Raw genomic sequence first — 72089 nt, forward strand, 5'->3', positions numbered from 1 at the left:
TGGCTCTTCTCTACAATGCCTCTAATGTTTGAATGTTTCCCTGGTATCACAATGACCAGAACTGAACGCAGTACTCAAGGTGTGGTGTCAGTGTGTATTATTTAAATATCAAGTTTTCTTGTGATATTGTGATGGTTTCACTTTTATCAGGAATTTCCTCTAAGTTAGGTACAGTAGCATTTTGTAAATTTTAAGAGCAGCAGGTATCCCAGTCTGCAGAAAGTTTTCTAACAATTTCTGTCATTAATATCAGACCATTGAAGCTACCCAAACATCTGCATAGCGAGACCCGTGTGTATTAGCATTTGATTCTTCAAGATTAGCTCAGATTTGTGAACCAGGTGCAAGGTTACAACAAAAATAAAACATCCTGCTGGGATTTCTTATGCAGTACTTGAAGACGATCGTGGCTTGAAGACTTGCATTTGTATACCACTTGATCATAACTCCCAGAAAGGGATAACAGCATTTCACATACAGGTACAGCGAAATGCAATCGTTATTATTACCCAGGCAAATATAATAAATCCCACAAACACTGATGAGATGAATGACAAATGTATCTGTTTTTTCTCGCGTTGGTTGAGGGAAGAAATCAGAACTTCCAGTAAAATGGGGTCTTTAGCACCTGCCTGAACGAGGACAGGCGGAAAGGACCCTAGTTCATATCTCATATAAAGGACAGAGCACCCTCAGCAGTGAAGTATTCCCTGAATCACCAGCCAACGTCACAAGGCCAAATTCCCAAAAGGTTTTGATTTCCCATTCTTTGCAACAGGTGCAAGGTAACAAGCAAACAGACTCCCTTGGAGAAGGCAATGGAGATCAGGACAACAGATGAGTGCACTGCACCCTGACGATCTCTTTTGAAGTAGCAGAGCTGAGATTTGGGAGCAGGCTGCGGCACAAGTGGACCTGAAGAAGCCCTTTTGGCTGGGAAGAACTGCTTGGGAATAAAAGTAGAAACAACTTTTCTTGAAAAATAAATGTGATTTACTAATGTGCCATTTCCACAGCAGAACAGCTCAGACATTTACAAACCGGTCTTCAGACTGTGCATTAAGATTGCAAATTTTTAGGACACGTAACAAAGGGAATATGAAAAAATATGTTTATATTGACGTTATGGTATACAATTTACTTTAAACTACATTTTTTTAAAAGCTCCCCTGTCAATGCAACCACAAATGCATTATCTGCAAGCCAGGAGAAAGCAACTTAATTCTCAAATAAATCCCATGGGATACCAATGCGGGTGCTGCCACCAACAGTCCACAGCAAGATCTGAATACAAATCAGTTTGAAATAATTGGCACTGATCTTCCAGCACAGTACAGCTTTCACCATAATTCCTCTTTCCCCATCCTCTGCACAAAAAATGCAAATCGAGTGAAATCCATTTGTTAAAAAGAAAATCCCACCAGAGCGAATCTGCCGGATCATCTCACGTTGAGTCGAACATTAATGTTCATCGCCGCCAGTTCAGCTACGAAGTATCGGAAAACGTAGGGCACAGAGATAATCTCGATGGTGTCAGATTGTTGACAGACAGTACACTGGTGCTTCCTGTGACGCGTGGCAGACCACGACGGCGGGGGCTTTTCCAGTGTTGGCGACAGAAGGCTGCCACACTTGATGCACACGTGAGCCATGGAGCGGTCGGAGCAATTGAAGAGGCGGTCTTGAAGCAAGAAGGACGTTCCGTGAGCCAGCAGGGCATCGCGTTCCATCTCCCCAAATCGAATGCCGCCTTGGACATTTCTTCCTCCCAGGGGCTGGTTCGTCACCTTATCCCTCGCCCCTGTAGTTCTAACTTGGAACTTGTCAGACACCATGTGACGCAGGCGCTGGTAGTATACCACCCCGATGAAAATGTCCGCCTCCAGCTCCAGCCCGCTGATGCCACTGTAGAGCCTTTCCGTCCCGTAGTAGTTGTAACCAGCAGCCTGCAGCATCTTCCCAAAGTATTCCAGGGCAGAGTTTTCCTCCGAGAACGTGAACGGCGTGGCATCGTGGCACAGGCCGTGCATGGCGGCAGACTTGCCCGCCATGCTTTCGATCAGCATCCCTATGGTCATACGGGAAGGGAATCCGTGGGGATTGAACAGAATGTCTGGCATCATTCCGCTCTCTGTGAACGGCATGTCCTCTGCTGGCCATAGTCGGCTCAAGATGCCCTTTTGTCCATGTCGACTAGCAAACTTATCTCCAATAGTGGGGTTACGAGGGACCCTCATAGTGATGCACGCACGCTTAAACTGTGCTGTTCCATTATCGTTGCTGCAGACTTTGATGTTATCCACAACACAGCTTTCTTTGCTCCTGTGGGAAAATAAACAGCAAAAAAAAAGTTACATTAATACTTAATCTATTCACCAACCTTTAAAGCTCAGTGTCCGGCTAACAAGTACCCACCCACGAAGAGGTTAATTTTATGAAAGAAACAAAATATAATCAAGTCAGACATGGTCACATTCAGTCAGAATTTTGAGAGTTCAAAATGCAACATTTTTTTTTTTTTAAAAGTCTAGTTAAATTTCCTGACTGCATCTATTTATTAGAAAATGGGAAGGATTTGCATTAATATAGCGCTTTATCACGTCATCGAAACATCTCAAAAGCACTTCACGCAAAAAAATTACTTTTTGACGTGCAGCCACTGTCATTATGTAGCCAGACACAGCAGGTTTTTCTGCACCAGGAGCGTCCCACAACTGGCAACAAAATGAATTACCAGTTGGTGCATTTGTTTTTTTCTATAAGGTATACATTGAGAGAAAAAGGTGATCCATGTCAGTCAGCAAAAATACAAAAGAGCACATCTAGCCATCTTAGACAATGCAAAAAGTTACAGGAAACAAATTCAAGCTCAAGTTTCGCTTAGCTCGGTTGCCAAAAGCAATGTAAATGAACTCAGACCAAATTTCCCACAACACCCTACATTACCCGTGTAACAACGTACATGAGTAGTTGCAGCAAATTATGATCCAATTTTTACTTACTTGTAGTACATCACAAAACTATCCCCGGTGTTGAGATTCACGTAACTATAAAACGGATCACCATACTCCAGTACGGCTCCAATAGACGGCAGTCCATCATCGTCGAGTTTCTGTGCTGTTCGCTTATCGCCAGGTTTGACACCGAACACAAAGGTACCATCACCTTGCTTAATCTTTTGATCAAGGTCTATCATTTCAGTCTTATAAACACTTCCATGGGCAAATCCTCGCTCCCAAGATGCCTTGTTGACAATCTATATATAAAAAAATACACATGCTGAGAGCTGGCAATGCATACAACTAGTTCAACACATAAAAACATTTCCCAAAGCTAAATTCAATTTTCCCAAAACTTTTTATAATTTTACCAACAATACTTAATAGCAATAACCAGAGTTACTACAGGGCCTATTTTTTAAATTATGCAATGTTTTTGAATTATGGAATGTTTGAGAAATGAAACAATTTCCAGTTCATATATCCAGTCCATCAGGCACTCCCGAGTCAGATATAGCAGTCAGATGCTGACTAAAGCTCTCTCTATACTGCCCCAACAATGTCTCTCAAAACAAACCTCAGAAACTGAACCAGTGTGTCAGTTTCCATTTCCTAATCCAGCAATCCCCTGGAGTGACACTGCTAATTTAGTGACAGTTTTTATATTGGATGCTTCCGGCCATCTGAGGAGACTTTCAGCTCATCAGACGGAGATGTAAAAACCCTGGTCCAGAGCCCACTGTCTAACTCACTGGTTAATGTTGCATTATAAGAGAAGAACAGTCCGGTGAAAATTAAATTTATGGACAGCTGATGGACCCTCAGCACACTTGTGGTCCGCGTCGTGTATTCTGTGCATCAGTAACTTGCCTGTGTTTTAATTTTACATGCAGTGCTTGGTGACTCCTGCGCTGCCCAGTAGAACAGCTGCTCTTACCTAACTGGGTAATTTAACTTCCTGAATCAAACTACGTGGAGGAGCTATACAGAATATACTGTATGAAAAGCATAAATTACTAAAATAAACATAATAAAATTCAGGTGATATAACAAGAGAAAGGCGGAGGTTTCTTCATGGGTTTGATTTGATGGTTTCTAAAACTAGAGAAAGATCTAGTGAAACTGGAAGGGATTCCTACAGTATCGGAACAGGCAAGTGTTTAAATTTAAAAACATGAAGGTAAGTTTCCCCATGCAAGATTCCCCATGCAAGAAGACAGAATTACGTTACATTACATAGTATTTACAGCACAGAAACTGGTTCATACTGGTGCCTATGCTCCGCACGAGCCTCCTCCCACCTTACTTCATCTAACCCCATCAACATATGTATATGATCTCCAATACACTCTGTTCCTGATTTGAGTTACAGTGCAGGTTTCAATAACATCTCCTGCAATAAGAACAAGATGGGAGTTGGGACACACGAGTTGCTATCATATGCCTCTTGTGATAACATGTGAGATTGGCCCCAGTGAGCACTGAGTCTATAAGCAAGTGTTGACTGCCCCTCTCAATAACAGAAGTGACCAACCCAGGTGGAGCTTTCAATCACCAACAAGAAAATTGAAGAGATGTTTTCTTTTTAATGACAAGTAAGGAACATCACTTGTCTCAATCATTAAAAACACTAGTTGCTGTTCTGGTTATGAGTGTAGGGGTGCAGACTCAGCAGAATTAAGAAGCAAATACAGACCATAGCATCTTCCATGTCATATCCAGTGTATGAGATGACAGCTACAATAGCATTTGTCCCTATGGGATAGTTATCCATATTAAAGTAGTCGTACATGTGCGGCCGCACAAGAGGGCTCTGTGGAGTTTGAAGACGATAGAGTTTGTTATCAGATCTGTCTGGATAAGTGTGTAATGGAAAACCCATTGTTTGCTTCCCTAAAAGGAATAAGTGGAAGTAAATCATTTGTTGGGCTGCAATATATAATCAAAACAGGAAAAGGCCATGTCACAAATTCACTTAAAAAGAATAAGCCAAGCATTTGTTATACATGTATATTAGCTGCATTATTCGTTTTCTGAACAGAAATAAGCAATACTTTGCAGACTAAAAAAGTGTCATAAACTGTGACACAAAATATCACCAGAGGAAAATAAGAAATAAGTTCATAATTACATTACAGTGTCTAGCATTGGCCAAAAAGGCATGATTTAAAAAATCTTAATGCAATAGCAAAATATTGTGGATGTTAGAAATCTGAAGTAACAAAAAATACTGGAAATACTCAGCAGGTCAGGCAGCATATGTGGAGAGAGAAACAGCGTTAATGTTTTAGGTCGATGACCTGCCAATTATCCTTGATTAATGACACAATGGTAGGCAATGTGTGTCAGAATGACCTTTTGTTAGAACTGGAATCCCTTTCTCTCTGACCTTGTTAAAATCTGTTACATCTCTAACTTTTTCCAGTTCTGACGAAGGGTCATCGACCTGAAACATTAACCACGTTTCTCTCTCCACAGATGCTGTCTGATCGGCTGAGCATTTCCAGCATTTTCTGTTTAAATTTTTTTTAATTGTTTCTCAACTGATTTAATTCTACCCACTGCCACCATGCCAATTTTCTTCCCTCCTCATCTCCTAAAGATCTTGACTTCTGGTGTACAGTACCAGACAAGCTTGAAGGCTCTGTGCCTCAATGCGAGGAGTATTCGGAATAAGGCGGGCGAATTAACTGCGCAGATAGCAGTTAACGGATATAATGTAATTGGTATCACGGAGACATGGCCCCAGGGTGACCAAGGCTGGGAACTCAACATCCAGGGATATTCAATATTTAGGAAAGATAGACAGAAAGGAAAAGGAGGTGGGGTGGCGTTGCTGGTTAAAGAGGAAATTAATGCATTAGTAAGGAAGGACATTGGCTTGGATGATGTGGAATCGGTATGGGTGGAGCTACGGAATACCAAAGGGGAGAAAACGATAGTGAGAGTTGTGTACAGACCACCAAACAGTAGCAGTGAGGTTGGGGACAGCATCAAACAAGAAACAAGGGATGTGTGCAATAAAGGTACAGCAGTTATCATGGGCGATTTTAATTTACATTTAGATTGGGTTAACAAACTGGTAGCAATGCAGTGGAGGAGGATTTCCTGGAGTGTATTAGGGATGGTTTTCTTGACCAATATGTCGAGGAACCAACCAGAGAGTTGGCCATCCTAGACTTGGTGATGTGTAATGAGAAGGGACTAATTAGCAATCTTGTTGTGCGAGGCCCCTTGGGGAAAAGTGACCATAATATGGTAGAATTTTTTATTAAGGTGGAGAGTGACGCAGTTAATTCAGAAACTAAGGTCCTGAACTTAAGGAAAGCTAACTTCAACGGCACGAGGCGTGAATTGGCTAAAATAGGCAAAGGATACTTAAAGGGTTGACGGTGGATAGGCAATGGCAAACATTTATAGATCACATGGATCAACTTCAACAAGTGTACATCCTTGTCTGGAGTAAAAACAAAACAGGGAAGGTGGCTCAACCGTGGCTAAATTAAGGATAGTGTGAGATCCAAGGAAGAGGCATATAAATTGGCCAGAAAAAGCAGCAAACCTGAGGACTGGGAAGAATTTAGAATTTAGTAGAGAAGGGGAAAGGGTTTAATTAGGAGGGGGGAAATAGAGTACGAGAGGAAGCTTGCCGGGAACATAAAAACTGACTGCAAAAGCTTCTATTGATATGTGAAGAGAAAAAGATTAGTGAAGACAAACGTAGGTCCCTTGCTGTTGGACTCAGGTGAAATTATAATGGGGAACAAAGAAATGGCAGACCAATTGAACAAATACTTTGGTTCTGTCTTCACAAAGGAAGACACAAATAACCTTCCGGAGGTACTAGGGGACCGAGGGTCTAGTGAGAAGGAGGAACGAAGGATATCCTCATTAGGCAGGAAATTGTGTTGGGGAAATTGATGGGATTGAGGGCTGATAAATCCCCGGGGCCTGATTGTCTGCATCCCAGAGTACTTAGGGAAGTGGCCCTAGAAGTAGTGGATGCATTGGTGATCATTTTCCAACAGTCTATCGAATCTGGATCATTTCCTATGGACTGGAGGGTAGCTAATGTAACACCACTTTTTAAGAAAGGAGGGAGAGAGAAAACGGGTAATTATAGACCGGTTAGCCTGACATCAGTAGTGGGGAAAATGTTGGAATCAATTATTAAGGATGAAATAGCAGCACAATTGCAGAGCAGTGACAGGATCGGTCCAAGTCAGCATGGATTTATGAAAGGGAAATCATGCTTGACAAATCTTCTGGCATTTTTTTGAGGATGTAACCAGCAGAGTGGACAAGGGAGAACCAGTGGATGTGGTGTATTTGGACTTTCAAAAGTCCCACATAAGAGATTGGTGTGCAAAATCAAAGCACATGGTATTGGGGGTAATGTACTGACGTGGATAGAGAATTGGTTGGCAGACAGGAAGCAGAGAGTCGGGATAAACAGGTCCTTTTCGGAATGGGAGGCAATGACTAGTGCAGTGCCGCAGGGATCAGTGCTGGGACCCCAGCTCTTTACAATATATAATGATTTGGATGAAGGAATTGAGTGTAATATCACCAAGTTTGCAGATGACACTAAACGGGGTGGCGGTGTGAGCGGCGAGGAGAATGCTAAGAGGCTGCAGGGTGACTTGGACAGGTTAGGTGAGTGGGCAAATGCATGGCAGATGCAGTATAATGTGGATAAATGTGAGGTTATCCAATTTGGTGGCAAAAACACGAAGGCAGAATATTATCTGAATGGCGGCAGATTAGGAAAAGGGGAGGTGCAACGAGACCTGGGTGTCATGGTTCATCAGTCATTGAAAGTTGGCATGCAGGTACAGCAGGCAGTGAAGGCGGTAAATGGCATGTTGGCCTTCATAGCTAGGGGATTTGAGTATAGGAGCAGGGATTGTACAGGGCCTTGGTGAGGCCTCACCTGGAATATTGTGTTCAGGCTTGGTCTCCTGATCTGAGGAAGGACGTTCTTGCTATCGAGGGAGTGCAGCGAAGGTTCACCAGACTGATTCCAGGGATGGCTGGACTGACATATGAGGAGAGACTGGATCAACTGGGCCTTTATACACTGGAGTTTAGAAGGATGAGAGGGGATCTCATAGAACGTAGAAGATTCTGATGGGACAGGACAGGCTAGATGCGGGAAGAATGTTCTCGATGTTGGGGGAGTCCAGAACCAGGGACACAGTCTTAGGATAAGGGGTAGGCCATTTAGGACAGAGATGAGGAGAAACTTCTTCACTCAGAGAGTTGTTAACCTGTGGAATTCCCTGCCGCAGAGAGTTGTTAAGCCAGTTCATTGGATATATTCATGAGGGAGTTAGATATGGCCCTTACGGCTAAAGGGATCAAGGGGTATGGAGAGAAAGCAGGAAAGGGGTACTGAGGTGAATGACCAGCCATGATCTTACTGAATGGCGGTGCAGGTTCGAAGGGCCGTATGGCCTACTCCCACACCTATTTTCTATGTTTCTATACTGGTCACCTTCAGGTACCTTGTTAAATGGTCATTCTTCATGGGCGAGCTTAGATAGTGCATGCTGACAAAATATTCAACTGCGATAGAAGGACTTTAAAGCTAAGAGAAATCTTGTCATCACTCTCATCCATACATGCAGACTCCTGGCACAGATCAATGGATAGCGATCAGGACTGGGAAAGCTGGCCAATTACCCATCCTCAACCTAAGTGCTCTGAGTCAAACTGCATCACTCCTAACTGCTGCCCCGGCTACCTCAGCACAGACCATGTTCAAATCTTACAGGTCTGAGTGACTTGCTACTTTTGCCAACTAAGGGTTGGGACTCAGTTTGTGTAAAGTAGGCTTTGTACACCAGTTTTTAAGATAGCTTTTAACAAAAATTTAAATTACTCTGATCTGATTACACCTCAATTACTGTTACAGGTTGAACCTCCCTTATCCAGAACTTTCTTATCCGGAACCACCCCTTGTCCAGAACCATTGCTCAGTACTTGTACCATCCAATTTAACGTGACCACCCCTCGTCCGGAAAAATCCCTTATCCAGAACCACTCCAACATGAACAAATTTAAGTCCTTCCTCACTGCCAACTCCCGCAATCGCTGGCCTGACCCCGGTATCCACCGCAACCCTCCATGGTCTCTCTGCCGCACTTCCAGCCCCAAGCCAGCCAGCCCCGATATCCCCTTGCTCAGTACTTGTACCATCCAATTTAACGTGACCACCCCTCGTCCGGAAAAATCCCTTATCCAGAACAGGCCAGGCCCTGAGGGTTCCGGATGAGGAAGGTTCAACCTGTAATGACTTCTTTTTAAAAATATTTTTGTGGATTTCTACTTATGTCAAGGCTGCTTTGAAACCAGTCTCGAGGTAACAGCATACATGGCATCCTGATTTTCTCTTCCTGCAGGAAGGCACCTGACATCTCTTTTCTACTGTCCTTGTAACAACAAAGCTGAGATAGGGAACTCACTGCCAGTCCTCCCAGTGTGCTGATCACACACTCACTTGAACAGCTTACATGCCTTTGCCATTATTACGCTTTTGAGTCATTGCAATCTCATCCTCCAGTTAAAATGAATGGAAACTGCGATGCCATAATCTCATTCAATTTTCTTTCCTCATCTTCTCCTGAAACCATTAAATCAATGGAGCATGGTACCATAGGTACAGACCATCCTCTGGCACCATGCCCAACCAACCAGCCAATTCCTCCACTGCTATTTTCTTTCCTTGCTAATTCATTCTTTTCAGTTGCAGCCATTGATGCCATTCATCAGTCTCCAAACTACTGCTGATTTCTGGCATACTTTTGGCTTCAGTGTTAAGAAGCTGGTTCGAACAGTTTGGAATAAATTGCTGCATTTTTACTCACCCATCTGACACTGATACATATTCCTAGGACTTTGGTTATGATCAGAGTAGGGGATGAAATTAGCCACTACACTCAGCATACTGTGGGGAAAGAGCTCCTGATGGCTGGTTACTCCAGGCACGATATCCGTCTCTGTGATAGCAATATTCATGTATAGCTGCAGCGACAACAGAATGTATTATAAACACCAGCATAGTTTTTTTTCCAGCAATATAGTCAAATTGTTTTCATTAATATTAAAAAGAGAACATTATTGTGACATTAGAACCGTTAAGTATTTATCTTTATCTTTAGCCTGTTATTAGTTTCCTCAGACACTAATTCATGGGTCTCCTTTGCAGAGGGTTGCATCATCTTCACTTAAACAGAGCAGTGGATGGGCTGGACACAAGATAAGCGAATGCTCAGGGTGCATCTACATGCCTACCCACTGGTATTACACAAGTAAAGGGATGTCTGGCAAGTATCCAAACTCCTCCTCTCTGGTATGATTTCAGTGCAGTCAAAAATTTTAATATTTGTATCACAACATGTCTCACTTGTTAATAAGAAAATGGACTTATTTAAGGATCAGTTAGCTGCTGGGATGGGAAGTTAGTAGGATTTAGTATGCTGGAGATCAATTAGGTCGAAGGCCCATCTTCCTCCAAATCTATTTTACCACCTTATGAGCAATGGGTTAGAGCTCCTGATGGATGTATGGCCAGTATTGGGAGATTATTACCTGTTCGAGTGTCCCAATAAGCTCCTCTTTTCCCAAGGCCAGGTTTCTCACAGGCCGCACCATCCGACACATAGTGGTGAAGAGATACAATCCTGGGTAAATGCTGGGCTTACCCATCATCGGAATAAGAACGATTTCAATCCATGGAGGCACTTTTTTCAGCTGTAGTATCTATCAGCAAAACAAACCACAGGCAACATTATTAAGATTTCCTCCTCACCGTCCATTCATCACCGTCCATTCATTTTATTCCTCTGGTATTTGGCATTGTTAATTAAAAATATGCCGACTCGGTCAAGTGAGTTTTTCCTGCGAACAGCAAAAAACGTACAGATTAGGCATGGTCTAGGTCTGTGTTGAATTAGCTGAACTCAGCAGAGGTAACGACTTTGCAATTGGTGTCAGCATTGTAAGCTGAGAGGAGAGGTGAAGTAAACATAGAAAATTGGTGTAGGAGTAGGCCATTCGGCCCTTCGAGCCTGCACCACCATTCAATAAGATCATGGCTGATCATTCACCTCAGTAATCCTTTCCTGCTTTCTCTCCATACCCCTTGATCCCATTAGCCGCAAGGGCCATATCTAACTCCCTCTTAAATATATCCAATGAACTGGCATCAACAATTCTCTGTAGTAGGGAATTCCATAGGTTAATATGCACATAGATTGGGCTAACCAAACTGGAAGCAATACGGTGGAGGAGGATTTTCTGGAGTGCATAAGGGATGGTTTTTTAGACCAATATGTTGAGGAACCAACTAGGGGGGAGGCCATGTTAGGCTGGGTGTTATGTAATGAGAGAGGATTAATTAGCAATCTCGTTGTGCGAGGCCCCTTGGGGAAGAGTGACCATAATATGGTGGAATTCTGCATTGGGATGGAGAATGAAACAGTTAATTCAGTGACCATGGTCCAGAACTTAAAGAAGGCTAACTTTGAAGGTATGAGGCGTGAATTGGCTGGGATGGATTGGCGAATGATACTTAAGGGGTTGACTGTGGATGGGCAATGGCAGACATTTAGAGGCCGCATGGATGAACTACAACAATTGTACATTCCTGTCTGGCATAAAAATAAAAAAGGGAAGGTGGCTCAACCGTGGCTATCAAGGGAAATCAGGGATAGTATTAAAGCCAAGGAAGTGGCATACAAATTGGCCAGAAATAGCAGCGAACCTGGGGACTGGGAGAAATTTAGAACTCAGCAGAGGAGGACAAAGGGTTTGATTAGGGCAGGGAAAATGGAGTATGAGAAGAAGCTTGCAGGGAACATTAAGACGGATTGCAAAAGTTTCGATAGATATGTAAAGAGAAAAAGGTTAGTAAAGACAAACGTAGGTCCGCTGCAGTCAGAATCAGGGGAAGTCATAACGGGGAACAAAGAAATGGCGGACCAACTGAACAAGTACTTTGGTTCGGTATTCACGAAGGAGGACACGAACAACCTTCCGGTTATAAAAGGGGTCGGGGGGTCTAGTAAGGAGGAGGAACTGAGGGAAATCCTTATTAGCCGGGAAATTGTGTTGGGGAAATTGATGGGATTGAAGGCCGATAAATCCCCAGGGCCTGATGGACTGCATCCCAGAGTACTTAAGGAGGTGGCCTTGGAAATAGTGGATGCGTTGACAGTCATTTTCCAACATTCCATTGACTCTGGATCAGTTCCTATGGAGTGGAGGGTAGCCAATGTAACCCCACTTTTTAAAAAAGGAGGGAGAGAGAAAACAGGGAATTATAGACCGGTCAGCCTGACATCGGTAGTGGGTAAAATGATGGAATCAATTATTAAGGATGTCATAGCAGTGCATTTGGAAAGAGGTGACATGATAGGTCCAAGTCAGCATGGATTTGTGAAAGGGAAATCATGCTTGACAAATCTTCTGGAATTTTTTGAGGATGTTTCCAGTAGAGTGGATAAGGGAGAACCAGTTGATGTGGTATATTTGGACTTTCAGAAGGCGTTCGACAAGGTCCCACACAAGAGATTGATGTGCAAAGTTAGAGCACATGGGATTGGGGGTAGTGTGCTGACGTGGATTGAGAACTGGTTGTCAGACAGGAAGCAAAGAGTAGGAGTAAATGGGTACTTTTCAGAATGGCAGGCAGTGACTAGTGGGGTACCGCAAGGTTCTGTGCTGGGGCCCCAGCTGTTTACACTGTACATTAATGATTTAGATGAGGGGATTAAATGTAGTATCTCCAAATTTGCGGATGACGCTAAGTTGGGTGGCAGTGTGAGCTGCGAGGAGGATGCTGTGAGGCTGCAGAGCGACTTGGATAGGTTAGGTGAGTGGGCAAATGCATGGCAGATGAAGTATAATGTGGATAAATGTGAGGTTATCCACTTTGGTGGTAAAAACAGAGAGACAGACTATTATCTGAATGGTGACAGATTAGGAAAAGGGAAGGTGCAAAGAGACCTGGGTGTCATGGTACATCAGTCATTGAAGGTTGGCATGCAGGTGCAGCAGGCAGTTAAGAAAGCAAATGGCATGTTGGCCTTCATAGCAAGGGGATTTGAGTACAGGGGCAGGGAGGTGTTGCTACAGTTGTACAGGGCATTGGTGAGGCCACACCTGGAGTATTGTGTACAGTTTTGGTCTCCTAACCTGAGGAAGGACATTCTTGCTATTGAGGGAGTGCAGCGAAGGTTCACCAGACTGATTCCCGGGATGGCGGGACTGACCTATCAAGAAAGACTGGATCAACTGGGCTTGTATTCACTGGAGTTCAGAAGAATGAGAGGGGACCTCATTGAAACATTTAAAATTCTGACGGGGTTAGACAGGTTAGATGCAGGGAGAATGTTCCCAATGTTGGGGAAGTCCAGAACCAGAGGTCACAGTCTAAGGATAAGGGGAAGCCATTTAGGACCGAGATGCGGAGGAACTTCTTCACCCAGAGAGTGGTGAACCTGTGGAATTCTCTACCACAGAAAGTTGTTGAGGCCAATTCACTAAATATATTCAAAAAGGAGTTAGATGAGGTCCTTACTACTAGGGGGATCAAGGGGTATGGCGAGAAAGCAGGAATGGGGTACTGAAGTTGAATGTTCAGCCATGAACTCATTGAATGGCGGTGCAGGCTAGAAGGGCCGAATGGCCTACTCCTGCACCTATTTTCTATGTTTTATGTTTCTATGTTAACAAAAGAAGAAATTTCTCCTCATCTCTGTCCTAAATGGCTTACCCCTTATCCTTAGACTGTGTCCCCTGCTTCTGGACTTCCCAACATCGGGAACATTCTTCCTGCATCTAACATGTCCAGTCCCGTCAGAATTTTATATGTTTCTATGAGATCCCCTCTCATCCTTCTAAACTCCAGTGAATAAAGGCCCAGACGATCCAGTCTCTCCTCATATGTCAGTCCAGCCATCCCGGGAATCAGTCTGGTGAACCTTCGCTGCACTCACTCAATAGCAACATTATCCTTCCTCAGATTAGGAGACCAAAACTGAACACAATATTCCAGGTGAGGCCTCACCAAGACCTCCCTGCCCCTATACTCAAAACCCCTAGCTATGAAGGCCAACATAACATTTGCCTTCTTCACCGCCTGCTGTACCTGCATGCCAACTTTCAATGACTGATGTACCATGACACCCAGGTCTCATTGCACCTCCCCTTTTCCTAATCTGCCACCATTCAGATAATATTCTGCCTTTGTGTTTTTGCCCCAAAAGTGAACAACCTTACACTTATCCACATTGTACTGCATCTACCATGCATTTGCCCACCTAACCAAGTCACCCTGCAGCCTCTTAGCGTCCTCCTCACAGCTCACACCGCCACCCAGTTTAGTGTCATCTGCAAACTTGGAGATATTACACTCAATTCCTTCATCCAAATCATTAATGTATATTGTAAATAGCTGGGGTCCCAGCACTGAGCCCTGCGGCACTCCACTAGTCAATGCCTCCCATTCCGAAAAGGACCCGTTTATCCCGACTCTCTGCTTCCTGTCTGCCAACCAATTCTCTATCCACGTCAGTACATTACCCTCAATACCATGTGCTTTGATTTTGCATACCAATCTCTTATGTGGGTCTTTGTCAAAAGCCTTTTGAAAGCCCAAATACACCACATCCACTGGTTCTTCCTTGTCCACTCTACTAGTTACATTCTTAAAAATTTCAGAAGATTTGTCAAGCATAATTTCCCTTTCATAAATCCATGTTGACTTGGACCGATCCGGTCACTGCGTTCAAAATGCGCTGTTATTTCATCTTTAATAATTGATTCCAACATTTTCCCCACTACTGATATCAGGCTAACCAGTCTATAATTACCAGTTTTCTCTCCCTCCTTTCTTAAAAAGTGGTGTTACATTAGCTACCCTCCAGTCCATAGGAACTGATCCAGAGTTGATAGACTGTTGGAAAATGATCACCTATGCATCCACTATTTCTTGGGTCACTTCCTTAAGTACTCTGGGATGCAGACTATCAGGCCCCAGGGATTTATCAGCCTTCAATCCCATCAATTTCCCGCCGAATAAGGATTTCCTTCAGTTCCTCCTGCTCACTCGACCCTCAGTCCCCTAGTACTTCCGGAAGGCTATTTGTGTCTTCCTTTGTGAAGACAGAACCAAAGTACTTGTTCAACTGGTCTGCCATTTCTTTGTTCCCCATTAGAAATTCACCTGAATCTGACTGCAAGAGACCTATGTTTGTCTTCACTAATCTTTTTCTCTTCACATATCTATAGAAGCTTTTGCAGTCGGTTTTTATGTTCCCGGCAAGCTTCCTCTCGTACTCTATTTCCACCCTCCTAATTAAAACCTTTATCCTCCTCTGCTGAATTCTAAATTTCTCCCAGTCCTCAGGTTTGCTGCTTTTTCTGGCCAATTTATATGCCTCCTCCTTGGATTTAACACTATCCTTAATTTCCCTTGTTAGCCATGGTTGAGCCACCTTCCCAGTTTTATTTTTACTCCAGACAGGGATGTACATTTGTTGAAGTTCATCCATGTGATCTTGAAATGTTTGCCATTGCCTATCCACCGTCAACTCTCTAAGTCTATTCTAGCCAATTCACATCTCATACCATCGAAGTTGCCTTTCCTTAAGTTCAGGACCCTAGTCTCTGAATTAACTGTGTCACTCTCTATCTTAATAAAGAATTCTACCATATTATGGTCACTCTTCCCCAAGGGACCTCACACAACAAGATTGCTTTCTCATTACACATCACCCAGTCTAGGATGGCCAGCCCTCTATTTGGTTCCTCGACATATTGGTCCAGAAAACCATCCCTAATACATTCCAGGAAATCCTCCTCCACCGTATTGCTACCAGTTTGGTTAGCCCAATCTATATGTAGATTAAAGTCGCCCATGATAACTGCTGTATCTTTATTGCACGCATCCCTAATTTCTTGTTTAATGCTGTCCCCAACCTCACTGCTACTGTTCGGTGGTCTGTACACAACTCCCACTAGCATTTTCTGCCCATTGCTATTCCGCAGCTCCACCCATACAGTAAAGAACAGTACCTGTCCCTGATCATTAACCAGGAGAATGGCTATGTTGGCCACTGCCAACTGTGGGTGAACAGCTTGCTGTCATTCACTATCCAAATTCACACATTCAGCAAGATACTGGGGGGTGCCCTACATGCATGGAATTGTACCTCTCAAGAGTTAGTGATAGCAGGAGAGGGAGGAAATGTGTGTGTGGGGAGGAGAGGGGGGGGGGGGGGGGGAAGAGAGGGTGTGGGGGGGGGGGGGGAGGGAATCGGATGTGATATATTTCATTACTAAGAATGAGTTGTTGTTACTTCATTAAAGGCTTCAAGATTTTTCTTTTAGGATCACACCCCAGAATTCCCCACACCACTCCATTCCCACTTTTGATGGAAAGTGGAAAAACCCTGAGTGATACAAAGCCCCACTTTGTACCTCACTTACAGAAGGTGGTTCTCCACAAGGGTGAAAAGAAAAGATAAGAGGGAGAGAGTTGCTCCCTCCCCTGGATTCTTTTTCTGTCTACAACAACAAATTATATTGATATAGCGGCTTAACGTAGTGAAACATCCCAAGGCGCTTTACAGGAGTATTATGAGACAAATAAAGTTGACACAAGGAGAAATTCGGGCAGGTGACTGGTCAAAGAGGTAGGTTTTAAGAAGAGTCTTGAAAGAGGAAAGAGAGGTAGAGAGGCAGAGAGGTTTAGGCAGGGAATTCCAGAGCTTAGGGCCTAGGCAACAGAAGGCACAGCCACCAATGGTTGAGCGATTATAATCAGGGATGCTCAAGAGGGCTAAATCAATTGTTTACAACCCTTCAATCATCGACACACTCCCGAAAACACAGACACATTGTCGGGAACCCAACCTCCAATATACACCATCAGCTAATGAAAGGGAAACAGTGCTATAATTGCCAGGAACACTTATTATTACAATATAAAACAACAACAGTAATGCACTAGTAATTCAACAGAAAAAATACACAGTGCAGGATTCTTGAGACTCTGTGCTGGTGGCAGTGAAACATAGAAACATAGAAAATAGGGGCAGGAGTAGGCCATTCGGCCCTTCTAGCCTGCACCGTCATTCAATGAGTTCATGGTTGAACAGTGTGCCCAGCTCAAGGAGATCCCTCTGACCTGTGGTTCCCTGGTACACTCATAAACCCCTAAACGCCACAGCCCCCTTATTTGAAAATGTACAACTGGAGAACGAGATTGGCAGCTGTGGGGAAATGGAGACAACAAATGCGAGTCTTGAATGGGGTGGGGGCTTGAAAGAAAAGGTTAATTCATTTCAAATGGAACCTTTCCCTCTGGTAATCCCAAAGTATGGGCATTAAACATGAAAATAACAAAGTAAAACAGATACATACTTTAAAGTTACGCAGTGTATCAGCAACACTTGGTCCCATTTCTTTTTCTACCCAGCCAACTACAGCACCATCCAGGAGAACTGGGTAGCACTCAGAATACGGCTTGCTGGGTGTACCGTCCACCGGTGTAACACCTGCAGAACAGAAACAGTTCACAGCTGAGCTTCTATTGATAATAAAACACACACTCTACAGATCTACAGTAGCAGCATTGTTACTGAAACAACAGTATGTTCAACTATTCTGAAATACTGCCGCTTCTTTGATTACAGGTATGTGGGACAAATATCCCATCACACCACAGCATAATCATTCTCCTCCTCCTTTACATGTGAAGACACTGGCAACTTGGCGACATGAAGGGCCATAATGTCCCCAGGATCCAGCTCCTAATCCTAGGGAGTGCTTTGCTGCAGCAAGTGATTTTTTTTCGCTCATTTTCTCTGGACTTGCAGGATTTCCTGTGCAAAACTCAAGCACTCCCACTGCAAACGGAAGCTATACGTGGTTAAGTGTAAAAGTTACACCAAGTTTTACATGGGATGTCGCACCATGCCAAATCTGTGTCCTCTGGTTACTAACCCTTCTGCCACTGGAAACAGTTTCTCCTTAATTACTCTATCAAAATGTTTCATGATTTTGAACATCTCTATCAAATCTCCCCGTAACCTCCTCTGTTCGAAGGAGAACAATCCCAGCTTCTCTAGTCTCCCCACATAACTGAAGTCCCACATTCCTGATACTATTCTAATAAATCTCTTCTGCACACTCTCCAAGGCCTTGACATCCTTCCTAAAATGTGCTACCCAGAATTGGTCACAATATTTAAGCTGGGACCTAACCAGTGTTTTAGAAAGGTTTAGCATAACTTTCTTGCTTTTGTGCTCTATTAATAATGCCAAGGATCCCATAACCTTTTTCAACAGCCTTACAACTTGTCCTACCACCTTCAAAGATTTGTGTACATAAACCCCCAGGTCTCTCTGTTCCTGCACATCCTTTAAAATTGTACCATTTAGTTCATATTGCCTCTCTTCATTCTTCTTTCTAATTGAATCAATTCACACTTCTCTGCGTTAAATTTCATCGGCCATGTGTCTACCCATTTTATCAGTCTGCCTATGTCCTTCTGAAGTCTATTATTTATTATCCTCCTCATTTCTGAGTTTCATGTCATCTGCAAATTTTGAAATTATGGCCCTATACCCAAGTATTGCTATATATTAAATGAAGCATTGGTCCCAATATCAACCCCTGGGATATACCATTGTATACTTCCCTCTAGCCTGAAAAACAACCATTCACCACTGCTCTTGCCCTTAGCCAATGTTGTATCAACGTTCCCACTGTCCACTGAAATGCATTCATACCATGAGCACAGCAAATGTTTGGTGTATGAACAGCTGGTACAGTTGTCAGATATTCTTAAAGTCAGCACTCCGCTAATCTGCAAATAACTTGGGAGCACGTTTCAATGTGCAGATTGTGGCTGCGTCAGGAGTCTCTCCAATACTTGTAAAAAGAAATATACACTGGGCAAGAAAACTTTAAGTCTGCCTCCACTTTTGGACAGCTGCTAATAATTGACAAAGCAGCCATGTAGAAACCAGTCTGGTATAAGCAGCCTACTCTGCAATCGTCAGTTATGAATAACCCAAATAATCACTACATTATATATATAATTATATGTACAACTCCCTCATCACTTACCGAGTGCACAAAGCAGAGCTGGCAGAGTGACTGTACTTGACGTCTGGGTCACAATCTCACAAATAACAGTCAAGTGATTCATCAGCCCACAGGGCTCTCCATCCGGCGTATGCACGGGGCACAGAAAGCCCCAGGACTCTGGCAGTAACTTGCGTACAGAGGTGGTTCTCATCTTAGCAAAAGCAGCCCCTCGGTGAATACAGCGGAAATGGGAGAGATAACGGATGAAATTCAGCTTGTCCGCTACAATGCACAAACCCGAATCCTGCAGCATTCCCAGACCTTGGACCAGAGTAGAGAAATAAATTTAAAATTAACATGTACAATTACAGTCATTATTATCATGAGACACACAGCACAACTCCTCAGGCGAGAGACTTAGTCATGTGTATTCTGTATATAATGGTTAGATGTGCCTCATTTTTGTGAAGATTCAATAAAGAATACCCACAAGTTTGTTTTTGTTTGTTTATGCAAGCAGTTTTTTTTTTACATTTTTACAACCCTGATTCTGAAATGTATTATTTTGAGTTAAAGACCAAATTCTTCTTTAGGTACTTTCCTTCCCTTTGATCTACCTACACCTCAGTCTCCATGTCAGTGACCTACTTGCCGGTTTGCATCAATTACCCTTATCCCAGGCCCTTAGCTCTGGAGAATAGCACTATATCAAGGGATACTAATATACATGGTGCATCATGTGGATGAAATCAGTCAATAATCCTTTCTGCTGTAAGGAGGCTATATTGACCAAGGATTATCTGTATCTAAACTGTACTTTCTTTTGAAATGGTACATTTATGTCAATTGTCCCATTTGTAATAATTCGTCAATGCTTGCTGATGGCTGAGAAATACATTGTTAATTACTTACTGCAGATTTAGAGTAAAAGATGTTTCAATTCTTACTGAAAAAAAAATCCAAATTTCCAAGGCTGAAGCCCCTGAACGTTTTTTCAGACAAGGGAGACATTAAATTCACATTAACCCTCCCAAAAGGAGACTTGTTTTGGACCCATGGTACAGCCTCTGGTTCCCCATATCTTTGTGACCTTGGTCCCACACTGGAAATGTAGATTCAAATAAGCAGGTATTTGAGAATGACCTGCTTCTCGTACTGAATCATCTTGCCACTATTCAGCACATCCCACTGTGGCACAGCCCAGATTGGGAACAAAGCACGTTAATTTAAGAAAGCGAGGTTTTAGTCGACAATCCACCACCACTTCACAGCACAGAGTGGCTCCACTGGATCCCAATGCAGATCTGAATGTCTGAATCATTTAATGTTAATGAGCACAGCCAAGATACAAACGTTTCTCATACAAAATGGTTAGCCAAACCAGCTGGATCTCCCGGCATGTATAAATATTTAACTGTGATAGAATATAATAATATAGTAGTTATGTTACTGGATTAGTAATCCAGAGGCCTGGGCAAATAATCCAGAGAATGCAAGTTCAAATCCCACTGTGGCAGTTTGAGAATTTAAACTGTTTTTTTTAAATATGAAGTTTAAATATGAAAATATGAAATATGAATACCATGAATTTGTTAGATTGTCGTAAAAATCCAACTGGTTCACTAATATCCTTTAGGGAGGGAAACCTGCTGTCTTTACTCAGCATGGTCTATATGTAACTCCAGTCCCACATCAGCTCTTCAAACTGCCTTCTGAAGTAGCCTAGCAAGCCGCTCATTACCGCCACCTTCTCAGGGCAAGGAGAGATGGGCTAATAAATGCTGCCCTTGCCAGCAACACCCACACCCTGAGAAAGCATGTTTCAGACAATATTACTACTTCTGTTTGAATTTGAAAAAGTAACACCTTTACCTGGAAGAGTTTGCATTCTAGTTGAATGAACTACTATTATTGCTTTGGTATTGCCTGAAGTACAGCAGCACAAGCTTTACAAACATGTACAAATCTATTGAATATTCTGAGTAATTTTCTGTCCTAGTCTATGATATATATATATATATTTATTTTAAATTACATTTATTGACAGAAAACAAACAGAAGCTTCCAGTCAGATTTTCCAAAGTAACTTTATTAAAACTGTCTATTTGGGAGCTGCTCTAAGCATACGGACATCTTGTTACAATAGCAGAGTACTCACCCGATCTTGAGCGCAGGTTTCCTGTGGCCAAAAGATACTCAAATGGCCGCGATAGATCTGGCACTAAATTAAACACTTTCATCAGGTTTTCTGAATTAATCTGGATAGTTCCTTTCTGGCTCTTTTTGTCCAGTGCCAATTTTATGGACTGTAACCAAAACTCCATCTTCTCCTGTCAAGAATCAGGGGAAAATAATTCAGTACATTTTTACTAAAAAAAAACTGCAATTTGTACCAACATGAACTTGAGTGATGAGTGAAAGCATAAATGTGAGCTCGGCTCAGTTGCTAGCACTAAACCCCATTCCAGGACTTGAACACCTCACCTAGGCCGATGCTTCAGTGCAGTCCTGAGGGAGCACGGGACTACGGGAAGTGCCATCTTTCAGCAGAGACATTAAACCTGTGTGACTGTTCAAATGGATGTAAAAGATTCTATGGCATTTTTCTGAAGAGCAGGGAAGATTTCTTGCTGTCCTGGCCAATATTCTTCCGTGAGCCAACACAAAGAATACAGATTAACTGGTCATTTATTTCATTTTGCAGTTTGTGGGACCTTGCTGTGCACAAATTGTCTGTCGCACTTGCCTAAAATACAACAACGGCTCCACCTCAAAAGTAATTCAGTGGTTTCAATTTGGTGGCTGTAATGTACTTTAAAACATCCTGAAAACTTGAGTGTGCTATGTAAAACCAAGTTCTTTCTTACACATAAAGGGAACTTTATAATTGTCCATTTGCTTGTAAATATTTTATTAAAAGGGGGAATTCAACCTTTACCCTTACAAAGGCCAAGCTTTCCCTTTTACACAAGCATTTTGTTTTAAACTTTCCTCTTCTCCGGCACAAGGTTGCTGAATAACGGTGAGGAATTGAAAGCTCTGGCTGACAATTCCCTTCCAAACCCAGGCAATTTCACCTTTAGTCAAAAGCAAAATACTGCAGAAACTTTGAAAGGCAGACATGATGAGCAAACCTTCCCAGAAAGTACTGTATACAAGCAAAGCAATGGCTTCCCCCATAATTCTGAAGAAATGTAATATTTAAAGCTGAATTTCTGCAGCTCACAATAATGAGATTTATCGCACTGGGCAGAGAATTTTGTTTCTAAGCACACTATTGAAATTTACATTTCAACCCCCTCCAACAGATCAGAATTCCAATTCATAATCTAAGTATGCTATTGCTCACTTATAACATATTTTAGATAACCTGTACTTAATGTAACGTATAACCTGGGGGGGAAATTGCACATTCATCCTATCCAAATGTTCATCCCCTCAGCACTCTCTGTAATTCTATGTTAACAAGCAACCAGTCAAATATTGCAGTAATTCTACTTCCCGGTATCTCTTAACTAAACATAGAAAATAGGTGCAGAAGCAGGCCATTCAACCCTTCGAGCCTGCACCACCATTCAATATGATCATGGCTGATCATGCAACTTCAGTACCCGACTCCTGCCTTCTCTCCATACCCCCCGATCCCTTTAGCCATAAGGGCCACATCTAACTCCCTTTTGAATATATCCAACGAACTGGGCTCAGCAACTTTTTGTGGTAGAGAATGCCACAGGTTCACAATTCACTGGCTGAAAAAGTTTCTCCTCATCTTGGTCCTAGATGGCTTACCCCTTATCCTTAGACTGTGACCACTGGTTCTCGACTTCCCCAACATCGGGAACATTCTTCCTTTCCAATCCCGTCAGAATTTTATATGCTTCTATGAGATCCCCTCTCATTCTTTTAAATTCCAGTGAATACAGGCCCAGTCGATCCAGTCTTTCTTCATATGTCAGTCCTGCCATCCCGGGAATCAGTCTGGTGAATCTTTTGCTGCACTCCCTCAATGGCAAGAATGTCCTTCCTCAGATTAGGAGACTAAAACTGCACAAAATACTCAAGGTGTGGTCTCACCAAGGCCCTGTGCAACTGCAGCAAGACCTCCCTGCTCCTATACTCAAGTCCTCTCGCTTTGAAGATCAACATGCCATTTGCTTTCTTAACCGCCTGCTGTACCTGCATGCCTACTTTCAATGACTGATTTACCATGACACCCAGCTCTCGTTGCACCTCCTCTTTTATTAATCTGTCACCATTCAGATAATAATCTGCCTTCCTGTTTTTGCCCCCAAAGTGGATAACTTCACATTTAACTACATTATACTGCATCTGCCATGCATTTGCCCACTCACCTAACCTGTCCAAATCACCCTGCAGCCTCTAGCATCCTCCTCACAGCTCACACTGCCATCCAGCGTAGTGTAATCTGCAAACTTGGAGATATTACATTCAATTCTTTCGTCTAAATCATTAATATATATTGTAAATAGCTGGGGTCCCAGCACTGAACCTTGCATTACCACGCTAATCACTGCCTGCCATTCTGAAAAGGACCCGTTTATTCCTACTCTTTGCTTCCTGTCGGCCAACCAGTTCGCTATCCACGTCAATACATTACCCCCAATACCATGTGCTTTAATTTTGCACACCAATCTCTTGTGTGGGACCTTTGTCAAAAGCCTTTTGAAAGTCCAAATAAACAACATCCACTGGATCTCCCTTATCCACTCTACTAGTTACATCCTCAAAAAATTCTAGAAGATTTGTCAAGCATAATTTCCCTTTCATAAATCCATGCTGATTTGGACCGATCCTGTCACTGCCTTCCAAATGCGCTGCTATTACATCTTTAATAATTGTTTCCAGCATTTTCCCCACGACCGATGTCAGGCTAACCGGTCTATAATTCCCTGTTTTCTATCTCCCCCCTTTTTTTAAAAAAAAAGTGGGGTTACATTAGGTACCCTCCAATCTATAGGAACTGTTCCAAAGTCCATGGAATGTTGGAAAATGACCACCAATGCATCCACTATTACTAGGGCCACTTCCTTAAGTATTCTGGGATGCAGACTATCAGGCCCTGGGGATTTAGCAGCCTTCAATCCCATCAATTTCCCTCACACCATTTCCTGACTAATAAGGATTTCCCTCAGTTCTTCCTTCTCGCTAGACCCTCGGTCCCCTAGCATTTTCGGGTGAATATTTGTGTCTTCCTTCGTGAAGACAGAACCAAAGTATTTGTTCAATTGGTCTGCCATTTCCTTGTTCCCCATTATGAATTCAACTGATTCTGATTGCAAGGGACCTACATTAGTCTTCACTAATCTTTTTCTCTTCACATATCTATAGAAGCTTTTGCAGTCAGTTTTTATGTTCTCTGCAAGTTTACTCTTATACTCTTTTTTTCCCCCTCCTAATTAAACCCTTAGTCCTCCTCTGCTGAATTCTAAATTTCTCCCAGTCCTCAAGTTTGCTGCTTTTTCTGGCCAATTTATATGCCTCTTCCTTGGATTTAACACTATCCCTAATTTTCCTTGTTAGCCATAGTTGAGCCACCTTCCCCATTTTATTTTTACTCCAGACAGGGATGTACAATTGTTGTAGTTTATCCATGTGATCTTTAAATGTCTGCCATTGCCTATCCACCATCAATCCTTTAAGTATTATTTGCCAGTCTATTCTAGCCAATTCACGTCTCATACCATCGAAGTTACCTTTCTTTAAGTTCAGGACCCTAGTCTCTGAATTAACTGTGTGAGTCTCCGTCTTAATGAAGAATTCTACCATATTATGGTCACCCTTCCCCAAGGGGCCTCGCACAACAAGATTGCTAATTAATCCTCTCTCATTACACAAGACCCAGTCTAGGATGACCAGCTCTCTAGTTGGTTCCTTGACATATTGGTCTAGAAAACCATCCCTTATGCACTCCAGGAAATCCTCCTCCATCGTAATACTAACAGTTTGGTTAGCCCAATCTATATGTAGATTAAAGTCACCCATGATTATTGCGCGCATTCCAAATTTCCTGTTTGATGCCATCCTCAACCTCACTACTACTTGAACTGATTTCTCTAAAATCAAAATTTAAGACCTAAACCTAATGCAAATCCAAATTAAATATATACAAATTTTATATATTATGGCATCCAATAGGATTTTCCCATTATAAAGATACCAGTCACATAGTCACACCTGTAGCTGCACATTTCTACCACTAGCTAGAGTTTCCAAAGCTTCAGGAACTGCAGATCCCCATATCCACACCGCCAGTGAAACTAATGCACTCAGAGGGGAATTCACTTTGTCCTGACTTTCCATAGGCTACATACACCATCAGGTATATACCTGAATTTGGGAAATATGCTGCGCAGCGGGTTAGATACTGTCCTCACCTCTGGGACGTAATTTAAAATAAAGTCCAGGGGTGAAAGTCTCCCCTATCTGAGATTGTTAGCCACCTTTGGACAGTCTCAACCCACTTCCTAGCGAGCCCATAGCTCAAAATTGCTCCAAACTTAGCATTAAAAAAATTGCAAATTGTCCAGTAGAGAATGCCTTTCTGTATATCTCTGCATAATGGGATACCCAACCTGGGAGAGTCCTTGATGCTTAAACAGTGATTCTGCTAGATTCCCTCCAAACTTGACGGTCTAGTACGATATACAGTATCAGGATGAAGTAATGGTGTTATAGAAACATAGAAAATAAGTGCAGGAGTAGGCCATTCGGCCCTTCGAGCCTGCACCACCATTCAATAAGATCATGGCTGATCATTCACCTCAGTATCCCTTTCCTGCTTTCTCTTCATATCCCTTGATCCCTTGAGCCATAAGGGCCATATCTAACTCCCTCTTAAATATATCTGAGGAACTGGCATCAACAACTCTCTGTGGTAGAGAATTCCATCGGTTAACAACTCTGAGTGAAGAAATTTCTCCTCATATCGGTCCTAAACAGCTTACCCCTTATCCTTAGACTGTGACCCCTGGTTCTCGACTTCCCCAACATCGGGAACATTCTTCCTGCATCTAACCTGTGCAGTCCCGTCAGAATGTTATATGTTTCTATGAGATCCCCTCTCATTCTTCTAAAATACAGTCAAATACAGGCCCATTCGATCCAGTCTCTCCTCATATGTCAGTCCTGCCATCCCGGGAACCAGTCTGGTGAACCTTCGCTGCACTCACTCAATAGCAAGAACGTCCTTCCTCAGATTAGGAGACCAAAATGGAACATAATATTCCAGGTGAGGCCTCACTAAGGCCCTGTACAACTGCAATAAGACCTCCCTGTTCCTATACTCAAATCCCCTAGCTATGAAGGCCAGCATACCATTTGCCTTTTTCACCACCTGCTGTACCTGCATGCCAATTTTCAATGACTGATGTACCATGACACCCAGGGGTCTCGTTGCACCTCCCCTTTTCCTAATCTGCCACCATTCAAATATTCTGCCCGAGTGTTTTTGACACCAAAGTGGATAACCTCACATTTATCCACATTTTATTACTGCATCTACCATGCGTTTGCCCACTCACCTAACTTGTCCAAGTCACCCTGCAGCCTCTTAGCATCCTCCTCACAGCTCACACCACCACCCAGCTTAGTGTCATCTGCGAACTTGGAGGTATTACACTCAATTCCTTCATCTAAATCATTGATGTATATTGTAAATAGCTGGGGTCCCAGCACTGAGCCCTGCGGCACCCCACTAGTCACTGCCTGCCATTCTGAAAAGGACCCGTTTATCCTGACTTTCTGCTTCCTGTCTGCCAACCAGTTCTCTCTCCACGTCAATACATTACCCCTCATACCATTTGCACAACAATCTCTTGTGTGGGACCTTGTCAAAAGCCTTTTGAAAGTCCAAATACACCACATCCACTGGTGTTCCCTTGTCCACTCTACCAGTTACATCCTCAAAAAATTCTCGAAGATTTGTCAAGCATGATTTCCCTTTCATAAATCCATGCTGACTTGGACACAATTTCCTGACTAATGAGGATTTCCTTCAGTTCCTCTTTCTTGCTAGAACCTCGGTCACCTAGTATTTCCGGAAGGTTATTTGTGTCTTTCTTCGTGAAACATAGAAAATAGGTGCAGGAGTAGGCAATTCGAGCCTGCACCACCATTCAATAAGATCATGGCTGATCATTCACCTCAGTACCCCTTTTCCACTTTCTCTCCATAGCCCTTGATCCCTTTAGCCGTAAGGAACATATCTAACTCCCTCTTGAATATATCCAATGAAGACAGAACCAAAGTATTTGTCAATTGGTCTGCCATTTCTGTGTTCCCCATTATAAATTCACCTGATTCTGACTGCAAGGAACCTACATTTGTCTTCACTAATCTTTTTCTCTTCTCATATCTATAGAAACTTTTGCAGTTAGTTTTTATGTTCCCAGCAAACTTCCTCTCACATCTATTTCCCCCCTTCTAATTAAACCCTTAATCTTCCTCTGCTGAATTCTAAATTTCTCCCAGTCCTCAGGTTTGCTGCTTTTTCTGGCCAATTTATATGCCTCTTCCTTGGATTTAACATTATCCTTAATTTCCCTTGTTAGCCACGGTTGAGCCACCTTCCCCGTTTTATTTTTACTCCAGACAGGGATGTACAATTGTTGAAGTTCATCCATGTGATCTTTAAATGTTTGCCATTCCTTATCCACCGTCAACCCTTTAAGTATCATTCGCCAGTCTATTCTAGCCAATTCACATATCATACCATCGAAGTTACCTTTCCTTAAGTTCAGGACCCTAGTCTCTGAATCATGCTCCATCTTAATAAAGAATTCTACCATATTATGGTCACTCTTCCCCAAGGGGCCTCGCACAACAAGATTGCTAGTCCTTTCTCGTTACACACCACCCAGTCTAGGATGGCCAGCCCTCTAGTAGGTTCCTCGACATATTGGTCTAGAAAACCATCCCTAATACACTCCAGGAAATCCTCCTCCACCGTATTGCTCCCAGTTTGGTTAGCCCAATCTATATGTAAATTAAAGTCACCCATGATAACTGCTGCGCCTTTATCGCACGCATCCCTAATTTCTTGTTTGATGCTGTCACCAACCTCACTACTACTCTTTGGTGGTCTGTACACAACTCCCACTAGCACTTTCTGTCTTTTGGTATTCCCCAGTTCCACCCATACAGATTCCACATCATCCAAGCTAATGTCCTTCCTTACTGTCGTGTTAATTTCCTCTTTAACCAGCAACGCTACCTCACCTCCTTTTCCTTTCTGTCTATCCTTCCTGAATGTTGAATACCCCTGGATGTTGAGTTCCCAGCCTTGGTCACCCTGGAGCCATGTCTCCGTGATGCCAATTATATCATATTCGTTAATAGCTGCCTGCGCAGTTAATTCGTCCACCTTATTACGAATATTTCTCGCATTGAGGCACAGAGACTTCAGGCTTGTCTTTTTAATACACTTTGTTCCTTTAGAATTTTGATGTAATGAGGCCCTTTTTGATTTTTGCCTTAAGTTTCTCTGCCCTCCACTTTTACTTTTCCTCTTTCTATCTTTTGCTTCTGCCCCCATTCCCTCTGTCTCCCTGCATAGGTTCCCATCTCCCTGCGATATTAGTTTAACCCCTCCCTAACAGCACTAGCAAACACTCCCCCTAGGACATTGGAGGTGACAGCATTCAATGTAATGAATTAAGAGCATAAAATGAAGCACAATATTAAAACAAATCGGCTTAAGTGCCATTTTCCTCGTGGTGCTGAGTATGTGATAGCAGCGATACAGGAAAGCTCTCTAATAGGGAACAACTTCGAATTAAGCTGCCTGCAGGCTACTTTGTAAAGTAACCAAAAAAAAAAAATCGCAGTCTCTGTATGAGCCAGGTATTGGTACACTTGAGAAGCGAACATCACAACTTCCCTAGACAGGACATGTGTTAACCAATATATTACCTTAATTTCCTTTACTTTATCAGCAGCATCAGTTTGGCATTACTGAGAAAGTGCTGAATTATTGGAAGCGCCTCGTCCGGGTGAGGGGTGAAACTGAGGCACCATCTGCTTATTCCAGTGGCTCGACTGGACATTACAAAACCCCATCACACTATTCAAGGATTTTACTTGGTAACCTAGCCAAAATTCCTCCCTCAACCAAAAACAAATTATCTTAGGCTTGTGGAATCTGGCTGTGCAGAAAATGGCTGCCACATTTGCCTACATAACAAGATGCTGCATTTCAAAGCGAAGTGCTTTGTGATGTTTCTGGAGAGATGCAATGTCATAGTAAACAAATTAATGTCTTTTTAACAAACCACTAGAGGGCACTACAAAATAAAGATCATTATGCATGATGCAGTAGTAGGATGGGAAAAGCAACCTAAAAATTAACGTGAAATTACCTCCATCTGCCATTTAATTAACTCATTATATACTGAAAAAACATTAATTCATAATATTTTAATCTACCAGGCATACACAACTGAACAGTAACCAAGCTTCCCATTTCTGTGATTTCTACCACGGAGAAAGACAAGAGCACCAAGATCATAGGAGTACCGTCACCCCCAAGTCACACACTACCCTGCTTGAATATATGTTGTCATTCCTTCATGATCACTGGATTAAGATCCTGGAATTCCATCATGGGAACATCACCAACAACACAAGGACTGCAGCGATTCAAGGAGAAGACCCACCATCAGCCTCTCAGGCAACTCAGGGTGGGCACATCTTCGGAACAAATAAAATACGAATATTTTAAAAATGTAGAAACTACCAGTGGAACATTTTATTTTAGATTAAAAATGTGTTATTGTTAAAAAATTGTTATTGGAGCTCTGGTGCAGTAGACAGTACTCTGTAATTTTATTCTGTATGTGCAAATTAATAAACGGTCATTCTCAGATACAGCTGACAAAAGTGCCACACTTTACCACTCCTCACACAAAAACATTAATTAAAATCATATTTTGCAATTATTTCAAAAGCAAAATTAGGAAGAAAGGCTTTAGTTACAGTAGTCTGGGTTTTAGATGGTTATTGCAAATATAATCTACATACAGATATGTGAATACCAGACCATTCCTAATTATTATGCAGTAGACTAACCTTCAAAAACATTAAATAGAGCTGTCCTGGGGTCAACACTTCATGATTTATCAAGCTATCTGGATTCTCTTCCTGACATTCATCCTTGGCAAATGCAAACAGCTTCCGGGTCATCAAGCAGAGTAAGTAAAACTTCTCCACATTGGATTTTAGATGTATACACAGGCACTGACTGCAGATGAACAAAAAGAGATCACAATCATATACAACAAATATTAACCGCAGCAAAGGCACACTAATAAAATCAGTAGCTGTGCATCAGCGTAACAGTACAGGTGCAGCATCGAGAATCCGGAGTTCCGGAACAATGGGTGGGTGGCAGGGTCGTCTGAAACCCGTGAAATATTCCGGACCCGCCAACCCTGCCGACCTCGGGGCCTCCTTGCCTGCCCGCCTGATGACCTATTCGGCGGGGTCCCACTCGACGTGAACAGCTCCTCAGCGGGGCCCTGGCTGTCCCAATGACGACCTCCTCGGTGAGGCCGGACGGCCTGAACAGCTCCTCGGCAGGACCCCCCCACACCCCGCCCTTTTTCTGACGCTCCGAAATTTGGAAATTTGGGCTCGGGTGTTTCCAGATTCGTGACATCAAAAAGCAAATCGAAAGTCCGGAACGGCCTCAGTCCCGAGAGTGCCGGAGTTTAGGCACTGCACCTGTATTGTAAACCAATTCTTAACAAAACAGTCTTTGAAACAAATGGACAAATTTAGTAGAGAGGTTCCTTTACATATTAGCACATTCACAGCATTGTTTAAAAATTCTAATGTTTTGGGACTGGGTGGTCCAATAGATTGAAGCGCTGTCCTTTGAACTTTGAAACCTGGGTTCAAATATAACGGAGTTGATCAGCTGAATGTTACACAAGAACATAAGAAATAGGAGTAAGCCATACAGCCCCCCCAAAGCCTGGTCAGTCATTCAATAAGATCATGGCCAATCTGATCTTGGCCTCAACTCCACTTTCCTGCCCGCTGCCCATGACCCTTGACTACCCTGTAGTTCAAGAATCTGTCTATCTCAGCCTTTAATGTATTCAATGATTCAGCCTCCACAACTCTCTGGGGTAGAGAATTCCAAAGATTCACCTTTTGCAATAAGAGAAATTAACACCAAGATGGATTCTAATATTAAATTATCAATAAGGAATTTTTTCCACTTTAAATGGACTTATCCTGTTACACAGAATGTTAGTGGAAAAGTAGACAGCTGGGTAGATACCTAAATCTTTTCCAATCACCATACAGAAATAACATGCTTTTTCCCCTCAGATTTCACAGAGGAGGTGGATATGGAAAGTAAGAAAAGAAAGGAAAAGAAAGAAAGGAAGAAAGATGAAGAAGAATGGAGATTGTCGAACTACCAAGAGTGAATGTAGCATAGTTTGTGGGGTTTACTATTCAAGTAGAGATGGTACTAAAGAAGTCACTCAATCTTAAGGCAGACAAACCACTAATTTTCCAAAATGCTCAGTAATGGAAAATTGTACCAGAGTAACACTCCTTTTCAAAACAGGAGAGATAATCCAGGAAATTCTAGGCCAGTTAGTCTTACTTTAGATGTTGGTATAATTGAGAGTTAATAAAAGGCAGTTAAGCACAGATTTCTAATAGGCAGGTAATATTTGACCAACTTTGTGGAATTCTTTGATGCATTCGATAAGGTGCCACATAAAGAAACCTATTGACAAAGATAACAGCACATGGAATTAAGGGAAATGTGGCCATGTACATTGAGGGCAGAAAATATTGGGGTAAAAAGTTCCTCAGACTTTAAAAGATGAGAAACGATCTACAGGAATCTCTGCTGGGGCTACTGAATGCGGAGCAGTGTGGAGAAACAAGACTGCCACCAGCCTGTCCGTCTAATGATACTTCCCTCTCACTGTCGTGATTTTGACGTCACTCACTCAGACTGCTGCCTCTTTGCTAGGCATCAGTTTAATTCAGTTCACCAATCTGGTTCCGGGTGTGGACATACATAAATGTATAAAGTACGAGACATCTACATGAAAAGCATTACTTACTCGAGCAGGAATTCTGCAGCTTGCTCGTTCGTGTACCACTCTGGGAGGTAAAGTTTTACACGGAATCTCTCCCCCAGGTAATTCAGGACTTGCTTCTTCGTCATGCATCCTTCCATCATCACCATTCGCAACATCTGTGCCACACAACTTTTAAAGAAGGAGTTGTCCTCTTTTCCTTTAATCAGCTCCTGGTAAATCTGGTAGTCTGTGAAATCAACCATCGCCTGCATAACAAGACAGGAACAAGCACAACTGGTGAGGATGAAATAAAACAGCTAATACTGGAAATACAGCGCAGGTCCGACAGCACCTGGACAGAGTTAGCGTTTCAAGTGAAGAACTGAAAAAGAAAGCCAATATAGGACTGACTGCGGCAAAGTTAAAGGTCCCGAGTACAGAAAAGCCAACTGTTGTTACAAAGGGGTGGCTAATAGGATTTACAGCCTGAAATAGATTTCCTTTTAAGTATGTTGTAACATGCCATGAGTAAAAACATAATGTATATTTGAAGATTCAACCTGATTTCATTCTTATTTTGGGGGCCCCTCGTTTTTGTTTTAAAATCTTCCTTTTCTTTCTTCCATCTGATTTATTTTTCTGCCCAATTTAGGATCTTCCCACCATCAACTATGGCATAAACCATTGACATGCTTCTAAAGCCCCTGGTAATGGCTTTCTGGAACTGCCATTTGCACTATTAGGAATAATTTCTTTTATAGTTTCAGACAGTTTTCCATGCTAATATAAATAATTATCATTGTTGCCAAATTAGGTTAATTTAAGGGTTAAGTCATGGCAGGAGAGCTCAGTCATGCTCCTCCTGTGCTATGTGGGAACTCAGGGACTCTTCCAGTGTCCATGTGCAGGAAGTGTATCCTGCTGCAGCACCTGACAGACCGCATTGCAGCACTGGAGCTGCGCATGGATTCACTCTGGAGCATCTGCGATGTTGAGGATATCATGACTAGCACGTTTAGTGAGTTGGTCTCACCGATGGCAAAGGTTACAAAGGCAGAGAGGGAATGGGTGGCCAGCAGGAAGAGCAGTGGAAGGAAGGTAGTGCAGGGGTCCCCTGTGGTCATCCCCCTGCAAAACAGATACACCGTTTTGGGTACTGTTGGAGGGGAATGACTCATCAGGAGAGGGCAGCAGCAGCCAAGTTATGGCACCATGGGTGGCTCTGCTGCACAGGATGGCAGGAAAAAGAGTGGGAGAGTTATAGCGGTAGGGGATTCTATTGCAAGAGGAATAGATAGGCATTTCTGCGGTCGCAAACGAGACTCCAGGGTGGTATGTTGCCTCCCTGGTGCAAGGGTCAAAGATGTCTCGGAGCGGCTGCAGGGCATTTTGGAGGGGGAGGCTGAACAGCCAGTTGTCGTGGTGCATATAGGTACCAAGGATAGAGATAAAAAACGGGATGAGATCTTACAAGCTGAATTTAGGGAGCTAGGAGTTAAATTAAAAAGTAGGTCCTCAAAGGTAGTAATCCCAGGATTGCTACCAGTGCCACGTGCTAGTCAGAGTAGAAATAGCAGAATAGCTAAGATGAATGTGTGGCTTGAGGAGTGGTGCAGGAGTGAGGGATTCAAATTCATGGACCATTGGAACCGGTTCTGGGGGAGGTGTGACCAGTACAAACCGGACGGTCTGGACCTGGGCAGGACCGGAGCCAATGTCCGAGGGGGTGTGTTTGCTAGTGCTGTTGGGGAGGGGTTAAACTAATATGGCAGGGGGACAAGAACCTAAGCAGAGAGACAAATGGGGGTAGAAGCAAAAGATAGAAAGAAGAAAAGTAAAAATGGGGGTCAGAGAAACCCAAGGCAAAAATCAAAAAGGGCCACATTATGGCAAAATTCTAAAGGGACAAATTGTATTAAAAAGTCAAGCCTGAAGGCTTTGTGCCTCAATGCGAGGAGTATTCGTAAAGGTACGCGGAGTCGGACGAAATGTATTAGCATGGATAGAGAATTGGCTGACTAACAGAAAGCAGAGAGTCGGGATAAATGGGTCCTTTTCGGGTTGGAAATCGGTGGTTAGTGGTGTGCCACAGGGATCGGTGCTGGGACCACAACTGTTACAATATATATAGATGACCTGGAAGAGGGGACAGAGTGTAGTGTAACAAAATTTGCAGATGACACAAAGATTAGTGGGAAAGCGGGTTGTGTAGAGGACACAGAGAGGCAGCATAGAGATTGAGATAGGTTAAGCGAATTGGCTAAGGTTTGGCAGATGGAATACAATGTCGGAAAATGTGAGGTCATCCACCTTGGAAATAAAAACAGTAAAGGGAATATTATTTGAATGGGGAGAAATTACAACATGCTGTGGTGCAGAGGGACCTGGGGGTCCTTGTGCATGAATCCCAAAAAGTTAGTTTGCAGGTGCAGCAGGTAATCAGGAAGGCGAATGGAATGTTGGCCTTCATTGCGAGAGGGATGGAATACAAAAGTAGGGAGGTCCTGCTGCAACTGTACAGGGTATTGGTGAGGCCGCACCTGGAGTACTGCGTGCAGTTTTGGTCACCTTACGTAAGGAAGGATATACTAGCTTTGGAGGGGGTACAGAGACGATTCACTAGGCTGATTCCGGAGATGAGGGGGTTACCTTATGATGATAGATTGAGTAGACTGGGTCTTTACTCATTGGAGTTCAGAAGGATAAGGGGTGATCTTATAGAAACATTTAAAATAATGAAAGGGATAGACAAGATAGAGGCAGAGAGGTTGTTTCCACTGGTCGGGGAGACTAGAACTAGGGGGCACAGCCTCAAAATACGGGGGAGCCAATTAAAAACCGAGTTGAGAAGGAATTTCTTCTCCCAGAGGGTTGTGGAATCTGTGGAATTCTCTGCCCAAGGAAGCAGTTGGGGCTAGCTCATTGAATGTATTCAAATCACAGATAGATACATTTTTAACCAATAAGGGAATTAAGGGTTACGGGCAGCGGGTGGATAAGTGGAACTGAGTCCACGGTCAGATCAGCCATGATCTTCTTGAATGGCGGAGCAGGCTCGAGGGGCTAGATGGCCTACTCCTGTTCCTAATTCTTATGTTCTTATGTAATAAGGTGGGCGAATTAGAAGCGCAGACTGCTATTAATGAATATGATATAATTGGGATTACGGAGACTTGACTCCAGGGTGACCAAGGCTGGGAACTCGACATCCAGGAGTATGCAGCATTCAGGTAGGATAGACATAAAGGAAAAGGAGGTGGGGTAGCGTTGCTAGTTAAAGAGGAAATTAACGCAATAGTAAGGAAGGACATTAGCTTGGATGATGTGGAATCTGTATGGTATTCCGTAGCTCTACCCAAAGGGGAGAAAACGATAGTGGGAGTTGTGTACAGACCACCAAACAGTAGTAGTGAGGTTGGGGATGGCATCAAACAGGAAATTAGGGATGCGTGCAATAAAGGTACAGCAGATATCACGGGCGACTTTAATCTACATATAGATTGGGCTAACCAAACTGGTAGCAATACGGTGGAGGAGGATTTTCTGGAGTTTATTAGGGATGGTTTTCTGGACCAATATGTCGAGGAACCAACTAGGGGGGGAAGGCCATCTTAGACAGGGTGTTGTGTAATGAGAGAGGATTAATTAGCAATCTCGTTGTGCGAGGCCCCTTGGGGAAGAGTGACCATAATATGGTAGAATTCTTTATTAAGATGGAGAGTGACACAGTTAATTCAGAGACTAGGATCCTGAACTTAAGGAAATGTAACTTCGATGGTATGAGGCGTGAATTGGCTAGAATAGACTGGCGAGTGATACTTAAAGGGTTGACAGTGGATAGGCAATGGCAGACATTTAAATATCACTTGGATGAACTACAACAATTGTACATTTCTGTCTGGGGGAGGTGGCTCAACCATGGCTAACAAGGGAAATTAGGGATAGTGTTAAATCCAAGGAAGAGGCATATAAATTAGGCAGAAAAAGCGGTAAACCTGAGGACTGGGAGAAATTTAGAATCCAGCAAAGGAGGACAAAGTGTTTAATTAGGAGGGGGGAAATAGAATATGAGAGGAAGCTTGCTGGGAACATAAAAACTGACTGCAAAAGCTTCTACAGATATGTGAAGAGAAAGAGATTAGTGAAGACAAACGTAGGTCCCTTGCAGTCAGGATCAGGTGAATTTATAATGGGGAACAGAGAAATGGCAGACCAATTGAACAAATACTTTGGTTCTGTCTTCACGAAGGAAGACACGAATAACCTTCCGGAAATACTAGGGGACCGAGCGTCTAGTGAGAAGGAAGAACTAAAGGAAATCCTTATTAGTCAGGAAATTATGTTAAGGAAATTGATGGGATTGAAGGCCGATAAATCCCCAGGGCCTGATAGTCTGCATCCCAGAGTACTTAAGGAAGTGGCCATAGAAATAGTGGCTGCATTGGTGATCATTTTCCAACAGCCTATCGACTCTCGATCAGTTCCTATGGATTGGAGCGTAGCTGATGAAACATCACTTTTTAAAAAAGGAGGGAGACAGAAAACGGGGAACTATAGACCAGTTAGCCTGACATCAGTAGTGGGGAAAATGTTGGAATCAATTATTAAAGATGAAATAGCAGCGCATTTGGAAAGTAGTGACAGGATCGGTCCAAGTCAGCATGGATTTATGAAAGGGAAATCATGCTTGACAAATCTTCTAGAATCTTTTGAGGATGTAACTGGTAGAGTGGACAAGGGAGAACCAGTGGAAGTGGTATACTTGGGCTTTCAAAAAGCTTTTGACAAGGTCCCACACAAGAGAGTGTTGTGCAAAATTAAAGCACATGGTATTGGGGATAGTGTATTGATGTGGACAGAGAACTGGTTGGCAGGCAGGAAGCAGAGAGTCGGGATAAACGGGTCCTTTTCAGAATGGCAGGCAGTGACTAGTGGGGTGCCGCAAGGCTCAATGCTGGGACCCCAGCTATTTACAATATACATCAATGATTTAGATGAAGGAATTGAATGTAATATCTCCAAGTTTGCAGATGACACTAAGCTAGAAATGTTGGAATCAATTATTAAAGATGAAATAGCAGCGCATTTGGAAAGCAGTGGCGGTGTGAGCTGTGAGGAGTACGCTAAGAGGCTGCAGGGTGACTTGGACAAGTTAGGTGAATGGGCAAATGCATGGCAGATGCAGTATAATGTGGATAAATGTGAGGTTATCCACTTTGGCGGCAAAAACGTGAAGGCAGAATATTATCTGAATGGCGGCAGATTAGAAAAAGGGGAGGTGAAACGAGACCTGGGTGTCATGGTACATCAGTCATTGAAAGTTGGCATGCAGGTACAGCAGGCGGTGAAGAAGGCAAATGGCATGTTGGCCTTCATAGCAAGAGGATTTGAGTATAGGAGCAGGGAGGTCTTACTGCAGTTATGCAGGGCCTTGGTGAGACCTCACCTAGAAGATTGTATTCAGTTTTGGTCTCCTAATCGGAGGAAGGACGTTCTTGCTATTGAGGGAGTGCAGCAAAGGATCACCAGACTGATTCCTGGGATGGCAGGACTGACATATGAGGAGAGGCTGGATCGACTGGACCTGTATTCACTGGAGTTTAGAAGAATGAGAGGGGATCTCATAGAAACATATAAAATTCTGACGGGACTGGACAGGTTAGATGCAGGAAGAATGCTCCCGATATTGGGGAAGTCCAGAACCAGGGGTCTCAGTCTAAGGATAAGGGGTAAGCCATTTAGGACCGAGATGAGGAGAAACTTCTTCACTCAGAGTTGTGAACCTGTGGAATTCTCCACCGCAGAGAGCTGTTGATGCCAGTTCGTTAGATATATTCAAGAGGGAGTTAGATATGGCCCTTATGGCTAAAGGGATCAAGGGGTATGGAGAGAAAGCAGGAAAGGGGTACTGAGGTGAATGATCAGCCATGATCTTATTGAATGGTGGTGCAGGCTCGAAGGGCTAAATGACCTACTCCTGCACCTATTTTCTATGTTTCTATTAATAAAAAATAACCTCTACAAATCATAGAATATAACAGCACAGGAGCCATTCAGCCCATCGTGCCTGTGCCGGCTTTTTGAAAGAGCGATCCAATTAGTCCCACTCCCCTCCTCGTTCCCCATAGCTCTGCATTTTTTTCTATTTCAAGCACATATACAATTACCTTTTAAAAGTTAATGTTGAATCTGCTTCCCCCACCACCATTTCAGGCAGTGCACTCTGGGTCATAACAACTCGCTGCATAAAAAAAATTCTTCCCATCTCCCCTCTGGTACTTTTATTTAATATTTGTAGATTTTCCCTGTTCAAACCCAACTTTCAGACTATCCATCATTAACTGCTCCACTGCTGAGGAGGAGGCCAGATAGTGTACTCCAATCCCCTCTACAAAAGACATATCCAACTCTTCCCTCCCTTGCAGGGAAACATGGAATTATAGAATTTTACAGCACAGGAGGTGGTCATTCGGCTCATCGTGCCTGTGCCAACTCTTTGAAAGAGCTGTCCACAGCCTCCACTTGGTGTCTCCCCATTCAGCATAGCTCAGATCAGGAATGGAGAAGAGCAAAGATCGAATTTACTCATCCTCTACGCCTTAGTGCCCAGCAGCAACCCATTTCCCTTCAGAACTCAACAACAACTTGCATTTATATAGCGCCTTTAACGTGGTAAAATGTCCCAAACGTTTCACAGGAGTATTACGCGACAAAAAATTAACACCGAGCCACATAAGGAGAAATTAGGGCAGGTGACCAAAAGCTTGGTCAGAGAGGTAGGTTTTAAAGGAGGAAAGAGAGGTGGAGAGGCGGAGAGTTTTAGGCAAGGAATTCCAGAGCTTAGGGCGTAGGCAACAGAAGGCACCAATGGTTGAGCGATTATAATCAGGGATGCTCAAGAGGGCAGAATTAGAGGGTCGCAGATATCTCAGGGTTTGTGGGGCTGAAAGAGATTAGAGAGTTTGGAGGAGCGAGGCCATGGAGGGATTTGAAAACAAGGATGAGAATTTTGAAATCAAGGTGATGTTTAATCGGGAGCCAATGTAGGTCAGCGAGCACAGCGATGATAGGTGAACGGAATTTGGTACGAGTTAGGACATGGGCAGCCGAGTTTTGGATCATCTCAAGTTTACTTAGGGTAGAATGTGGGAGTGCATTGGAATAGTCAAGTCTAGAGGTAACAAAGGCATGAATGAGGGTTTCAGCAGCAGATGAGCTGAGGCAAGAGTGGAGACGGGCAATGTTCTGGAGGTGGAAATAGGCGGTCTTAGTTATTCTGCGGATATGTGATCGTAAGTCCATTTCAGGGTCAAATATGACACCAAGGTTGCGAACAGTGTGGTTCAGCCTCAGACAGAAGTTGGGGAGAGGGATGAAGTCAGTGGCTAGGGAACAGAGTTTGTGACAGGGACCGAAAACAATGGCTTCGGTCTTCCCAATATTTAATTGGAGAAAATTTCTGCTCATCCAGAACTGGATGTCGGACAAGCAGTCTGACAATTTAGGGACCGTGGAGGGGTCGAGAGAAGTGATAGTGAGGTAGAGCTGGGTGTCATCAGCGTACATGTGGAAACTGACGCTGTGGTTTCAGATGATGTCAAGGGGCAGCATGTAGATGAGAAATAGGAGGGGTCAAGTCGAGTGGTTTGGTGAGATTCTCGTCGGTAAAGCAAACCAACTACAACATGGGCTACAAGATTGAATACCAAAAGACATCCCTCAAAAAGATTCAGCCTGTGTTTTTTTATCCCAGCCCAATTGCAGCCAGTGCAATATTCCATCTCACCTTAAGCGCAAAGCAGAGCGGTATGAAGAAGAGTTCCTTCTGGTAAATGAAGTTCACCATTACGGTGCCATTGTCCAGATAGTGGAGGTTCATGTTAATAGCAGTGTGCTCATCCTTCACGCAGTGCATGCTGATACCTGGTAGAAGAAACAAAACACACAAAGCGTTTGCATCATTGTCAAAATGCTGGCGTATCATTTTCATTAAATGTCACTTTGTTGTAAGTTAATATTGTCTCCCCTTCAAGTCTTGCAATGTCATGAACGAGAAATGTTGCCAAGCAACCGGATCCCATGCCTCTCCTCATTCTGACACCATAATTAATAGGGAGTGCACCGAGGGGAAATTAACCAATGGTCTACCACTTTGTGGCACAGCCGTATCAGCCTATCGAGCTTTTGACATATGCACTTCAGGGAGTGGGGTAGTGGGAATGTGTATATAATTACATTTTAAGTATTGCTTTTTTTCATTAAATTTTTTTTCCAAGTGATTGAAATAAAACAGTCAAGCGTGTCAACTTCCAAAGAAACGTAAACTGGAACAGAAAATATTACAGCACAAGTTTAAAGATTATGGTCCTCTTTGAAAATTTGCTCACCAATTACTCTGTTTTCTTTTGCAGGCAATGAATGGTTGCTGAGGTATGGTTCTTTAGGTGCCAGAGGTACCTCTCCCAAGTATCCATTATTTATGTGTGAATTGCAGAAAGTGTGGCTTCACAGCCAAGCTATATTTTGTCCTCACCCAACATGACCCACATATTGTTCCGAGGTCCATTGCCACGCAAACACCTTACATCAGCAGCAGTTCCTAGCCACGTGACCTCTACTAGAGAAGCAGCAATCACTTGCTTTAATATAAGTGCCTTTAATGTTTAAAAAAAAACACCCAAAAGCACTTCACAGAATAAAATGGATATTCAGCCAAATAAGTAGATATTAGCAGGGGTGACAAAAGCTTGGTCAAAGAGGTGGTTTTTAAGGAAAATCTTAAAGGAAGACAAAGAGCTGAGGACTTTGAGGAAGGGATTCCAGAACATGGAGCCAAGGCAGCTGAGTGCATGGCTGCCAATGGGAGGGCAAAGAGGGGGATGCACAAGATGCCAAAGTCCAAGGAACAGAGAATTTTGGGTAGTGGGGGAGGGGCTTCTAACGCTAGAGAAGGTTACAGAGAAAGGTAGGAATGAGATGATAGAAGGATTTAAACACAAGGACGAAAATGTTACATTTGTAGTGTTGAGGGACCAGGAACCAATGTAGGGTTAGGAATGAAGATAGGATTACAGACAGCAGAGTTTGAGATGAGCTGAAGTTGACAAAGGGTGGCAGATGTGAGGCCAGCCAGGACAACATGGGAATAGTTAAGTCCGGAGGTGACAATGACAAGAATGAATATTCGAGTGATCAGATTGGTTGAGGTGGGGGTAGAGGAGGCTTTTGTTACAGAGAGGATATAGGGTCAAAAGCTCAGTTCAAGACTGAAGAGGACACTGAGGTTGCGGACAGTCTGGTTCAGGCAAAGATAGTAACCGGGGAGAACTATCAAGTTTGTGGCAAACTTTCTCAGGTCAACTAGGGATGGGCAATAAATGCCAGACTTGCCAGCGATGAGCACATCCCAAGAATTAATTGTTTTAACTAAATAAATAAGAGTTGCAGCAACCCGACCACTTTCCCAGATAATTCAGCAGAGAGATGAATAGTGGGATTTTCCTGGCATGTTTTGGTCAGTGGCTGACTGGATAAGCTCAGTGAGTAATTGAGGGAACTGTACTATTCCTTTTATTAGAAAATTGCTGCATAGGAAGGATCATGTTCAGGATCAAGTGTCTTAAACTTGCTGACGTGCTGGGCAGCGATAATCATAGTTACATTAAAATCAATACTGATGCAGCAACAGAGAGGACCTTCAGTTATAGCTCTGCAGAAGTGGGGACTCTTAGGTGTAGAGACAACTACTTATTAATCGGGGCCACCTCAATCGGACACCAATCCAGCTGCATGTTACACACTCAGCAAAGATCAAAATAGAGACTGCAAGTCAGTTCATAGCAATTACAGCACAGGGGGCTGCCACTGAGCCCAACCAGGTCACTGCCAACTCTTTAACTGGAGCGACATACACTAATTCCACTGCCCTCAGCCACTGCACTGTGCGACATCTCACCCTCGCTGATTTCAGCCTCCATCTCCACTCACGTTCTCCTCTCTCCTCAGAGTCCAATGCTCTCCCGTCCTCTCTTAACCTCTTTCCATATAAACTCTCCATGCCCACAGCCATCCCCGCGACCTTGCCATCTCACGGCCTCTCTAGTCCCATCGTCTCAATCACAGACAAGACCGTCTCTGAACACTTCCTTGTATCCCTTCTAACCCCACTTCCTTCTGCATCTGCCCATGGAATCAAATCTTTCCTAAGTTACTTCCAACAACACCTTCAAACTCCTAACTGTCTAGACTTTGCCTGCCCCCCAACCCCCCTCACGATATTTCCGCAGCTACCAATCTGCTCAATCACACCCTCACCTTCAATGCCCTTATCCCCAGTAAAACCTTTACTCTCTCGCACCATGGTCATTCCCTTTGGTACGATTCCCTCAGGTCCAAGGGGCGCAGACCTGAACACATATGGGGCACAAATGGTTTAGCCCTTCATCGCCAGTTCTGGCTAGACCACGTCAAGCATTATTTTTGGTCCTGCTCTCTTCTGCAAAACAGCTCACAACTCTAGGATTATCCTGGAATCGAAAGATAACTCCAGCTTCTCTTCTCCACTACCAACCGTCTTCTTAAACCCCTCTTCCCTGCCCTCTCCAGTCCTATAACCCTCAAATTACTCTGCATTCCTCCAACTCTGATGTCATTGGCGGTTGCTGAGTACCCCATAATACAGAATTGCTGAACTCCAGTGAGTCATGTGATTTGGTGAGTTTAATGTGAAGGTAGGATAACTGTTGCGTGTACCACTAGGCCCACAACAGACAAATGTGTAATAGCAGTTTTCAAGAAAAAGAATGTGGACATGACAGCAACAGCAACAACTTGCATTTATATAGTGCCTTTAACATTGTAAAACTTTTCAAAGTACTTCACAGGAGCGTTTATCAAACAAAATGTGATACCAAGCCACATAAGGAGATATTAGGACAGGTCAGGTAGGTTTTAAGGAGTGTCATAAAGGAGGAGAGAGCAAGAGAGAGGCAGAGAGATTTAGGGGGGGAATTCCAGAGTTTAGGGCATAGTCAAAATTGGAGGAGCGCAGATATCTCCAGGTTTGTAGGGCTGGAGAAGGTTACAGAGATAGGGAGAGGGTGAGGCCATGGAGATTTGAAAACAAGGATGAGAATTTTTTTGATTGAGTGCTGGCTGGACCGGGAGCCAGTGTAGGTCAGCGAGCACAAGTTGAAAGGGGTTGGTGCAAGTTAAGATATGGGCAGGTGAGTTATATATGAGTTCAAGTTTACGGAGGGTGCATGGTTGCCTTAGAATAAGTACAGTTTAAAACCTAGCTACTGGCTCCTCCAAATGGGTCATCAATTTTATCTGATAAGTAGCTCAACCAGACAAGCCAAAAAGATCCCACATTCAATCGCCAGTCTGTGCTAAGTTAGCTGATCGCAGCCAAAGGGACAGTGGTAGAACAGCTACAACTGGCGACAGTGGTTTAGGATTAGATAGGGAAAATAGAAAAACAAAGTAAACCACATCAAGCCTGGTTCTCACTTCTGCTTGCCATCCAGTGACCCATCCTGGAAGTACATGTAGATGGACGTCAGAGGTGGATAGGTTTAGGCTTGGCTGTGCTGAGTTCAACAGTATGGCAAAACCCTTTGGAACAGAGGAGGCTGAAGGGAGACTTGATTGAGGTATATAAAATTATGAGGGGCTTATTACCCTTAGCAGAGTGGGGCGGGGGGGGGGGCATAGATTTAAAGTAATTGCTAGAAGAATTAGAGGGGAGTTGAGGAGAACATTTTTCACTCAGAGGGTGGTCTAGAACTCACTGAAAGACTGGTAGAGGCAGAAACCCTCATCACATTTAAAACATAATTGATTAACACTTGAACCTAACCTACAAGGCTATGGACCAAGAGCTGCAAAGCGGGATTAGGCTGGATAGCTCTTTTTCGGCAGCACAGTCCTCCTTCTGCACTGTAAATTTCTATGGAACACTTGTTATGGCTCGCGCATGAATGAGGGCCAGTTGTGCAAAGGTGCTTTGTGTGCATGGAATTAGGTAGGAATCATCACTTCAGTCAGAAGGAAGAAAATTGGGGGTGGATAAGAGAGGGGGGTGGGGGGGGGGAAGGTTGCCACCACTCGAACGCATGTGACCTTGAAGTGATATGGCTTTGCCAATCAAACAAGTGGAGGATTCAGAAAGAAGCCTTCCATGAACCAACCATTACTAGCACTGGTACAAATAATACAAAATCTAATGTCCTATTAATCCATGTTCTCCAAAAATCACAATCATAATTAAAATAATGCTCAGTCATCAAGCTCTCAATGTATTTTTTTTCATTTGCAATTACCATACTGGGTATAACCAGGGCCTCTGCTCTTCCACTTGGGTCTCACCATAGCTACGGGAAAATTTCGGCGTGGCATTATCAGCATCCGGATGATCTTTTCTATACCGTTTATTATGAAGTATCCTCCCATCTCCTGTGAAAAAAGGTATGCAGCAGTTTACGTTGTCTCTTCTCTAAAATCACAGTATGTCAAGTTGATCTTAATTTTGAGCTCAAAGCAATAATTCTATGGGCAAGTACTGTCAATGATAATGACCCACTGGTCACCTTTATCTTTAAATGTTATATTTCAAAACACAACCTTATTCAAGGAGGTCTTGCATCACCCGTCCCATGCTGAAAGCTCACAAGATGTGCTGATGTGACGTCACTTGTGATTGTCCGCGTTCACGATGTGTATTCCGCATAATCAGCGAATTAAACCAGATTCTGCAGCAGCAATTGTGTGGAGTTTTTAAGGATCTTCATGAATAGAGTGGGGGTGATGTTCCCTGGTCACTGTGTTTTAGCAACATCATAAACTTATTGGGCCAATTTTCTGAGTTCGCTCTTTGTAATAAAATTGTAACAAAAGTTATTCATAACCTAACTAGAAACAATCAGTTTCCCACCATGTTTACAATGTCATTAACACAGCGACCAAGGTAATTAAAGTTACTACAAGAAACATGCTCTCAGCAGAGATAAATTACTACACAGAAGCTTTTCTATCTTCCTTCCCCTAATGTGCTGCCCAACCCCCTCACCCACCACAAAATAGAATATCACACTAGAAGAAAAGGTAACTCGTTACCTCTGCTTCTTCATGGTGTTTAATGAGATCTTGAGGAGAAAGGCGGTACAGGTTGCAGAGTTTTGATTTGACCATAATAGGGATCAAACCCAGGCTCTGTTTAATAATCCCTTTCGGTACACCATTCACTGACCAGCTAATGTCTGCCTAAAAAGGGGAGAAAAAAAGAAAGTTAAAGAATTGTTGTTTGCAAAAGCTCTGAAATAGATGATAAAGACTGGATGCTTTGCTCTGTTCCTTTTTAAAACCAAAAATGCACTCAAATAGGACACAGGTGGAACTCTCCAATTACCTATGACAGACCAGACTCCATTTGAATCATATTGCTACAGCAAAACCCTGAACTCAGCTCATGCCAGATGCCCAGTTTACACCAGAGCTGCCAGTAATGCTGAATGACATTGAATGATCAGGCAGCAACAGTATGCCGTCATTTTATCCGAAGGCACTTCAGAGTTAAAATCATGCAACTCAAGTGGTCCAGGATTAGGAATGGGGCAGGGAGGGGTACATCATCCAGTGTGTCCACTCCCAATCACTACTGCCTTTACTGGAGTGTACAGACGTGAAGATATGGGCTGAAGACGCGATCGTAAAACAGCTATGAATAGGATGAATAGCTTACTGATGCTCACTGACAAGCATAACACATGAAGGGCCAGGTTTTCGCCAGGTTTGACCCTCCACGGCAAAAACTTGGTCGGCGGGGTCCTCGGGTACCTCTTTGCGGCGGCGCTTCCAAGTGCCGCCGGGGAGCGGTACGCTGACGTAGATTGCGTTTGCATTGTACTTTCGGCACTCTCCCGACCGTACACCGCGCCCAGAATACTGACAGGTCAAACCTGTCGGTGCAGCCCTACCAACAGCGATAAGTATGAAAAGCTGCAAAAAAGGTAAGTTAAAGTTTTTATTTTTTTAATTATTTGTCAGCGATTTAGTAGCTAAGGGTTTTGTGAATGTTTTTTGGAATTTTATTTTTTATTTCCCCCCCGCTCCCCCCAAGGCCTCTCTTTCAGTTCTCCCAGCCCCAGACTAAAGTTGCCGAAACTCGCGGTTTGCAGCACGAATCATCGTGCAACGCCTTCTTTACCAGACGTAAAGGCCGAAAGTTCAGCCTAAAAACGGTAGCACAGCGAAAATGGTAATTTTGGTGTAAAACTACCATTCGCCAAAAAACAAAAATCTAGCCCAGAGAATGGTCACTTGGGTGAAGTACCAGAGGACGCTCAGTAAACCATATACTGCATTGTGAGTCCTTGCTCTCAGATAGTGTAATGGTTATGAAGCTGGACTAGTAACTCAAGAGTTCAAATCCCACCATGGAAAATTGTGAAACTACATTCAACAAATTTGGTCATTTGTGGACTGGCGCCAGAAAAATGACCAAGAACCTGCCAGAGTGTCATTAAAAACCCAACTGGGTCAGTAATGCTCTTGTACCTACTCTGGCCTTCACATGACTCCAATCCAACACCATGGTTAATTTGACATGCCCTCAGGGCAATTGGAGTTTGCCATCACAAGAACACATTTTTAAAAATTGGGCTTAAAAGCAGGAAAATAACACAGTTGACATAATTCTGGATACAAATACAGTTATGCGTCAACTTGCAGCCAGGTCGGATCAGCTCAAGATGAGCCAAGGGGCTGTAAATACAGAAGCTAGACTTTTCAATCACTTATATTTTAAATTGGTCATACCAGCATTAAAAGGAATACCAATCGGAAAGATCTGGGCTAATAAGACTATAATCTTTAACCCAGTACCAAAACAATCCCCACTCCAGAAGCAGGTTATGTGATTGTAGCAATTTTTTATCTATATTGAAAGCTATGGGTCAGAACGAATGATACTTACAGTTAACTTGCCCTTGTAAGTACTCCGCCGTCCTCTACACTCTGCCGGGTAGACTTTCAGGTCACTGCAGATGCTGCCTTTGGGCACCATGGGGGGGTTGATGACTGCATCCACAAATGCCAGGCTGATGCGCTCATTTTTATAATTGAGCTCCAAGGGAGGAATAGCCTGTGGTGAGCACATTTAAAGCAAATGTGTCAGTAAGAGGTTTGAAGAAAAATTTGCAGAAGTCACATCTCTAAGATGCACTATCACACACAGCGCAATTTTAGATACAAGCTCTCGGCAGCTAGCTTAGCTCTGAGGAAACAACAACTTGCAATTATACAGTGCCTTTAATATAATAAAACGTCCCAGGAGCATTATCAAACAAAGATTGACACTGAGCTACACAAGATGATTAGGACAAATGGTCATAAGCTTGGTCAAAGAGGTAGGTTTTAAGGAGCATCTTAAAGGAGAAGACTATAATATTTAACCCAGTACCAAAACAATCCCCACTCCAGCAGCAGGTTATGTGATTGCAGCAATTTTTAACCTATATTGAAAGTTCAGAGAAGGTTTACTAGGTTGATTCCTGAGATGAAGGGGTTGTGTTAAGAAGAAAGGTTGAGCAGGTTGGGCCTATACTCATTGGAGTTTAGAAGAATGAGGTGTGATCTTATTGAAACATGCAAGATTCTGAGGGGGCTCAACAAGGTAGATGCAGAGAGGTTGTTTCCCCTCATGGGGGAATCTAGAACTGGGGCAATAGTTTCAGAATAAGGGGTCGCACTTTTGAAACGGAGATGAGGAGGAATTTCTTCTCTCAGAAGGTCGTGAATCTTTGGAATTCTCTACCCCAGAGAGCTGTTGAGATTGGGACAGATTTTTGAACTATAGGGGAGTCAAGGGTTATGAGAAGCGGGCAGGAAAGTGGAGTTGAGGCCAAGATCAGGTCAGCCATGATCTTATTGAATGGTGGTGCAGGCTCGAGGGGCCAAATGGCCTACTCCTGCTCCTATTATGTTTTTATGTTCTTAGAAGAGAGAGGTAGAGAACAGAGAGGTTTAGGGAGGGAATTCCAGAGCTTAGGGCCTAGGCGGCTGAACGTACAGCTGCCAATGGTGGAGCGATTAAAATCAGGGATGCGCAAGAGGTCAGAGTTAGAGAAGCACAGGCATCTCAGGGCTTTGTGGGGCTGGAGGAAGTTACAGAGATATGGAGGAGCGAGGCCATAGAGGGATTTAAAAGCAAGGATGAAAATTTTTAAATTGAGACGTTGCCAGACCGGGAGCCAATGTAGATCAGCGAGAACAGGGGTGATGAGTGAACGGGATTTGGTGCGGGTTAGAAACATAGAAAATTGGTACAGTAGGTCATTCGGCCCTTCGAGCCTGCACCACCATTCAATATGATCATGGCTGATTATGCAACTTCAATACCCCAATTCCTACTTTCTCTCCACACCCTTTGATCCCTTTAGCTGTAAGGGTCACATCGAACTCCCTTTTGAATATATCTAACGAACTGGCCTCAACAACTTTCTGTGGTAGAGAATTCCACAGGTTGACAATTCTCTGAGTGAAGAAGTTTCTCCTCATCTCGGTCCTAAAGGGCTACCCCTTACCCTTAGACTGTGACCCCTTGCCTTGTTAGCCGTCCCCAAATACACTACCTCACACTTCTCTGGATTGAATTCCATTTGCCACTGTTCTGCCCATCTGACCAGTTCATTGATATCTTCCTGCAGTCTACAGCTTCCTTCTTCATTATTAACCACACAGCCAATTTTAGTAGCATCTGCAAATTTCTTAATCATACCCCCTCCATTCAAGTCTAAATCATTGATATATACCACAAAAAGCAAGGGACCTGGTACTGAGCCCTGTGGAATCCCACTGGAAACAGCCATCCAGTCACAAAAACACCTATTAACCATTACCCTTTGCTTCCTGCCTCTGAGACAATTTTGGATCCAACTTGCGCTTTTTCCCTAGATCCCATGGGTTTTTACTTTCATGACCAGTCTGCCATGTGGGACCTTATCAAAAGCCTTGTTAAAATCCATATACACTACATTAAACGCACTACCCTCATCAACCCTCGTTACCTCCTCAAAAAATTCAATCAAGTTGGTCAAAGACGACCTTTCTTTAACAAATCCATGCTAATTGTCCCTGATTAACCTGTGTCTTTCTAAATAAAGATTTATCCTATCCCTCAGAATTTTTTCCAATAATTTTCCCACCACCGAGGTTAGGTAATTACTCAGTCTATCCCTTTCTCCCTTTTTAAACAAAGGTACAATGTTAGCAGTCCTCCAGCACCACCCCTGTAGCCAGAGAGGATTGGAAAATGATGGTCTGAGCCTCTGCTATTTCCTCTTGAGGTAAAGAAGAAAACAATAAGGGGAGACCAAAAGCTTGGTCAAAGAAGTGGATTGTAAAGAGGAGGAAGGCACAGGAGCTTGAGGGAATTCCAGAGCATGGGATCATCACCTCCAAGTCACACACCGTACTGACTTGGGACATATATCATCGTTCTTTCATTATCACTGGGTCAAATTCCTGGATCTCCCTACCTAACAGCACTGTGGGAGTACCTTTACCACATGTACTGCAGCGGTTCAAGGCAGCGGCTCACCACCACCTTCTCTCCAGGCAACTAGGGATGGGCAATAAATGCCAGTGATTTCACACATCCCGTTGGTAGCACTCTCACCTCAGAATCAGAAGGTTATGGGTTCAAGTCCCACTCGAGATTTGAGTACAAAAATCCAGGCTCACACTCCAGTGCAATACTGAGAGAATGCTGCACTGCCGGAGGTGCCATCTTTCGGAAGAGACGACAAACCTATGCCCTCTCTGGTGGGCGTAAAAGATCCCATTGTGCTTCCTCGAGGAAGAGCAGGGGAGATACTTGTGCCCTGACCAAAGTTTATCCCTCAACCAACTCTTTAAAAAAAAGTACTGATTATCTGGTCATTATCACATTGCTGGTTGTGGACAACTTGGCTGCTACATTTCCTACATTCATCATCATCATCATCATCATAGGCAGTCCCTCAAAATCAAGGAAGACTTGCTTCCACTCTAAAAGTGAGTTCTCAGGTGACTGAACAGTCCAATACGGGAATTACAGTCTCTGTCACAAGTGGGACAGTTGTTGAAGAAAAGGGTGGGTGGGGAGTCTGGTTTGCCGCACGCTCCTTCCGCTGCCTGCGCTTGTTTTCTGCATGCTCTCGGCGACGAGACTCAAGGTGCTCAGCGCCCTCCCAGGTGCTTTTCCTTCACTTAGGGCAGTCTTTGGCCAGGGATTACCAGGTGGCGGTGGGGATGTTGCACTTTATCAGGGAGGCTTTGAGGGTGTCCTTGAAACGTTTCCTCTGCCCACCTGGGGATCGCTTGCCATGTAGGAGTTCCGAGTCGAGTGCTTGCTTTGGGATTCTTGTATCGGGCATGCGGACGATGTGGCCCGCCCAACGGAGCTACTATCAGCAAGGGCAGACATCGATGACGAGGTCCAACATCGCCTCCAGTTCAATCAGCGCAGGACCTCAAATCTAGTGCCAAGTTTATGGTCTACAGGACTGTAGTGATACCCACCCTCCTATATGGCTGAGAGACGTGGACCATATACAGTAGCCACCTCGAATCGCTGGAGAAATATCATCAATGCTGTCTTCCGCAAGATCGTACAAAACCTTTGGGAGGATAGACGCACCAACGTCAGTGTTCTCGCTCAGGCCAACATCCCCAGCATCGAAGCACTGACCACACTTCTACGTTACAACAGTGACTACACTTCAAAAGCAAAAAAAGTACTTTGTTGGTTGCAAAGCATTTTGGGACATCCAGAGGTTGTGAAAGGCGCTATATAAATGCAAGTCTTTCTTTATAACCAGGAGGTAAGATGGCACCCAGCACCTCCTGGAACTGTGATTGTGCCCCTAAACCAGGAGTGAACAAGGAGTGAGGGAATTCGGGAGAGAGAAACTCAGTCATATTCGTTTTTAAAATGTGGCCTGTTTTGACGTATATTAAAAAAAAACATTTGTGTACACACACACACACACATTTACATTTACAAAGAGAAAATGTTGCAGATATAAACAGATCATCTGGATGGAGGGAGGGGGGAAAGACAGTTGACTTTTACATGGGAGCTGTGTTTGTTGAATAAAAGCCAAGCTGAAGTGAAGCACTGAATTGCTGTCACTGTCTGTCTCTGGCTCGCTGCTGTCCCTGGTGCACGTGCCCCGGGCCCCGGGCCCACACTTACCTGCACGGCCCGCGCCAGCACCTCGCTCACCGCCTGCTCGAACGAGTCTACGTGAGCTCTGACCAACTCCTGCAAGGCCGCGTGCTGCTGCTGCTGCTGCTCGGGCTGCACTCTGCCGGCCCTCAGCCCCGCCTCGGTCAGGTTCTTCAGGCTCGGCCGCAGCCTCTCCTCGCCGCACAGACTCTGCCATTTGCCGGCCATGTCCAACCCCGACTGAGGGACCGGCGGGCAACAACCGCATCCGCGACAATAGTTCCGCTTCAGGATCTCTCTGCGCACAGCAACTGAGGAGGAGGGAGGGAGGAGGGGGTGCACGCACGGAGCTTTCAGCTCCATTCATTTGAAATGAGGCTGAATCATATTCGTTTTAAAAATGTGACCCGTTTTCATGTATATTCTCCCCAAAAAGATTTGCGCGCGCACACGCATTTGCAAAAGAACATTTCGCAGATATATATATATGGAGAAAGTTGGATCTCTAACCAGCATACTAAGCTTAAATAAAGGAGACTATGAAGGTATGAGGGCAGAGTTGGGTAAAGTGGACTGGGAATATAGATTAAAGTGTAGGATGGTTGATGTACAAATAAGGAGATATTTCACAACTCTCAAGAAAAATATATTCCAGTGAGGAGGAACGGGTGTAAGAGAAAAGATAGCCATCCGTGGCTAATAACTAAAGAAATAAAGGACGGTATCCAATTAAAAACAAGGGCATACAAAGTGGCCAAAACTAGTGGGAGGACAGAAGACTGGGAAGCTTTTAAAAGCCAGTAAAGAATGACTTTAAAAAAATGATTAAGGGAAGACAGACTATGAAAGTAAACTAGCACAAAATAGAAAAACAGATCGCAAGAGTTTCTATAGGTATATAAAAAGGAATGAGACCGGGGAATTAGTAATGGGAAACATGAAGATAGTAGAAACTCTGAACAAATGTTTTGTATCAATCTTTATGGTAGAGGACACTAACAATATTCCGATAATAGATAGTCAAGGGGTTATGCGGGGGGGGGAGGTACTTAACACAATCACAATCACTAAGGAGGTGGAACTCAGTAATGTTTCCGCTGCCCATCTTTGGCTCGCAAACAAGCCAAAGGTGGGTAGCAGAAATGTTACAAGGACACTCATAAAGCCTCCCTGGTAAAGTGTGACATCACCACTGACACCTGGGAGTCCCTGGCCAAAGACCGCCCTAGGTGGAGAAAGTGCATCCGGGAGGGTGTTGAGCTCTTCAAATCTCAACGCCGAGAGTGTGAAGAGGTCAAGCGCAGGCAGCGGAAGGAGCGTGCGGCAAACTAGTCCCACCCAACCCTTCCCTCGGCGAATGTCTGTCCCACCTGTGACAGAGTCTGCGGCTCTCGTATTGGACCACCAAAGAACTCACTTCAGAAGTGGAAGCAAGTCTTCCTCGATTCCGAGGGACTCCTATGATGATGATGGTACTCAGTAAGATAATGGGACTAAAGGCAGGTAAATCCCCCGGACCTAATGGCTTGCATCCTAGGGTCTTAAGAGAAGTGGTGGCAGGGATTGTGGATGCATTGGTTGTAATTTACCTGGATTCTGGGGAGGTCCCAGCAGATTGGAAAACTGCAAATGTAACGCCCCTATTTAATAAAGGAGGCAGACAAAAAGCAGGAAACTATAAACCAGTTAGCCTAATATTGTGGTTGGGAAAATGTTGGAGTCCATTATTAAAGAAGCAGTAGCAGGACATTTGAAAAAGCAAAATTCGGTCAGGCAGAGTCAGCATGGATTTATGAAGGGGAACTTATGTTTGACAAATTTGCTGGACTTCTTTGAGGATATAACGAACAGAGTGGATAAAGGGGAACCAGTGGATGTGGTGTATTTGGACTTCCAGAAGGCATTTGACAAGGTGCCACATAAAAGGTTACTGCACAAGATAAAAGTTAACGCGGTTGGGGGTAATACATTAGCATGGATAGAGGATTGGCTAACTAACAGAAAACAGAAAGTTGGGATAAATGATTCATTCTCGGGTTGGCAACAAGTAACTAGTGGGGTGATGCAGGGATCAGTGCTGGGACCTCTACTATTTACAATCTATATTAACGACTTGGAAGAAGGGACTGAGTGTAACATAGCCAAGTTTGCTGACGATACAAAGATGGGAGGAAAAGCAATGTGTGAGGAGGACACAAAAAATCTGCAAAAGGACATAGACTGGCTAGGTGAGTGGGCAAAAATTTGGCAGATGGAGTATAATGTTGGAAAATATGAGGTCATGCACTTAAGCAGAAAAAAATCAAAGAGCAAGTTATTATTTAAATGGAGAGAGATTGCAAAGTGCTGCAGTACAGCGGGACCTGGGGGTACTTGTACATGAAACACAAAAGGATAGTATGCAGGTACAGCAAGTGATCAGGAAGGCCAATGGTATCTTGGCCTTTATTGCAAAGGGAATGGAGTATAAAAGCAGAGAATTCTTGCTACAGCTATACAGGGTATTGGTGAGGCCACACCTGGAATACTGCGTGCAGTTTTGGTTTCCATATTTACGAAAGGATATACTTGCTTTGGAGGCAGTTCAGAGAAGGTTCACTAGGTTGATTCCGGAGATGAGGGGGTTGATTTATGAGGAAAGGTTGAGTAGGTTGGGCCTCTACTCATTGGAATTCAGAAGAATGAGAGGTGATCTTATCGAAATGTATAAGATTATGAGGGAGCTTGACAAGGTGGATGCAGAGAGGATGTTTCCACTGATAGGGGAGAATAGAACTAGAGGGCATGATCTTAGAATAAGGGGCCGTCCATTTAAAACTGAGATCAGGAGAAATTTATTCTCTGAGGGTTGTAAATCTGTGGAATTCTGTGCCAGAGAGAGCTGTGGAAGCTGCAACATTGAATAAATTTAAGTCAGAAATAGACAGTTTCTTAAACGATAAGGGGTTATGGGGAGCGGGCGGGGAAGTGGGGCTGAGTCCATGATCGGATCAGCCATGATCTTATTGAATAGCGGAGCAGGCTCGAGGGGCCGTATGGCCTACTCCTGTTCCTATTTCTTATGTTCTTATACAAAGATTATCTGGAAAAAGATTTTTAAAAATAAAAAAGGGAAGGTGGCTCAACCGTGGCTATCAAGGGAAATCAGGGATAGTATTAAAGCCAAGGAAGTGGCATACAAATTGGCCAGAAATAGCAGCGAACCCAGGGACTGGGAGAAATTTAGAACTCAGCAGAGGAGGACAAAGGGTTTGATTAGGGCAGGGAAAATAGAGTACGAGAGGAAGCTTGCAGGGAACATTAAGACGAATCGCAAAAGCTTCTATAGATATGTGAAGAGAAAAAGGTTAGTAAAGACAAACGTAGGTCCCCTGCAGTCAGAATCAGGGGAAGTCATAACGGGGAACAAAGAAATGGCAGACCAATTGAACAAGTACTTTGGTTTGGTATTCACTAAGGAGGACACAACAACATTCTGGATATAAAAGGGTTCAGAGGGTCGAGTAAGAAGGAGGAACTGAGGGAAATCGTTATTAGTCGGGAAATTGTTTTGGGGAAATCCCCAGGGCCTGATGGACTGCATCCCAGAGTACTTAAGGAGGTGGCCTTGGAAATAGCGGATGCATTGACAGTCATTTTCCAATGTTCCATAGACTCTGGCTACCCTCCACTCCATAGGAACTGATCCAATGTAACCCCACTTTTAAAAAAAGGAGGGACAGAGAACAGGGAATTATAGACCGGTCAGCCTGACATCGGTAGTGGATAAAATGATGGAATCAATTATTAAGGATGAAATAGCAGCGCATTTGGAAAGAGGTGACATGATAGGTCCAAGTCAGCATGGATTTGTGAAAGGGAAATCATGCTTGACAAATCTTCTGGAATTTTTTGAGGATGTTTCCAGTAGAGTGGACAAGGGAGAACCAGTTGATGTGGTGTATTTGGACTTTCAGAAGGCTTTCGACAAGGTCCCACACAAGAGATTAATGTGCAAAGTTAAAGCACATGGGATTGGGGGTAGTGTGCTGACGTGGATTGAGAACTGGTTGGCAGACAGGAAGCAAAGAGTAGGAGTAAATGGGTACTTTTCAGAATGGCAGGCAGTGACTAGTGGGGTATCGCAAAGTTCTGTGCTGGGGCCCCAGCTGTTTACATTGTACATTAATGATTTAGACGAGGGGATTAAATGTAGTATCTCCAAATTTGCGAATGACACTAAGTTGGGTGGCAGTGTGAGCTGCGAGGAGGTTGCTATGAGGCTGCAGAGTGACTTGGATAGGTTAGGTGAGTGGGCAAATGCATGGCAGATGTAGTATAATATGGATAAATGTGAGGTTATCCACTTTGGTGGTAAAAACAGAGAGACAGACTATTATCTGAATGGTAACAGATTAGGAAAAGGGGAGGTGCAACGAGACCTGGGTGTCATGGTACATCAGTCATTGAAGGTTGGCATGCAGGTACAGCAGGCGGTCAAGAAAGCAAATGGCATGTTGGCCTTCATAGCGAGGGGATTTGAGTACAGGGGCAGGGAGTTGTTACTACAGTTGTACAGGGCCTTGGTGAGGCCACACCTAGAGTATTGTGCACAGTTTTGGTCTCCTAACTTGAGGAAGGACATTCTTGCTATTGAGGTAGTGCAACAAAGGTTCACCAGACTGATTCCTGGGATGGCAGGACTGACATATCAAGAAAGACTGGATCAACTGGGCTTGTATTCACTGGAGTTCAGAAGAATGAGAGGGGATCTCATCGAAACGTTTAAAATTCTGACGGGTTTAGACAGGTTAGATGCAGGAAGAATGTTCCCAATGTTGGGGAAGTCCAGAACCAGGGGTCACAGTCTAAGGATAAGGGGTACGCCATTTAGGACCGAGATGAAGAGAAACTTCTTCACCCAGAGAGTGGTGAACCTGTGGAATTCTCTACCACAGAAAGTTGTTGAGGCCAATTCACTAAATATATTCAAAAAGGAGTTAGATGTAGTCTTTACTACTGGGGGGGATCAAGGGGTATGGCGAGAAAGCAGGATTGGGGTACTGAGGTTGCATGTTCAGCCATGAACTCATTGAATGGCGGTGCAGGCTAGAAGGGCCGAATGGCCTACTCCTGCACCTATTTTCTATGTTTCTATGTTACATGGAGCTATGTTTGTTTTTAAAGAGTATACAATCATCAAAATAAGCGTTCATCATAGGCAGTCCCTCGGAGTTGCGGACGACTTGCTTCCACACTAGAAATGAGTTCTTAGGTGACTGAAGAGTCCAATGTGGGATCTACAGTCCCTGTCACAGGTGGGGCAGACAGTGGTTGAAGGAACAAGTGGTTGGGGTGCATGGGTTGCCATGCGCTTCTTCCGCTCTTTACGCTTGGCTTCAGCTTGCACTCGGCAAAGAGATTGGAGGTGTTCAGCGCCTTCCCGGATGTTTTTCCTCCACTTTGGGCGGTCTTGGGCCAGGGATACTCAGGTGTCGGTGGGGATGTTACATTTTATCAAGGAGGCTTTGAGGGTGTCCTCTGCCCACCTCGGGCTCGCTTGCCATGTCGGAGCTCCGAGTAAAGCACTTGTTTAGGGAGTCTCGTGTCAGGCATGCGGATGATGTGGCCCATCCAGCGGAGCTGATCGAGTGTAGTCAGTGCTTCGATGCTGGGGATATTGGCCTGAGCGAGGACATTGACGTTGGTGTGCCTATCCTGCCAATGGATAAGCATTACCTGCTCTGTTTCTCATACTTAAAAATATATATTTAAATAATTTATGGGCTGTTTCACTCTTTTTGATGGTATGCATTGAAGATCAGGTAATTCACTCCTGTCAACTCTCATCATTTTACTTTTAAAACATTGACTCACTATGTCACTCTTATAATTAGTAAATTTCACTCAGACATTTCTCTGTCGTTGGGTTTTCTGGAAATATTAATAAGATTTATATAAGGAGTTTCATAGTACAGACAAATTGTATTACTACAGTTCATTTATATGATGTAAAATATCCTCAGGTCTTATATTACACATACCGCATTTCCATTTGGAACACCATGTCACTAAAACAAGTATACATGCATCAGAAACGATACAGAAAAGCACGAGACTGATCTTCAGCATAAAGGAATATGCTGTGAAGAAAAATTAGAGAGGCTTGGGGGCCAAAATTGCCCCCTTTTTAAAGAGCCGTTACCGCCTTAAAGAGGCAGCAACAGTGCAGAAAGCAATCACTGCTCGGTCAGCACGGAGGGGCCGACGTTTTGTAAATTACCCTCCTTTATTTTTGGAGCGCTGTATGGGACCATCCCAGCCTTCTTCCCGCCCTGACTCTTTACCGACTGGCAGCGACCCCCTTTCTGCCCAGTGTGGGAAATTGCCCCACGGGAGCGGGTCGGCCACCGGTTGGTGCCCCCGACAGCTTTCCCCGGCAGGAAGCTTCTTGTGACTGGGTGGCATGACCGCCCTTAAAGGGGAGGGCTCACTGTCGCGGCCACCATTTTATTTTAATTGTCGGTCTAACAGTGGTGGCCACAGGTTTGGCCGGGCCGCCAACAGGCAGCCCACCCCTTCTTGAGTGCCAGGCCACTAGCCCAGCCGAAATGCTCCTTGGTGGCCCAGTGGACCTAACTGAAATAAATTCAGAGTTCACAGCGGCCCTCCCCCTTAACTGAATTGGAGGGACGTTGTGATGCATCAGCGCGACGTGGCACGTCCATGTCCCACCGATGAGTCGGAGCGGCGGACAACCCAGTACAATGCCAACTTTGCTTCACCGCCGCCCGGAACACCACACTGACACCAAAAAAAAAAAGTCCTCAATATCGCTCAAATCTCTGCCACATAGATTGGGGCACAGAAAAAAATTTTAAATCGGTAAGTGCGGCCCATATGGGGCAGAGGGCAATTTCAACCCCTTAAAGTTTACAGTCTCGAAGAAGTAGTTAAAAGGGAAACCTTCATCAAAATACATAATATAAATGTTATAAAGAAGATAAAAATATATTACTTCAAAGTATGCCAAGGAAGTAGGAACAGAGGGAATAAATGGAAATCAGGGTTAATTTAGAGCAGTTATCAGGAAAAACTTTCTTACTCGATGAAAGAGTTTGAATAATCTACGAAACAAGGTAATAGAGGCAAAAGATTGCGATTATTTAAAATGCAATTATGAACCATGATATGAAAGTTAAAGCACTAAAAAGATGAGCGTTGATGAGCCAAATTACCATTTCTGATCCTTGATTTTTCCTATTGTAAAAGTCACGAAGTTTAAATTGTAAACAGGTTGTATAATATAAAGAACAACTACCTAGCACTTAAGTTTAAAGTGATAATTCAACCACGTTGTTCTGATGTTCACGATGGCAAGCTGACTGAATTATCATGTCCTATCTTACTGTCAGCATCTATTATGTTACTTATACTGAAAGGACATGTGGTTATCTAAAAGACCCTCTCCTGTGTGATTGGAAAAGCAGAATATAACCAGCTGGATAGCATTGGAAATAATTTATCTCCAGTGTAATAAAACAAGCCAAAGTACATAATAAAATCTGATTGTTGCAGATGTGAAATACAGTTTTGTTGTTCAGGCGCCTTTTTTGTCCAGTACACTCCTGTGATTTGTTTTGTCATGTGTTAAGAGTTACATTTAGATCAAATGTATTGAATAGTGGATCCTTCCTGATCCACACTCCTATTATCCACCATCCCAACAATCCACCAGGATCTTTCATGGATAAATCCTCGCATCAGATGTTACCTTATAACAGGCCTTCTTTTGTAATTTATTATTTCATCTTTCCTTAATGAATTTGTATATTGCTGCACGCGATTTGTAAAAGCAAAATTTGGGGGATCTTTAGTTATTTGCACTGTTGTGGGGGGCCGGGGGGGGGGGGGGTGGAATCTAAGGGAGGATAAACTTGCTTAGAGGCGGTGCAATGAAGGTTCACTAGATTGATTTCTAGGATGAGACAGTTGTCCTATGAGGAGAGATTGATTAGATTGAGCCTATACTCTCTGGAATTTAGAAAAATGAGAGCTGATCTCATTGAAACATAAAAGATTCTGAGGTGGATTGACATGGTAGTTGGAGAGAGATTGTTTCATCTGGCTGGGGAGACTAGAACTAGGGGGTATAGTCTCAGGATAAGGCGACGGCCATTTAAGACTGAGATGAAGAGGAATTTCTTCTCTCATAGAGTTGTGAGTCTTTGGAATTCTCTACCCCCAAAGGGTTGTGGATGCTGAATCATTGAATATATTCAAGGCTGAGATAGACAGATGTTTAGATTCTAGGGGAATCAAGGGATATGGGGATCAGGCAGGAAAGTGGTTTTGAGGTAGAAACATCATCCATGATCTGCTTCAAGATGGCTAAACCTGGGTTTACCAATTTTTAATGACCCAAAATGCTCTGTGAAGTCAAGGGACTTTTTAAAATGAACTTTTGAGATCTCTCACAGCTGCGAAGAGACATTTTCACAGGCAGTAAGAGACGTCCTTGAATTGTCTACGAACTGTGAAGAAAGCTGCAACTATGGTGATAAGAAATGAGAAGACCTTTTCATGGGAAGAATTTGTTTAAGTTTAGAACAAAGGAATATTCTTAGACAATGACATCCACGGTGGGCAAACATCCCAGAAAAGGGATATAAAAATGGCTGGAACACATGAGGTAGGGGGTGAAGAAGAGTAGGTGGTGACCTGGTCAGTTGACAAGAGAATCACGGGGTTAATTTCCAATCGCTGACCACAGCTGGAGTTAACTCTCGTGAGTGTCTTTGCTTTGTAGTTACTAGGAAATAGGCAATTACTGTTAAGTACTTTAACGGGATAGGAGGGTGCTGGTTAATAATTAAAAATTATTGTGCATTTGATGCTATTGCGATTACTTAGAATAATGAAAAAAATACAAGTAAAGATAACCCCTGGATAGGGGTCAGAAAATAAACATCCAGAGTCTGTTGTTTTGTCTCAAGTCTGAACTCTTTAAGTGTAGAAAAAAGACATAACTCTTACAGGCTAAAACCTGTTTTATTAAGATAATTTTTACAGGGGCTGCATGGCCTACTCCTGCTCCTAATTCTTATGTTCCCTTCACTGTGGCTGATAATGAATGTTTCACTGCAATTCCCACAAACTACTGTAAATGGGTATCTGTTCGATTATGGAGAATATTGTTTAATTTGGAGCTCTACAACAACAACTTGCATTTATATAGCACCTTTAACACGATAAAATGTCCCAAGGTGCTTCACAGGTGCGTTATCAATCAAAATTTGAAACCGAGCCATGAGATATTAGGACAGATGACCAAAAGCTGGGTCAAAGAGCTAGGCGAAGAGAACGGTGGCGAGGTTTAGGGAGGGAATTCCAGAGCTTAGGTAGCAACATTACCTGATCCCCGTGACAGCCACACTTCCACTTTCTGCCCTCACCTGACGTCCACTTTTACCAATGGGTCGCTAGATATCAATCAAAACCACAAACTCTGGTTATATTTTGCCCCTCCCCAGCCGAGGGATATTGAGGCCAGTTGCAGCACTCCTGCTGCTACCCTGGCTGAGATAAGCAATACAAGAGAGCAGGGATTGGTCTAAAACCTTACTGGTTTTTAATATCTCAACCACTCCTAGAGACAAGTACATTTAGCCATTGGGAGAACCTGCATCTAACCTCTCCCTAACTTGCTATAGTACAAGTCCTGTAATTTTGTCCAGAAATATCTGAAAGCTAATCTTTGAATTAATTGTTTATACATAACCCTTCAGACTGTTTGCAGGTTGAATACCTTCAATGGGGAACTAGATTTTGCATGGGTAATTTATCTCTGGGACCTGGATTCAAATCAGATGGGATGAAAGTCTCCTCTGGTTGTGTTTAGCTCACAGTTTCTTATTTGTCTGAAGTTTTGTAAAAAGGTTTTTTATTTCAATGTCGCAACTTTGATTTGTCACTTTACAACCCACAATGAAGCCAAGAACACTGCTATTGTAGTACACAGGACCACGGTGACGAGGTTCTCAAAATGTTACTTTCCAAGTACAGGTATAATTATCAACACAGGAAAGATTCACACACGTAAACGAGAGACTGTTGGTTATTCCGTTTATTCCTGATGATAGTGTTTTGAAGTTAGATACCGAGAAACATGCACTAAATAGCAACATGTCATCACAATTTGCCTGTGATGAGTGCGACACAGGATAACTTCCTGCAGTGAACTTCGTGGAGAAACTGTAGGAAATATTCTCGGGGGTGGGGGGGAACGGGACTTGATTAGAACTGCACTCCCCAAATACGCTGGAGTGACAGCCAGGTTGTTCAGTGCTTCTATCGTGATAGTTAACACCTTAGACAGGAACTGGCCTCCATCTTCAATAGTGTATAGAATTTTACCCAAAGAAATGAAGTAGAACCATATATACCAGAGGAACAAATTGTCCTATAAAAATAATCATGAATTTTGCAGTACGCACAATAAAATGACAACCTGGACACAGACACTTGAATTGGCAGGAAAACAAAATTGAAAACTGTATAGGAAAATAATTTTGATATTTCTTAACTTATTAAACAAAAGATGAATTACTTTTAGAAAGGAGGGCAGTTCCCATTTATGAACATATATAATCTGTGAATCAGGACAAAATGAATTTAGTGCATGCTACCATTTTCCAATTTATGCCATATTAATCCTCAACAGCTGTATGCAGGCTTTTATAGGCTGCAAACAGAATGAACTAAAGTTTGTAATAGTGCATTTCATTCTGCAGAGATCCGAATACAAATGGCAACAACAGTAATTTGGATACAAAGAAAAAAAGTAAACAGAAAAGGGAAGAAAAGATTCTTCTCCCCTTCATAAAATTGGCATCTTTAAAATTCCATTCGTCCCCCCGGAACTCCACTCAGAGGATCGAGTGTTTGCAATATAATAAAAACAATATAAGCAGAAATCTTTGCTTTCTTCATGTCCACAACATCAGTTGCATTTCAAAGAAGAGTTCCACAGTGTAGGTAAGTTGAATGAAAACAGTGCATGTTAACCTTCCTTCATGGTTTCTGAAGCACTTAACATTCACGATCGGTGAAACACACTACTGTACACAATATGAGACGTGGATTAAGGAACTGGTTTAAGCCGTACAGGGTCATAGTGATATCCATTTCTATGCATCACTATATGAATGATATTGGCAGAATACAGTACATCAAAGATGCTTACACTTTTTATTTGCTCTCGGTACAGTGCCATCATTTTAGTATTCACGTTGAAGTACTATTAAGTACTTGAATAAAACCCTTCAGGGTCCAAAACCATAATTCTAATTGCATAATCCACAAAGAGATTACGTTGAGATAACTACCACACGATACCTGCTAACCATTTGTAATAAATAGAGCACATTCTTCCTCTTCCAGCATTTCTGCAGCGTTTGAAGCAACGTGTACCAGTTTACAGCAACTCCCATTGTCAAGCTTTGATTGTAATTTTCCAATAAAAATGTCTTAAAGCTGTACATCTAGTAAGCTGCTGATTTATACAAGTGATCCACCTTATCTAATAATTCCACAGTTTTCATAATGTCTGCAGTGGCCTTTCAATTGACCTTTGAGAGCTATGTATAGAGTTTATCTACATGATTTACAGCGCTCAGTTGATACTGATGCATACAACTTATCGGATTGTGAAATGAAATGGAGGGAAGAACAGGAGGTGGAGAAGACGGCACTCTGTTAACTTCCCAATTTGATGAAGACGGACTGTTGGCTTGGCTTCTGTGGTGAGTCACTCAATGGAAAGACACAGGAAATGGCTACATCCACTATTCCTTGACAAAGTTCAGCATAGAGTTTCCTGGAAACAGCAAAGACAAAAAACAAGAAAAATGCAGTTGAGAGTGTGACAGGTTTAAATCCTTATAAAGGATGTGGATGGGGTATAGAGAAATATGCCATTAACTTTCAAATGTTAGCAACTGAATTGCATTTCTGCTCCTATTCCAATTTTCTTTAGGTTTGAGTAAAAGTCTTTTAATGTGAAACCTTTCATGGCCAAATTCCAGTTACTGAAATGGTGATTTATCCAAATGATACATGTTGTACTTGAAGCAGTTTCAACATGTTGTTGCAATTCTCCATCATTGCTTTTTTAGAATTTCAAAGATTATATAAGCATCGAGAAACACTGAGGAATTAGATAATCATGAGTACAGGTGCAGTCATACTGCTATATCAATGTCTATGCGAGACTGTTCCAGATAGTGATATAAAAACAGCAGTACAACTCAGTTTGGTAATCTGACTCCCTAAAGCATGAAAGTGATAGCTATAGAACAGCCTATAGTAGATGTTCTCACAACACTTGGGCTTCACAATGTGTGCAGTAGAACTCTGGGCCTAAGTCTGAATTTGCATTTGAAAAGGACCCACTGCACCTCCCAAAAAAACTTTATTAAAAAAAAATGTTTTAAGTCTTTTGACTGTCATAACAAAACCAAGTCTCCCAATGCACAGAGTGAAAAGGTGGATAGGTGTAACTTATCTCCAAAATCAACAATTATCCACCCAGCAAACAAGAGTTTTCTGCATGCATCCTGCCTCACTACCTTCGTGAGAATCTTTCTTGGTGGCCACAGTACACAGAGGGTTAAAGTTAGGTACTGTAAGCTGACTTTTCAAGCTACATTACAACAGTCAATATACTTCAAAAGTACTTCATTGGCTGAAAAGCGCTTTGGGACGTCCCAAGATCATGAAAGGCCTTCCTTTCCAATAGTCTGGCTGATATTCAAACCTCAGGATGAGGCAGAGATGAGCAGTTCAGTACATCTACAAGTGATTCTAAATGCTACACATCAGAGGATGACTTTGCCCATCAGCAGTCTGTTGGAGGTCAGGCGTGGTTTGATTGCTGTCATTATGCTTGAATTGGGACCCATCTATCTAGTCATTCAGAACATATGGCACAGGTCAATGAGTCAACTGTATTGAAACATACTATATAATTGACAACCTGTGAACAGCTATCTCTCTCGTAGTTGAGTGAATTAGTTTTTTTAAACATTTCTTTCAGTACATCTACAAAAGATTCTAAATGGCACATCTCCGAGGCTGACTTTCACCTTAGCTAGCAGTCAGTCTGAGGCCGCTAGATGCACAAAGTGAGGTTTCACCATGTAAGAAATGAGCTATTAGGCTTCAAGAATCAATTTTATATGTTAAAGGTTAGAGCGGAAGAAGCATTTTTACCATTTAATTTGTAATTAATGTAAATATACTGGTTGTCAGAATCACATAATATATTCCAATAACGAGGGGTTTCTGTTTGATTCCCTGGTCTCACTACATTTAACTAGAAATTGGACAGGTAAAGGCTCACTCCTATTCGTAGGTCCACTCATGGAAATGGTCAGTAACACTGAATCCAAGGAGACTATCTAGTGTCAAAATGGAACAATCTCGATGCTAAAATTGGTATTTAAATCATAAAAGCATCACAAACAAAAAAAGCAGATTGAGTTGACATTGAAGTATTACTACTTTGAGTTTTGATTTGTATCTCCTACAATTTATTAGTAAATAAGACTGGTGACTGTGGTCACATGGTTATATCCATTGGCTTGTGCTCATCTAAAAAGGGGAAACTAATTGTGAGATGAAGTAAGGTGGGAGGTGGCTCACGTGGAGCATAAATACCAAATGGCCTATTTCTGTGCTGTAATGAATAAGAAAGCTGCAGACTGCAGGAAGATATCAATATATTTAATATATTCAAAAGGGAGTTAGATGAAGTCCTTACTACTAGGGGGATCAAGGGGTATGGCGAGAAAGCAGGAATGGGGTACTGAAGTTGCATGTTCAGCCATGAACTCATTGAATGGCGGTGCAGGCTAGAAGGGCCGAATGGCCTACTCCTGCACCTATTTTCTATGTTTCTATGTTATCAATCAACTGATCAGGTGGGCAGAACAGTGGCAAATGGAATTTAATCTGGAGAAATGTGAGGTAATGCATTTGGGGAAGGCCAACAAGGAAAGAGAATACACATTAAATGGTAGGACACTGAGAAGTGTAGAGGAACAAAGGGAACTTGGAGTGTATGTCCACAGATCCCTGAAGGTAGCAGGCCAGGTAGATAAGGTGGTTAAGGCGGCATGTGGAATATTTGCTTTTATTAGCCGAGGCATAGAATACAAGAGCAGGGAGGTTATGCTTGAACTGTATAAAACACTGTTTAGGCCACAACAGGAGTACTGTGCAGTTCTGCCGCATTACAGGAAGGACGTGAAAGCACTGGAGAGGGTACAGAGGAGATTTACGAGGATGTTGCCTGAATTGGAGAATCTTAACTATGAGGAAAGATTGCATTGACTGGGTTTGTTTTCCTTGGAACAGAGAAGGCGGAGGGAAGACCTCATTGAGGTGTATAAAATTATGAGGGGCCAAGATATAGTGGATAGAAAGGACCTATTTCCCTTAGCAGAGGGGTCAACAACCAGGGGGCATAAATTTAAAGTAATTGGTAGAAGGTTTAGAGGGGACTTGAGGGAAAATTTCTTCACGCAGAGGGTTGTGGGGGTCTGGAACTCACTGCCTGAAAGGGTGGTAGAGGCAGAAACCCTCTTGGATTTGCACGTGAAGTGCCATAATCTGCAGGATTATGGACCTAGAGCTGGAAAGTGGGATTAGGCTGGATAGCCTCTTGTTGGCCAGTATGGACACAATGGGTCAAAATGGTCTCCTTCCGTGCTGTAAACTTCTATGATAATTACTATGTAATGTATTTTCCTCTGTGCACTACACGGAACAACCCTGTTTATGAATAACAGGCTATGATTTCAATGCACATGGCATTCAGAGGAAGTGTTCCTCATAGTTACTGAGCAACAAGTAACACCACCAGTGTGGAAAAGGTTCACGGAAACAAAATGTAGCCTCTGTAATTGAATAACTTATGGCATATTAAGAATTAATTTTTCAAAAACTCATTTAACAAAGGATTACGCAGAATCTACAGCACAAACAGGCCATTTTACCCAAATGGTTCATGGTTTATGCTCCATACAAGCTCCACCTCTCTTCATCTAACCATCAGTGTAACGTTCCTATTTATCAGAATTAAAACACGTGATCTATCTTGTGAAATGTTCGATAAAGTGAATCCACATTTATTTAAGACCTTTCAGAATAATCCAGCAAATAGAGTGCTAAATTATTCAAAGCATGGTATTGAAACAGTCATAAATACAATAAACTAAGCCATGCCATGGAATTTGTTGAACTGCCACATAAAAACGCCAGTAAGCAGCACAGTGACTAAGGGAAAGCATACTTAGCAAAACTATAACTTACTGGGCACAGGCTGGAGCTCCATTCACTTCAATTAGCCAGACTTTGAGATCTTCATCAACCATAAAGTCAAACCCAAACAGTTGAAAACTATGGTATGGGAGCAGCTTAGTGCCAATTGCAGACTCTATATACATGAGGCAGCTTCTAAAGACAAAATCAAGTGAAAATGGGAATCAGAAAACAGACAAGTTTTTAAAGCAGACACACACACATCCCTTCATGACCTGTAAGTAAACATGTGACTTATTGAAAAGAAGGTCACACATTTTACACCCTTAAGTTGCCTAATGAATAATTCATCAGTGGAAAGGCATTTCGCAAGTTCTCAACAAAATCTAGGGTTGCCAACCCTCCAGGGTTCTCCTGGAATCTCCAGAAATTGAATAATAATTTCCAGGACACTGCTGCAAGCAACTCAGGAGAAAAATCATTGGGACGTTAAAATGTGTTTTTTTTTCATTTTCTTTAATAAATGAATGTCTTCAGTTATAAAAATATTGGCGATGGAGGAGAAAGACTGTTTCACCAACAGTCAAGATTAATCTAATTGGATAAGAAAAAGAGTCTGTTCCATTTCCAATTGGTGTGGGAAGGTGATGCAGCCAGAGGATGGACCAATGGCAAGAGCGTGGGGGAGGGTTGGTTCAAGGTGGGAGATCATGAGATGAAACCTCCTGGAATACACCCAACCAGAGTTGGCAACCCTACCCAGATCACCGGTGGAAGTAGTTGCCAATCGCATTGGGGACAAGTTGCTCATAATTTGGCTTGATCCACAAGAATTGCAGCTCTTGTAAATTATTTCATGGAAACCCTCCCTCAGCAAAAGACCTTGGTATAAAAATACTAGAGTGGTTAGTAAATGTAACAAAAATCAAAGCCAAAACTCATTATACACCGCTTGAGTTACCCAACCACACTAGAGTCTATATGATATAAAGATCATGTTATCGTCTTGTGTATCGTCAATACCGATTGAAAACTGGGCTTGGCCAGATCTGTTCTGGATGGTTTAAGTACAGCATCTGAAGAACGCTAGCTGAAGATAATACTAACCCATCATTATTTAGCAGGTTATTCCAAAGAAGGGCATCTGAAGATTTCTAAATGTACCCTGTTTTAAATCTCTACTCTCATCCTGTGACAGGATCACTCCCACTCATTCATTGAGTGCACCTTTCAAATGCCATCATAGAGAGGTTAATAATGATCTACCCCCACCCACCCTTTCTTCCAATGACTGTGTGTCCCACCTGTGACAGAGATTGTAATTCCCATATTGGACTGTTCACTCACTTTTAGAGTGGAAGCAAGTCTTCCTTGATTTTGAGGGACTGCCTATGATGAAGAAGGGTGATCTAACAGAGCTTTTCAAAAATATGAAAGTAACCAGTGAAAGATTGTTTCCACAGGTTGGCGAGTCAGTAACAAGGAGGTATAGACTGAGAAACATCATTAGAAGAATTAAGAATGTTTTCCCCACATAGGGTTATTGGGACGTGGAATCTTTTACCACAAGTGGTTATTGAATCAGGAAAGAAAGAATATAAAAGGATCAGAGAAAGGGCAGAGAAATGGGATTAGAATAGAGAATCCCAATTGAAGTGGTACCTCAATGGGATGAAAGCTTGCAGTGATTTCTTTGATCGTACAATCATAAAGCTCAGAACCCAAGGGAAGTGCAGTCACTGAATAATAAGGGTATAAACTTTGGCCCAAGAAATAGGCGTGTACATTGTAAAAAAACCTCTCGGGTTCAATCGTTACACATTCCCTCAACTACAAACTTTGGCAAATAGGACAGGTAATCGGTCTGCATACTTATATTGTGGTTGAGGAAGAAACATCCCTCTCCCAAAGATCAACCACGTAAACCTGTGTTAAGTTGGCCTCATGGTCCTGAGATAAGCAGACCTCCTAATTACAGGGAAACTGACAAAAAAATATATTTAATTTTTCCATTCCACCTCCTCCCTCAAACGTTTCCTATCCTAAAGGCATTGAATTATGCTGGGATAGTTCCAGAAGTAAGAACCTCTTTCCAGTGCCTATTCTTCATGTCTGACCCTAGACAGTGAATTAACTACCTAGTCTGCGCCTGAGTCTGCCTTTACACAACAAACACATATTCTGGCAACAAGAGTCAGTAAATATTGATGAGGAGCAGAAACACACTGATTTTTCGAATCAATTGCATCAAGTCATACCGCAGGGGATTGATGGTAAAAGAATTCCTTATTTTAAATTTACAATAAATTTGCTATAATTTTAAGAGCAATGATTGCTTACATATAAAAGTTATTGTAAACTTTTCCATAACTTCTCCAGATTGAATTCCATTTGCCACTGTTCTGCCCACCTGACCAGTTCATTGATATCTTGCTGCAGTCTACAGCTTTCTTCATTAATCAACCACAAAGCTGCAAAGTATCGTCTGCAAACTTCTTAATCATACCCCCTCCATTCAAGTCTAAATCATTGATATATGCCACAAAGAGCAAGGAACCTAGTATTGAGCCTGCGAAACCCCACTGTAAACATCCTTTCAGTCACAAAAACACCCAGCAACTATTACTCTTTGCTTCCTGCCTCTGAGCCAATTTTGGATCCAACTTGCCACTTTTCCCTGGATCCCATGGGCTTTTACTTTCGTGACCAATCTGCCATGTGGGACCTTATCAAAGGCCTTGCTAAAATCCATATACACTACATCAAACGCACTACCCTCATCAATCCTCGTTACCTCCTCAAAAAATTCAATTAAGTTAGTCAGACACGACCTTCCCTTAACAAATCCATGCTGACTGTCCTTAATTAATCCGTGTCTTTCTAAATGAAGATTTATCCTGTCCCTCAGAATTTTTTCCATTATTTTTCCCACCACCGCCTGTAATTACTCAGACTATCCCTTTCTCACTTTTTAAACAAAAGGTACAACGTTAGCACTCCTCCATGTGCCTCTGGGCCTCCATTCGTGGCCCATTCAGCAGTGGGATGTTGCGAGGGCTTGGATTTAATGCTTTTCCCACTTCTTTTGTTGCTCTCCAGAAAAGGGCGACAGTCAGAATGCCATTAGGAAACAGCTCTATCCCAGCATCTACAGTACAAGTGAAAGGGTCACTTGGCAAATTGCCCATAATGACTCGCGGACATCAGGAGCTCATCATGTGTAGGGTCATGGGTGCATACCTCTTGCATGTGCCATGTCCAGATATGCTGCAACATTCCGGAGAGTGGCTCTCAAAGATGGTACTGCTCAGGATTGTGATCCTTGACAAAGAAAAATAGTAACACTGCTAAACCTACAGCAGGCCAAGATTTGTGCTTCAAGCCAATGGTCAATATTAACCAGACATTAAGGAGCCATTTTCTGACCTAGTGCTTCCAGCTGGGAGCACATATCAGAAACTTGGGCGCACGCTGCATGCAGTTTTCTGATCATTAATTTAAATTAGATTGCCAATGAAAAGAAAAATGATAAGTGAGCCCACATAAGATCTGATTAATGCAAGAGTTCAGAAAAGTTCAAACTGCACCTTATGATTTGCTTGATTTGTGGTAAAATACTGTTTTCCAAGTTAACATTGTGAGTGTTTATTAAATACTGATTGAATTCTTCAAAAAACATTTCATTGCCTTCTTCATATTTCCCGTAATTCTTGGAGTATTCTTTCTGAATACAATGATTTGTCAGGTGACTAGTTTTGTCTTGAAAATCAGTGCTATTGTATGGATCGGAGGAAGTCCGCAATACACCTTCCTTGTAGAGGTAAATGTTATACTGATGGTCAAGGAGTACCCAGCTTCTGGAAACACAAGGGAAGAAAACACACTAAGGACTTGGTATATCAGAACAGAGGCAAACAATACATACAAGCTATCTGCCACTCTTACCATTCCCAGTTTAAGGCACAGTGATTTCAATCTATTATTGTACCACTCTTCAATCTCTCCAGAAAGAAGGACTTTATATAGCATCTTTCAGGACCTCAGGTCATTCCAAAGCACTTGACAGCCAAGGAAATACTTTATGTTGTAATGTAGCAGACAATTATGCACGCATTAACGTCCCACAAACAGTAATAAGATCATGACCAGATAATCTGTTTTAGTAATGTTGGTTGAGAGATAAATATTGGCCAGGATACCGTCCATCTGAGAGGGCAGAAGAGACCGAGGGAATGCTGCACTGTCAGAGGTGCCATCTCTTCCGAAAAACAGCACCCCCTCAGTACTGCATTGAAAGGTCAGCCTAGATTTTGTACTGAAGTTTCTGGAGTGGGACTTGAACCCACAACCTTCTGACTTAGGAGCTGAGAGTGCTACCCATTAAGTCATGACTGACAGAAGACAGTAAGCTTCACTAAAGTACAGTTCCACAGGTACCATTCATTATGTGCAAGCCTAACTGGTGCGTGACAGCAAGCTGTTTAACTGCAGGCAGTATGCTAGTCGAGCCCAAGCCCAAGCTCAACTGATGCACACTTTTCCAACAAGAGTCACTGCACAGAAATCTAGAGCAGGAACCCTGACCAATATTTCCCCTTCCTAATCTGGGGAACTGAAGTCAAGTCTATTGGTCTCACCACTGTCTTGGATAAGATTATCTCACTGCCCAGACCAGGAATCAATCTTTAGCACTTCCCTCACTGCTGCCCAAGGTGAGTTAATGAAGACCAGAGTAGTGGCTGAACCTGGGACCTTCCAGGTCTGTACAGCTCAGTTACAAATAAATGTTGGAAATCTGAAACGGAAACAGAAAATGGTGGGAATTCACATCAGGTGAGTCAGTATCTATAAAAAGAGTTAACATTTAGGCATAGCCCTTTGTCAGTTTATACTCAAGAAATTGTATTGGTGTATACCAATGTCTCCCTCTAAGGTGCGCGGCCAATGTCCCGCACAGGCCGCTCACCAGCTGCTGCCGCCGCTGGAACAGATTCCGCGCAGGAAAAATAAATTCGATGGAACATTGGCGTAATCACCTGTAAACCAGCGCACACTTTAAATAAACAATCCAGCATGGAACCAGCAGCCATGACTAAACGTGTAGGTTGATATGCAGTCTCCTTTTGAATCTCCTTAGCCACCTGAATGGTTTTAAATATTTGAATTTTATATATTATCTGTTCTCCTCTTTTAAGACCTTCCTTAACAACTATCCCTTTGACCAAGCTGTCTCCTCCTTTGCCTTTGCGTCCATTTTGTCTGATTACGCCTCTGTGAATCGCCTTGGCACCTTTTCCTATGTTGAAGGTATTATACAAATGCAAGTTGCTGTTGTTGCCTGAAGGACCCAAATGGCTAATGCGGAGTTTGAAGGCTCAGAATCTATTTAAATATCATGTTCACATA

General features: G+C 43.0%; 2 protein-coding genes across 3 annotated transcripts in view; both read right to left on the reverse strand.

Annotated features, from left to right (window-relative positions):
* Nucleotides 1-970: 970 nt before the first annotated feature.
* polr1b (RNA polymerase I subunit B) lies at nt 971-51714 on the reverse strand. Of its 2 annotated transcripts, XM_070885743.1 has the most exons (15): nt 51408-51714; nt 47145-47312; nt 45287-45433; nt 44494-44626; nt 39957-40093; nt 32213-32436; nt 30189-30360; nt 21262-21433; nt 19143-19424; nt 17433-17566; nt 10593-10763; nt 9869-10025; nt 4696-4892; nt 3003-3256; nt 971-2322 (listed from the first exon to the last, which is right to left on the reverse strand). In XM_070885743.1, the coding sequence occupies exons 1-15, from the start codon at nt 51606-51608 to the stop codon at nt 1440-1442; spliced, it is 3432 nt and encodes a 1143-aa protein (XP_070741844.1). In that variant the 5' UTR covers nt 51609-51714; the 3' UTR covers nt 971-1439. The 2 variants fall into 2 exon arrangements, with proteins under 2 accessions (XP_070741844.1, XP_070741845.1); XM_070885744.1 differs by lacking the exons at nt 45287-45433; nt 47145-47312; nt 51408-51714 and having other exon boundaries at nt 44540-44620.
* Nucleotides 51715-61467: 9753 nt separating this feature from the next.
* The window catches only part of ttl (tubulin tyrosine ligase), a 25168-nt gene continuing 14546 nt past the window's right edge, over nt 61468-72089 (reverse strand). Inside the window, exons 5-7 of the mRNA XM_070885741.1 lie at nt 70271-70540; nt 66735-66878; nt 61468-63237 (exon numbers count right to left, since the gene is read on the reverse strand). Of these exons, the coding sequence (XP_070741842.1) occupies nt 63117-63237; nt 66735-66878; nt 70271-70540 (535 nt within the window). The 3' untranslated portion in view covers nt 61468-63116. The remainder of the gene's footprint in view (nt 63238-66734; nt 66879-70270; nt 70541-72089) is intronic.

Source organism: Pristiophorus japonicus, chromosome 7 (assembly GCF_044704955.1).
Source record: "Pristiophorus japonicus isolate sPriJap1 chromosome 7, sPriJap1.hap1, whole genome shotgun sequence".
In the NCBI taxonomy this organism is placed as follows: Eukaryota; Metazoa; Chordata; class Chondrichthyes; family Pristiophoridae; genus Pristiophorus; species Pristiophorus japonicus.

What these genes read in the sequence shown, in the direction of transcription:
- polr1b (XM_070885743.1), bottom strand. Translation starts at nt 51,608, where the DNA reads ATGGCCGGCAAATGGCAGAGTCTGTGCGGCGAGGAGAGGCTGCGGCCG. An exon ending in CCCTGGTTATACCCAGTATG is followed by an intron (nt 40,094 to 44,493) that starts GTAATTGCAAAT and finishes TTCTTCTACCAG; the next exon opens with GTATCAGCATGCACTGCGTG. An exon ending in AAACCTGCGCTCAAGATCGG is followed by an intron (nt 19,425 to 21,261) that starts GTGAGTACTCTG and finishes CTCTGGTCCAAG; the next exon opens with GTCTGGGAATGCTGCAGGAT.